At 40.7% G+C, this 72,089-nt stretch overlaps 3 protein-coding genes across 3 annotated transcripts in view; 1 reads left to right on the top strand and 2 right to left on the bottom strand.

The window, feature by feature from the left end:
- Positions 1-16,121, bottom strand: part of FAM199X (family with sequence similarity 199, X-linked) — a 22,716-nt gene extending 6,595 nt beyond the window's left edge. The window contains exons 1-2 of the mRNA XM_012645674.1: positions 15,637-16,121; positions 7,742-7,961 (exon numbers count right to left, since the gene is read on the bottom strand). Coding sequence (XP_012501128.1) covers positions 7,742-7,961; positions 15,637-15,833 — 417 coding nt within the window. The 5' untranslated portion in view covers positions 15,834-16,121. The remainder of the gene's footprint in view (positions 1-7,741; positions 7,962-15,636) is intronic.
- A 42,827-nt stretch (positions 16,122-58,948) lies between these two features.
- On the bottom strand, positions 58,949-60,674 carry ZCCHC18 (zinc finger, CCHC domain containing 18). Its single transcript, XM_012644940.1, has one exon. The coding sequence runs from the start codon at positions 60,672-60,674 to the stop codon at positions 59,463-59,465; it is 1,212 nt and encodes a 403-aa protein (XP_012500394.1). The 3' UTR covers positions 58,949-59,462.
- A 1,660-nt stretch (positions 60,675-62,334) lies between these two features.
- SLC25A53 (solute carrier family 25, member 53) lies at positions 62,335-69,455 on the top strand. Its single transcript, XM_012644505.1, has 2 exons — positions 62,335-62,407; positions 68,501-69,455. Exon 2 carries the CDS (start codon positions 68,532-68,534, stop codon positions 69,453-69,455), a length of 924 nt encoding a protein of 307 aa, XP_012499959.1. The 5' UTR covers positions 62,335-62,407; positions 68,501-68,531.
- The last annotated feature ends 2,634 nt before the right edge of the window (positions 69,456-72,089 follow it).

The following is a 72,089-nucleotide window of genomic DNA, read 5'->3' as shown; positions in this document are numbered from 1 at the left end:
TCCTTGGGGTCCCTAAAACAAAATGAGACACTCCTTATCATATGAAAGGCCTCCCCTACTTCAAGCTCCTTTGATAAATGAGGTAGAAAAAGGAACTCCTAAAATACCTATACTTTCGAAACTTAAGAAAAATTTTCATCTAAATGTTTAGAGAATATCTGCTAGGTGCCAGACAAAATGCTAAGCACTTAAATTTGTACCTTTAATTCTGTTTATGTGTTTGTTGAGGGGTGTAAAAAAAGGTAATTAATGCTTCTTTGGCCATTTTTTTCAGGGAGAAGTAAAAAGACTCCCGAGTTCCAATCCCAGCTCCATTGCTCACTAGCAGTATAACCTCTGCAGGTTAATTTGTTTCTTTCAGCCTCAGAGTCTGTAGTAGAATGTCATTAATACCATCAATCTCAAAGGATTATTGAGAGGTTTAAGTGAGATTAACATGCCTGGCATATAGGTGAAACTCAATAGAGAGATGTATTTTTCTTTTTCTATCCCTTGCCATCGTTTTGGACTCTTAGAAAAGCATAGATCCTCAGAAAATGCCACATTTTGCTAAAGTGGGTGGGTTAAGTTTCACAAGGTAGTGTTTCAGAATGATAGAAGGGGAAAAAGAAAAAGGCATTCAGGTAAGGAGAATAACTTCATAAAATCACGGATGGAAAAAAACATAGGGTGAGGTGACATATATCGTAGATATCATATATCACTTAATCATATATCAACATGATGAAAACAGAAAATCAGTGCTAGGGACTTGCAAGTTCAACAGAAGACCCAGAAACTGTCATATGATATGGAGAAGAGGGCTGATAACATTTTCAAAGTAGAAGTAACTTGATGAAAATGGTCTTTAGGGAAGATTAGTTTAAAAGCACTATGGGGACAAAATAGAGTGAGTTAAAACTGGAATTAAACAGGAAGCTTTTGTTGTAATCTAGGCCTGAACTAAGATAAGCAAAAATGGAAAGAAAAATTAAAAAAGATATGAAAAATTTCAAATGGAAAACAATTTACAAAGCTGTTTGATAACTGAAAGAATAAGGGTAATAAAGAGTCAAGATGTTGAGACCAGAAGAAAATTGTTGGCAGGTCATACAACTCATCCAGAGTGATACACTTAAACCTCAATTTTTACAGCAAGAGAAGTGAAGCAATGTTACAGAACTTCTAGTCCAACACCCTCATTTTACAAATAAGGGAAAATGATGTCCAGGGAAGGTCATACAATTTAAGTGGCAGAATCCAAAGTAGGACACAAGTCCAGTGCTTTCTACTATGCCAGACAGTCTTGCCTTGGAGGCAGTTTGGAATGAGAGAAGAATGCAAGCTGGGATATAGAGTTTGTAGTGATAATGGAAGAAGCAAGCACAAGTGTCCTTTAAACAGAACATAGTCATTTTTCACTATGCTATAAGACATGTCACAAAGCAGAGACTATCTTTTTCCATGGAAACATTGTAATTGGAAGTGGCATCACTGCCCAAGAACTCAGCATTAGATAATAGGTTAGTATTAAATAATAAGGTCATCCAAGTGGAAATGTCAAGTAGTCAATTGGAGATATGGGATTAGAGTAGCAGTTGTACAGCAGAATTAATTGTATGGGCTCCTATATATTTATTAGACCAGTAATTTTCCATTTTATAACTGATAATATATTTCAGAATAAAATGCTTAATAACTCCCATTCCATATCTTTCATAGACAATATCTGGCATATTTATATTATAATCAGTAATTGTGACACATAGGGAGATTTAAATCAAATCTCTGCCATATTTTCTGCAGGATGCAGCAGAATTTTATGAGTAAGCTCATTTCCGTAACAGCTAATATGTAATTTCAGACTGTACCTCTAGGTTTCAAGTGTGACAGCAAAATTATTCACTCTTTAAATTTTCTAAGCTTTCCTGCTCAACAATAGAAACAATTTCTCAAGCTCTAAGACTAGTCAAATATATCCTTAATAACAAAAGGAATGCAAGGAAAGAAAACTATCAGCAAAGCAAAATGTTAAGATGTTACTTCATTCTAAGGTTAAAATCTCTTCTTATTGAGTAGTTAGCATTTCTCTTCCCAGAGAATCTATAAATCATTTATATTTACTTTAGTAGTAACAGAAACATCTGTTAAAAAGAAAGATTTAAACAGATGCAGTTTTCAATCACAACAGAAGTAATGCAAATTTTTAAACTATATTAAATGATTTTTAGTCTGTATTAATCCTAACATATAATTTGTAATTATCTTCTTGGATAATTTATTGCTCATCATTATAAGGTCCCACAAAGACAAGACAGCATTTTAAACCTTTCAGAATATTTAAACAGCAAATATCCATGGTAACAGAGTACTCGTACTCCAATTTCAGAAGAGGGAAAACACATTACTAAGGCAGGACTGATTTTAGTTCCAATATCGTAGTCACTCGAGTACATTAATGGTGAGTGGATGGGGATGATTTTCCACTCTAACTACCCATGAAATGAGTAAAGAAGCCATCAATTAAAATTTAAAATTGCCTGCCACCTTGCAACATTATGGATAAGACTAAATAAACCACATGAAATAAGCAGAAAAAATATCTCAGAATTATCAGCACTACATTTGATTAAGCTTTATGAAGAATCCTTGCAGTCTGATTTTATTTTCTTTTTTATTTTTCAGACAGGATCTCGCTCCGTTGCCTGGGCTAGAGTGCAGTGGTGCAATCACAGCTCACTGTAACCTCAAAGTCCTGGGCTCAAGCAATCTTCCTGCCTCAGCCTGCCAAGTAGCTGAGACTACAGGTGTATGCCACCATGCCCTGCTAATTTTTTTTAAGCTTTTGTTGAGATGGGGGTCTCACTATGTTGCCCAGGCTGGTCTCGAACTCCTGGCCTCAAGCAATCCTCCCACCTTGGTCTCCCAAAGTGTTAGGATTATAGGCATGAGCCACTGCACCTGGCCTGATTTTAAATACAAAGCATGTACCTAAAAAAAATGAGACACTAAAGAATAAAATGATAACCCACACAAAAATGATCTCTGTTATCTATAATAGAGAAAAATTTGAAACAACTGTAAATAGGGGAATGATTTCACCAGTTCTAGTACATCTAATAGCAAGAATATTATGCAGCCATTAAAGAATTCATTATGAATATCATGAAAAAGTTTATGATATGTTAAATGAGAAAATTTTATTACAAAATTTTATCCAGAAGAGAGGGGAACATTTCCTAATTCCTATGAAGCTAGAATTATCCTGATACTAAAGCCAGGCAAAGACACAACAAGAAAAGAAAACTATAGACCAATATCCCTTATGAATATAGATGCAAAAATCCTTAACAAGATACTAGAGAACTATCCAAAAGCAGAATGAAAGTACTCCCCTAAGATCAGGAAAAAGACAAGGATGCTCACTTTCACCACCTCTATTCAACATTGTGCCTGGGCCAGGTGCGGTGGCTCAGGCCTGTAATCCTAGCACTCTGGGAGGCCGAGGCAGGTGGATCATTTGAGCTCAGGAGTTCGAGACTGGCCTGAACAAGAGTAAGACCCCATATCTACTAAAAATAGAAAGAAATTAATTGGACAAATAAAAATATATAGAAAAAATTAGCTGGGCATGGTGGTGCATGCCTCTAGTCCCAGCTACTCAGGAGGCTGAGGAAGGAGGATCACTTGAGTCCAGGAGTTCAAGTCCAGCCTGGGCAACAGCAAGACCCCATCTCTTAAAAAAAAAAAAAAAAGGAATGAATTTGGACTCCTATCTTACACCATATTTGTACAAAAAGTAAGTCAAAATGAATCGAAGACTTAAATATAAGAACTAAAACTCTAAAACTCTGAAGAGGAAACAGGTGAAAATCTTCATGACCTTGGATTAGGCAATGGTTTTTAAAATATGACATTATAAACACAGCAAAGAAATACCAGATAAATTGAACTTCATCAGAATTAAAAACTTTTGTGTGTCAAAGAACACTATCAAGTGAAAAGACAACTAATAGAATGGGAAAACATTTTTGCAAAACATCTGATAAGGGTCTAGTGGCCAGAATACAGAAAGAACTCTTACAACTAAACAATAAAAAGACAAACACAATTTTAAAAGGGACAAAGGATTTGAATAGATGTTTCTTTAAAGAAGACATACGAATGGCCAATAAGCATATAAAAAGATGCTTAATACCATTAGTCATTAGCAAAAATGCAAATCAAACCACAATGAGATACTACTTTATATTCAGCAGGATGGCTATAACCAAAAAGACAGCCAATGCCAAGTGTGGACGAGGATGTGGAGAAATTGGAACTTTTATATATAGCTGGTGTAAATGTAAAATGGTGCAGCCACTCTGGAAACTATGTTGGCAGTTCCTGAAAAAGTTAGACTAAGAGTTATCATATGACCCAGCAATTCCACTCCTCGGGGGATATCCAAGAGAATTAAAAATATACATACATATAAAAACTTGTACCTGAATGTTCATAGCAGTATTATTCATAACAGCCCCAAAATGGAAACAACCCAAATGTCCAACAGCTAATGAACGGATAAACAAAATGTGGTACTGTATACCCACATGATGGAATATTATTCGGCCTAGAAAGGAAAGAAGTACTGTTACATGCTACAACATGGATGAGCCTTGAAAACATTACGCTAAGTGAAAGAAGCCAGACACAAAAGGCCACATATTATGAGTCCATTTATATGAAATATCCAGAAAGGCAAATCCGCAGAGAAAGTAGATTAGTGGTTGCCAGGTGATAGAGGCAGGGAAGAATTGGGACTGTGAGTATATTAATACTGTGAGTATATTAATAATAACCACTGAATTGTACATTTTAAAATGATTAAAATGGTAAATTTTATCTCAATTTTTTAAAAAATTTAAAAAATTTTTATAGATTTTTATCTAAATCATATTTATAACTATATATAACAAAAGTTGAAATAATATAAAAATAAAAATAGAAGGGTTGTGAATTATTTTTTTCTCTTTAAAAACATCTCTTAATTTTTAGTGTAGCATTGTTTATAACAAAAAACTGAAACTAACCTAAATAGTTATTAGGAAACTGATTAAATAAATTATGATCTAGTTATAAAAACAATGAGATATATTAGTTGAAAAAAAGCACGAGGCCAAACAGTAGATGAAGTATGGTCCTCTTTGTGTGTTTTTAACAATACACTAACATACTTGTATCTGTATAAGCCCTTAAGAGTGGTAACCACTGTAGAGTGGGGCTTGGAGCCTTTTCTTTTTAATTTGATGCCATTTTGTATTATTTGAAAACTGTTTGAGAAGCTCTGACTCAGGAAGGGCAAGGGCAATATACGTAACCTAAACATTTGTATCCCCATAATATGCTGAAATAATAATGAAGAAAAAAAAAGATCTTACATGCTGGACTAGGGAGTTGGCACTTCAACTTACAGGTTATGAGGCCAGTAAAGGATTTAAGTAACAGAATAGCATGAACAGATCTGATTTATAGAGATGACTTTAGTGGCAGTGGGGAAGGAAGATGAAGTGGACAAAGGAAAGCATAGAGGCAAATAGGCGAATGAAAAGTTATTTGAATAGAGAAGAATAAAAAATGAAAGAATAAAAAACTTGAACATATATGGCAGCAACAAAGTCATGAGGGAAGAAAGGCATATGATGCACACAGGGATAATTCACAAATTCAACAAATATATGTGGCAGTATAAAAATATAGTCCTACATGAATACTTGCAGGCTTCCACCCTCCTCTAGCCTTCTATGTAGGGATCTTGCATCTGTTTTGAGAGGAGAGAGTATGTGAGATAGCTCAACCACCATGCTGTGAAAAGCGGTCAACTTTTTAGAGGAAATGGATGAGTAAGAGGCTTTTAGTGCATTCTGCTATGTGTCATACTCTGTAATCACCCTTTGGCATTTGGGGGGAGATTACAGTAAAGGTTTACATTACTTTTCATTTTTTTTTCTTATTGATGCTATACTGGGCAAAGATGGTGTTTCAAATAGGAGCAGGTGCATCCAGGTTACTTTTACACCAATAGAATGAGTAGGATTTGGTGACCAATCATTTGTGGAAGGTGACAGAGAGGGAGGAGTCCAAGATGACTGGACAGTGACATTGGAATTCTGGTGATGTTTACTGATAAAGAGACATGGTGTGTCAGGATTAGGGAAGTGGCAGCACAGTCCATTTTGAACATGAGGAGTTTGAGGAACTTGAGGGATGGTCAAGTGCAGAAGCCCAGCAGGTGATCACTGTTCTGAGACTGTTTAGGAGATGGCCCTGGGCTGGACATGGAGACTCAAGATTCACTGGCATTTTTGTGGTATTTATCATAGCTGAGTATATGTATATATAAATATATGGGCAAAAGAAAATGAGATCGAGAGCAAGACTGTGGGTGACATTTAAGGGATAGTCTAAGGAGCAGCAGCTATTAAAGAGACTGAGTAGACACAGTCAGATGTGAGGGAGAAAACCCAGGACAGCAGGTGTCATAGACGCCAGGGGAAGAAAGTGTTTCAAGACAGAGGGAGGGTACCAAAAAAAAAAAAAAAAAGACAGAAGGAGGGGTCATCAGTGTCAAATGTCACAGAGAAGTAAAGATAGTTGAGGGTTAAGTGACTGGATTTAGAAATTAGAATGAGCTATGGTCTGAATGTTTGTGTTCCCCAAAATTCGTATGTTTAAATCCTAATCCCCAAGCTGATGGTACTAGGAGGTGGGGCCTTGGGGTGATGATTAGGTCATGAGGCTGGAACCCTCATAAATGGGATTAGTGCCCTTATAAATGAAGCCTAAAAGAGGCCCTTCACCTCTTCCACCATGTGAAGATGCAGCAAAAAGGCACCATCTATAAGGAAGTGGGTGTTCACCAGAGACCAAATATGCAGGCACCTTGATCTTGGACTTCCCAGCCTCCATAATTGTGAGAAATAAATTTGTCTTTTATAAGCCAAAAAAGAAAAGAAAATTGTTTGAAATAAAATAATATTCGAGTCCTCTTTTGGAATACAACTTCAAGTATTTAGATGGCTTTCAAACATAGTAGGCATTCATCTATTGAATAAAACCTTTGCTGTATGCCAGGAAAGCTTCTTTAAATGTTACTGTCTTTTACAATCAGAAAATGGATGTTGCAATAACACAAAACTACATTTTCTGATAGATTGCCCTCATTATAAGGCAGCATTTTCAAACAATTTTCCACAAAGCCACTTTACATGGTATATATGCCATGAGAAGAAAAAAGTGTCAGGTGAAAAACAGCTCTACGTACACAGAAAATACAAAATGAGAAATTATATACTTCTGATAACAGAACCAAAAATTATGTATTTATGGTAATAATGCTTTATGATATTAGATACAATAACTTGACCCTGATGTGTATCCTATAATGACATGAAAGCAATTTATTACAAGGTAAGAAGAATAAATTTGCTTAGATTCACGCATAAGGTACTGATGATACACAATAATGGTAATATTATACAAGTATTAAATTACACAAAAATCTACAAAAGGATATCTGTAGTATCAGAAGTCTAAAAGGTACATTAGCAAAAATAAAGGATACATATTCCATCTACTTCTTAACCTTAAAACATGTTGTCAGAGAATTCCCCAGGATTGGATAAACACCAGAGAAACTTACTGAGGTAGAGATGAAAATATCAAGAGAAATTTATACTTTTATTTGTGTAGTAATGATGCCAATAAAAGCAAAAAAACCTACCTGCCATTCAAACTCACTATCTGACCAATCCCAGTAAGTGCTAATAGAAGAAGAGACATCACTGCAGACACTTCCCTCAGGGAATAAATCAAAAGAAGTGAAGTCTTGATCATCTAACAGAGAATAGCAATCGTCTTGATCTCCAACTGAAACGGATGAAAACAGCTCCTCACTGCATTCTGAGCTGGCAACACTTGTTCCACAAGAAGTTAGGTTCCACCTTCAAAAACACGACACAAAAGAAATCACAGCAAGAACTACAGAATCCACACGATTTTAAGGTATTAATAGGATACATTTATGATATGTATGAGAAAAGTGAGTGTTTTTTGTGTTTTTAAAAGAAACTTTACCTTTTAAGGAAATATACTAACATATTTATGAATATGTCTAGGATTTGCCTCAAAATAATAAGGAATAGGTTGGGGTATAGATGAAGCATGATGCCATATGTGAATAATTGCCGAAGCTCCATGATAAAAACGTGAGGTTCATTACACTATTCTCTCTACTTTGGTAGCTGTCTGAAAACGTTTATAATAAAATATTTTAAAGAACGACGTATTTAAATTAGGAATAAAGTAAAACTTTTATCCATAAACAAAACATATAGCATAGTGGTTATGAGTAATCTCTGGAGTCAGACTGAATTCAAATTCTTGCTCCGTCCCTTGCTAGCTATTTGATCTTAAGCAAATTATAACCTCTCCAAGCCTGTGTCCCCATCTTTAAAATGGAGCTACTGTGATGATTACATGAGAATGCATACACAGCACTTAGCACACATAATAAATGCTCAATACATGATAGCTATTATTATTAAATTAAAGGAAGAGGGGAGCTATTACAGGGTAGAGAAAAGCAGCAACAAAGCACACAGGTAGAAGTTCAAGTGTTTGTTATACTTAAATAACTTTTCCATATTAATGTTATACAGGCTCATTGCAAAGATGTTAGAATAAGAAATGAAAAAAGAATAAAATGACCAATAATTCCATTATCCACCAATAACTAATTCATACTATTTCAGTACTTTATTTCTAGGTGCATATATATTTTTTACAGAATTAGCAATCATTCTATGTGTATATATTTTAGTATCTGGCCTTTTCACTTAATATTATTAATATATAACATTTTCCTAAACATATTACTTGAAAAAATATAATGCCTATATAAAATTCCATTGATTGAATGTATCATGATTTATTTAACCTTATTCCTCCAATAATAGACATATAGGCTGCTTCCAATTTTTCTTATATTACAAATAATACTGAGATGAGCCTTTTGTTTATAACTATTTATCAAAATATAAATTCTCTCAGGATATACTGCTTGAAAGGTTAAGTACTGAATCAAAGAATATGAATACTTCTAAGGCTCATGGTACATTTAGTCAAATATCTTTCTGAAAGGCTGTACCAATTTACACTCCCTGAGGTAGTATATAAAAGTGCTCATCTCATCACAACCTTAACAGCATTGAAATTTTTACTTAAAAATGTTTTAGCCATCTTATTGGACAGAAACATTTTTATTTCTTTGATTACTAGCAAGATCAAAATGTTAAATATTTATTAGCTAGTATGCTATGGTGTTTTTCTGTGTTAATGTTTTCATTATTGATTTTGAAAGGGTTCTTTATGCATTAACTATATTAACATTTTGTCTATAGTATTTGTTGCAGAGCCTTTTGGTTTCTTTTTTTCTGGTCTTGAAATCTATCAATCTGTTTTCTTTTGTAAATTTCCACTAGTGTTATACTAATTAATAAGATAATCTTCATTGCTTTGGCAGTAGCATAGGAAATTAATCCTTAAGATAATGACTTGGTATTTCCAATACTAATAAGCTCTTGAAATAATGACTTCCTGAAAAAAAGCCTATTATTTACCTATTATTAGGTTGTTTCTCATCCTTCATTTAATCCAGTTTTTCTTAATTATATATTTCATTTTTTAAAACTTCCTCCCCTATTTTGTATGGCTAATCTTAAATTTAGAAGATCCTGATTTACAAAATTTGGGCAACTTGAAAAATTCCATGGTAGCTTTTTCTTTTGAGTTGAACGTAGTGCATTTTAAAGCATTGGAACACACCTACAAACTATTATAGTTCAATAAATAAAAAGCAGATGTCAATAAATTTTTATAAATAGATAAAAATCTAAAATTCATCTAAAAATCCTAGAATACCTTGCAATACTATTTAGTTTCATCACATGCTTGCTAGGTGGGCAGTATCCTCATTTTATAAAAAATTAACAAACCTAGTAGAATTAATCAAATTGCCCAGATCTTTCGATAAAAGTTATAAACAGCCATCACAAGTTCTGTCCTAGACACAGTAAACTCTATCTACATTGGGTCCTGAGCTAACTATTTTTTCTCTTGTGTCTTGAAATTGCATATGACTTTTTTCCCTTGATTCATTCACCCACTCAACAAACGTTAGTCAGTTATCTTCCACGTGCCAAATACTAATTTCAGTGCTAGGAAAAACTGTTAGATGATTATTTTTAATTAGAATTTCTTTCCAGCTTGCAAAAATTTTGTTCAAATATATTTCCCTCCATGAGTAACAATGGCATTCCTTTTTTAAAAGCCATGCCATATTCAATCATGTAACCACTAGATCACTGACAGAGTCAGGAATTTGCTTGGTTTTATGCTCTTACCTTAGGGCAAAATCAGTGTGTTCCTTAGTTTTCTGGATTCATGATTTTCTTTTGTTTTTAATTATCAGTGGCAAGTAAACCTGGCTCATAGTTGAAACAAATCATTTACAAAATAGAAAAATGGTATGTTTCACCCTTCAAGATTTAAAAAAAAATTTATCTTCTAATTTGCAAATATTTTTATTATTATTTTAAGCCAATATGGATTAAAACAAAGTAGGAAGTACTTTTAATCATTGCTACTGCAAGTGTAAGCAGACATAATCTTTCTGAAAAGCAATTTGGTATTATATATATATCAGGAGCTTTTAAAAGGGTCATTCCTTTGGAATCATTAATTCCCCTTCTAGGATTCTATTCCCTTCTCCAACAGAAATTTGGAAAAAAGATGTATGCACAAACATGTCCAAACAATATCACTTGCAACAGTCAAAAGGGAAAATAAATGCTACCAAAACATGGGGAATAATTAAGTGATATATCTGAATGGTACTCTTATAATCATTAAAAATCATATTTTCAGACTATTTATTGAAAAGGAAAACACTCAACAATGTAAGTGCAGATAAGCAGCTCACAAATTGTATACACAACCTGATCCTGACTTTTAAAAATTATATATGTACATAGAAACATTAAGTGAAAAAATATCAAAATGATGACACTTGTTTGTTACCTTTGGGGAAAGGGATTATGAGTGGTCTTTATAGTTTTTATATGCCCACAATTTTCTATAAGCTTTTATAATAAAAATTTAAGTGTGATTCTTTCTGTCAGTTTTAAACTTGTAATGAATGCCTATTGTGTGCTCGGTGCTAAAATATTCAAATTTATATGCCCTTACATTTTATTCCACTAAGAAAAAGCTACCTAAGATTTTAGCTATAACCGTAAGATTACTCTCAAAGACTTTCTCTAAAATCTTAAGAGAAAAATGTTGAAAAGAATTCCAATGAAATGGTGCAAATAGATTTCAATAAGTTGGCTTGCTGCTCAAATTTTAATTTAAAAAACGTAAAGCCAAGAACATTTCTCTGCAAGGAATTTCAGCAAGAATATACAGACTAAGTGCTCTCAATAGTGTTTTGGTAAATAATCATTTAAATGCTAAAATTAAGAAATCCATTTGTGCCATGTACACATTCCTCTGCGGCCTCTTCCTCTCTCAGGTGGACCTAACCATCATCTCTGAGGGTGAGAATCCAGCCAGTGACCACTGTTGAATAAAGTTATAACTGTCAAGCTGATAAAAGTCATTTGAAATCTATGCTATGCATTCACCCTTAGGGTACAGTGCCTCATCATCACTTGTATTCATCACTGACTCCCTGCCAGAATCTCCATACAGTCACCCTGACCTCTGCTACTGCTCTGGAGCCCAACAGGCCATCAAGGTTCCAACTTGGAGCAGATGATACAATACAATCCCCTACTCTACCCACTTAAGTTCCCTCCTAGCTACCTCAATTGTCCTGGGATCATTACCCATCTTTCCTACTCTCTCTATTGTCTCAGAAGTAAAAAACATTCCGTGTCATTTCTAAGACTAATTCGTCCATTTGGGCTTGTGAGTTCATCACCTCCATCTCTTCTCATCCCACCCTCTCTTGTATTTTCAACTTCTCCCTTTCCTGTGGCCTGCTTCTAAGGAGCTAAAATCTCTATTCTTGGAAAAGACAAACTAAACAAAGCAAAAAACAAATGAAGAAACCTTCACTTCCCTTTCAAATTATTACCACATCCCCTCTTCTTCCTTTCCGTGTTAAATTTATTGAAAAACTTCCACCCTCTTAACCTTTGTAACCTGTGGTTTCACTCCTGTCACGACACAGGGATTTCTGTTGATTACTCCCAAATCTGTATTTCTAGCCTGGGTATTTCTCCAGAGCCTGACCCCCATTCTCAACTTGTCTCAACAAGTCCCCAAACCAAATTCCTTCAACAGGGTTCTCCCACTTGCAACCCACGGCTCTTTTGCACCTCTAATTCTGTATCTAGATAGGAAAACTACGGGTGGTACAAAAAGCACACTAATAGTTTTGGGGGTTTTCTGGTAATAGTGATTGAAAATGGGGCTCTAAAATCACATAACTGAATAAATGATTTACACACTAGTTCATCTCATATCCTGCCAACAGGGTATACAAAAAGGCACTGTCCTCCCACATACTTTTCACAATTGTTCAACGTCAAGGTACTGATGCACTCCTGAAAGATGACAAGAATAACACATCTGGTAGTTCATATTAACCTCCTTCATCTCACAATTTAATCATAGGATCTACCAACATCATTATAATTTTTCCCATTTGCTAAATGACAACTTTTTTGGTGGTGGTGGTAGTAGTTGCAGTAGACATGGCTAGTGTACAAAACGAGCCCTGACAGAAGTACTAAGAGAAAACCCCCATTTACATCAGAAAAATGTCTTAAACACTATATATATTCCATACTGACATTTCAGATTTTTTAAGTTCACTAATTTTTTTGGCTTATTGGAATTTATTCTATTTTCCCAAAATTCTAGACAAACCCATCCAGGTCTTAAAATCCTAAAAGACACTCCTAGGAAAGTGTGAATTCTTTCCTAAGAAAGAAACTGGTTGTGTCCGTGTAATTTATTTTTTACTGAACCTAAAATCAACCTACGTCACAGGCAACTCTAATCTGAACATTGCATTCATTCGACCTCAGAGACTGTTAGTGCCATGACACTTTGGCTAATGAAGACTGCAAATATAACCCAGAGACCAGTAAATGAGTAGGCACAAAACTGTCATCATCATAAAACCCTTATCAAGGCCATTAAACAATCTCTGTAGTTTTCTTATCAGGTAATAAGAATGAAGCAAAATAAAGGTAAGCCAAATTTCTACCCACTACCAAGCTTTCTACTTCCAATGAAGTTTGTTTTACAATAACTAAACCCAAAGCAGAATTTCAGTACCCAAATATTCAGATCTGATTTTTGAACTGTTGCCTGAATTGGCAAATGATGTGATGTGAAGAAAAAAAGTGAAATGTACAATGCCAAAATAAAAGAACTTCCTAAACGAAACTTTGCCCAAATATATGATTTAGCTGTTTGCTTCCCCCCTGAAAAGAAACGGCTGGAAGCATATGGTCCTCTCAAATGCCATCTTGAGGCGGGGTAAGAAGGCAGAACCTTCCAGAAGGATAAAAGATTTAAAAAGCAAGGTAGCCTAGGGCAAAAACATCATCTGCTATAAATATTGCTAATTCTGCTTCTCCTATTCTCTGTTGAAAAGGATATAAATCTTTAGACCCCCTGCCACCATTCCGAGTCTTATAAAAAGTAGGATAGGAGAGGGAGGCTAAAAAAAAGCAGGCAGTGACTAGGAAAAACGCTTGACTTGGAAAATCTGGGGCCTTCACAAGAACCTCTCCCTCCCTCCTCACTGCTTCTTTGTGAAAAACAGCCATGACCTTACCAGTCTTTAAGAGAAGGGGAAGAAAACACAAGAAAAAAATGGGGAGGAAGAGGAAGAGCAGAACAGGCTGTAAAAGACACATTATTCTCATTGCTTCATTCCCCATCACCTCCACCAGTTTTGGTAGTGCTTACCCTCCACCTCTGCCCCCACTCCCTTGCCTTCATCATCACAGCAGGCTCATTCTGAAATCATTGAATTTTCTTGTGTAGGTGACTTTCTCCAATGCTGCAAAACTTACATAGCAAATATATGCAAAGGTATTCTTTTACATTATTTTCCAACACAAATAACCCTAAGCACACTTGATTTCATGAATGGTACATTTATGTGACAGTTACATTAAAGGTTAAATAGGCTTCTCTGAGTTAATCTAAGAAACCATAACAACCATTTATAACATTTGATCCATTAGTTTTCTTCCAGGTTTCATCACTGGCTCCCCAAAAATAATGTTGGCTTTGCCCATCTAGGTTTTACGACCTTGAACTCAGTCTTTTCTATCTGGGCCTGTTTCTTCATTTTTGCGATGGTGATTTGGAACAATCCTAACAAATTTACTGCCACTTCCTTTTGAAATGTGTTACAATGATGATTTAACTACAACACCTTGTTTTCACAGACTACAACTTTTAGATAAGAATCATGTTTTCTACATTCCTTGTACCTGGTAGAAGCTCAGTAAATCTGTGGATTGATTTAAGGGAAGAAGGGGAGAAACATACAAAAGACATTAGAATACGGAAGAATCTGATCAAACTCACATAGTAAACTTGGATCAGAAATCAGAATTAGACTACTTAATTTATTGCCAGTATTTTCCATAGCTGAACCCCTCTCCCAGTCCGTTGTCCACTTTCCCAGCCCTTTGTATACATACCTCAAATATCCACCTATATTAAAAGTTGAGGCTATGTCTAAAACGTTTTCAAATTCCCCACAACATTAGATCTAACACTTAAATTCTTGCATGAGAGAATTCTCTAGAACACTATCTTCTACTAAAACCAGTCAGGAGAAGATGCACCCTCTGAATAAATTTGTATAAACAAGCCCATCCTAAGCCTTGCTCTGCTCCCCCCACCGGGGAAGCAAACCAAGGGATGTGTTATATGAAGGAATCTTCCAGATTTAAGCTTATACATTTTGGCAGGGCCTAAAGTGCTAAGGCAAAGAGTTCATAAAGGAGAAAAAAAAATCACTAGTTTCCTAGCGCTCCACTAAAAAATGGGGTAGGGGTGGGAGTGGAAGGAATAGGATTATGAGACAGGTTAAAAATGGGAAAAAGGAAGGTTCTAGCTTTAAAAGTGCCACCTTTCAAAAGACCTACGGATTGATTTTGGGCCATCCGAAATCCACTCTACGGTGTACCGGAAATGGAAGGGGTTAAACTTTTGCAGATGGATGGAAACAGAGGAGTATCTAAAAATCGAGGGTGGGGGTTTGGGATTCGCAGGGTACAGACAAGGGGCGGGGAGGGGAAAGAGAAAGTAGGGAAGGGAGGAGTTGCTATAGCCAGAAAATGAATGGGGAAAAGAAAGTAAAACGCCGGTCAAAAGAAAAATCCTAGGGCAGGAGTGAAAATAGGGAGGGAGAGTAGGGAAGGAGCCCGGGAATGAGCGCAGATCAGAAGACGGTGGGGGAGGGGGTGACTGGAAGCGCAGCCCGGGGCAAGGAAGCAGGAGCGAGGGAGCGACCCAGCATTCTCCCGCGAGAGGCACGGGGCTGGGAATTCCACCCCTGCCCTCAGCAGCACTTCGTACCTGTTGGTGTGGAAGCGGTGGAGTGGGTCGGTGCGATGGCAGGAGGACAGCTGGCAGCCGAAGTCGCTGATGTCCAGGCAGCCCGGCTCCTCGCTTGGGCAGGTGCCCACTCCGCGAGGGGGTCCCAGGAGCGGGAAGGGTTCCTCCGGGGTTAGAAACTTCTCGTACGAAGTGGTGGCCGACGTCTCGTCGGACATGGTTGGAGACGGCCTGGCTCGAGCTCCCTCTCTGGCCCCGGGCTGCTCCCGCGCCCGCCCCTGCCCCCACTCTAACCTGTCCGCAGTCGCCGCCGCTCCAGGGTGTGCCCGCCGCAGCTCACTGGCAGGCTGAGCGTTGCTGCCCGCCGCTGCCCAGGGAGTGAGGGACAGCGCGAAGAGGCTGCTGGAGGCCACAACGACCCGCCGGCCACCCAGTCAGTGCCTCAGTGGCCTCTGCAGCAGCCTCCGTCGTCGTCGGCGCCTCCGTCGTCGTCGGCGCCACCGCCGCCGCCGCAGCTGCCCGGCCCAGCCCGTCAGCGCAGAGCTGCCGCCGGGCCCGGCCCGCCCCGCCCCTCCCACTGCGCTCGCCGCTCGCGACTGCAGCAGTCCGCCCAGCGCCTGTCAAGAGGGGAAGGGCGGAGAGAAGCCGCTCCCCGTGCCCCCTGCTGGAGCGGAGGAGGAACTGAACCTCCGCCCGCTGCAGCCCCGCGCGGCCCGCCCCGCCCAGCCCCGCCCTCTGCGCAGCGAATCAGGGATTCAGAACGCTGACCCGCCCGGTGCCCGGGGCGGACCTCGCGCTTGATTACTAAGCAGCAGCCGCAGCCCCTGGGAAAGGGACTTGGCCAAGGTCACACTGCGGGTGCGTGAGAAAGAATACAGATGCCCTGTTCCCAGCACACTGGATCACCCTGTCCCAGTTCAACAAGTATTTATTGAGCACCGGCAGTGCGTGTGCCCAACACTGTGCAATGAGCTGTAGGGAAAATGATCCAAACAGAAAAAATTGTCCCTGCCTCACCCTTAATCACCTAACTCCAAAAACTCTACGTTACCGCCACCAGGCTACTCAGAGCTGCTGGACACGTAGTGCGTTTTTGTGCTCTGTGCTTTTACTTGCATTATGCACTCTGCTTGGAAAGCCCTGCCATTTCTCCCCTCTCCCCTGCTAATTCTTAAAGCCCCAGCTCCAACGTTACCTCCTCTGTGAAGCCTTCCGTGATTCCAACGAGACTTAGGCACTCCCGCTAATGCTTCCCTCCCCGCGTGAAAACGTTAGGGAGCTTAAATTGTTAAGTTTAAACCAACTTTGCTAGGTGGTACATACTGTTCTTTCCCCTTATCACATATCTTTTCTCTGTGCTCTGGACAAGTGGTTCCAGATTTAGGATATGTAAAACTTTTTCAAAATGTTCAGTGGAAAACCCAAGGTTGCCAATTTCTCATTTTGCCAAATGAAGACAATTTTAAAAGCTACCTAATACTGTTTTATAAAAGGAAGCACATTTTCAGATAAATTAAGGGCATAATTTCTCAACATTTTTTGCATTAAATATAGTTAGGTTTGTGGAAAAACTCAATACATTAATCCTTGAGGGAAACATAGAACGGAAATAGGTGGAAAGGAGGGGAAAGGTGTAAGAAGAAAGCAAGAGGAAAAGGAAAAAGAAGGCAAAAGAAGTGAGGAGTTCTAACACAAACAAGTCCCACTATGTGTTAAAGTCTGTGCCTTGCCCTACCAATGCAACTTATAGTGAAAACAGCTCTTGTACCTTTTTTAAAATTTATTTATTGTCTTGCATTAGCTACTTGATTACTTGACTGTTGAGCATGCCTGTTTTCTTTCATTGAGATTGCAAGAAGGTATGTTGCATTGTGCATGTGGCTTTCAAAATCAATCATTCATTAATATCTAATGGGGCTGACCAATTTAAAAATTGTTGAAATGTGAGTGGTGATGGTTTGGTCTATGGTCCCCAATGCGCCAATCCCCAGAGATCAGAGGCTGGTGATGCTGAATGGGCCATGGCTTAGTCCCCACAAACAAGAGACTTGATTGCCCAAATGAAAAGAGAGTCAAGTGGTGCATGATAATCTAGATATTCCGGTAATAGCACCAGAAACTTTAAATATATATACTTTTTGCACATACTATAAGAGGTGGGTATTTTTCAAACTAGAGTTTAATGACAGAGTCTGCAAGTTTTCTACAAGTACGTTTTACTTTTGCAGTTATTTTTAAGCATATGCTGTAGGATCTGGATAGGTACATGATAACTAAGTGCTGCCACATAATTAGGAAATGTATTTGAGTCTGTTTTCACAATCAAGTTGACACAAGGTAATGGTACTTTAATTGTCATGAGCTAGTGAGAAAATAAATGAGATAAACCTCATACTTCATGGCTTGCTATACAAATGAAGGTTTGCAATAGTTTGAAAAGAAGAAAGTGATGGGAAAGTGGAGTTCTCACAAGACACACTTACAAGCATGCTGCAGGCCAAGAGCATATACTGGCCAGTCAGTAATATGTTCACCTTTCCTTGGGCAGTTTGTTTCAGCAAATATCACCTACCACATTAAGTTGACTTAAAAAAATTGTAAATAATTTGTAAATTTAATTTGGTGTTAAATTTGTATAAGAGCTTTATGAACATGCAGAGTTTATATTTAGTTTTGTTTGTTTACATTTAAGAAACATTAATATAAAATAATTTACATAAATGCTTGGGTCTGAGAGGATGTTTCTTTAAAAGAGGTCCCTCCATATATTTCTCAGTTGAGAAACATGATATAGATACTGACAGCAGTACATAGAGTATGTGTACTGTGTGTATAATGTTTACTTAAATATATAGTAATAATGTACTAGTACATCTTTACCTCCTCTTAGCCATTAGGAGTTAATGACTATTGTGCCTATCCTGCCTTCTTGCCCCACTTCAATTTGCTTGGTTTGTCCCTTGGGTGTACCTTGCTTGAATGGATTTACCCAATGCATCCCTCCCTTCCATTCTCCACCAAGATCTTTCCTAATTTCTGTTTCTCTGAAAATGTGGGTATAGTAGTTTCCCATCTTTTCGGAAGGTCTGGGCCTGGGAGGAAACCCTGGCTAATTTGCCTTGAAGTCTTCAGATGCATAATTTACCTTCCAGAGAGCTGATGGGCTGCAGGAGGGCTGTGGAGAGACAATGGTATTGATAATTGTCACCCAACCTTTATCATTTCATTTATTATATGATAGAAATATATTGGACTTTACCCAATGATTGGTGATCTAGCCCTTGTAATTTTTTCATGTGATTGGTGAGTTCAAAGTGTATATACATATTTAGCTCCTGAAATATCACCAAAACAACCTGCTGATAAAACAAAGCTTGAGTTTATTACTTATCCTGGCAAGGAAGAACACCACTTCCACAAAGCTTTGGCAGTATTTCAGGGTCAAAGAGGAAAGGTTAAGACAGAATTTATTAAGAATTGGAAGTGTGATTTAAGGTGAGTATTTCAATGTGGGATCTTTTTGTTGTTGTTGTTTTAGAAATAGGATCTGGCTCTGCTGCCCAGACTTCCCAGGCTAGAGTGCAGTGGACTGGTCATAGTTCACTGTAACCTCGAACTCTTGGGCTCAAGCAATCCTCCTGCCTCAGCTGATCCTCCTATCTCAGCCTCCAGAGTCGCTAGGACTGCAAGTACACACCACCATGCCTAGCTATTTTTTTTTTTTTTAATTTTTGTAGAGATAGATCTTACTATGCTGCCCAGGCTGGTCTCGAACTCCTGGCCTCAAGCAAGCCTCCCACCTTAGCATCTCAACTTGTTGGGATTACAGGCATGAGCCACTATGCCCAGCCCATGTAAAGTTTAAAATCAGTTTGTTGATATTTACAAAATAACCTGCTGTAATTTTGATTGGGATTTCATTGAATCTATAGATCAAGTTCAGAACTGACATCTTGACAATATTGAACTTTCCTATCCATGATCATGGAATATATCTCCATGTGTTTAGTTCTTTGATTTCTTTCATCAGAGTTTTGTAGTTTTCCTCATATAGATTCTATACATATTTTGTTAGATTTATACCTAACTATTTCATTTTGGGGGATGCTAATGTATTGTAATGTATAATGTATTATGTTTTTAATTTCAAATTCTACTTGTTCATTACTGGTATATAGGAAAGCAAATGACTTTTGTATATTAATCTTGTATCCTGGGAAAGTCCTTGTAATAAGCAATCAAACCATTTGTCTGGGTAGGACAGTCCTGCAAAATAAAGAAAGGCTAATGAAGACAGCTGAATAGCAATGTTATATTAATGTAGACAACAAAGTGTAGTTTCAGTTCTCCAAGTCCTGGCTGAGTATGGGGCTAGACAGTTTTGGTTCTCAGTCCTTCCTGTGGTCATTCCTTAGCCTAAGCTGAAGGAGAGACCATTAATATCTGAGGGTGTGATCATTCCAGATCTTCGCTGTTGTTTGAGGTGTCACAATCATATGTCAGGTTTCTGTCTGTGGTTGTTTCAACCTTCAAGTTTCCGGTGGTGGTTGTTTAAATCTCTGTGTCAGGTTTTGCTGCTCTTTCTGCTGTATGACCATTTGCTGGATCATTTGATGGGACAGTGGCTGCAATGGAGATCACATATCTAAAACTGCAAAACAGACAAAACTAAAGAAAGGATTATAATCAGTTTGTAGTCCACTACTCAGCCAGGAGCCAAGAGTGCCCATATTAAACCAAGGGAATAGATCCTATTCTTGATATGAAGAGTCTGTAGAACCAGCTATGATGTCATTCTCCAAATTACCCAATTTCTGATTTCTTGGTTTACTTCCAAGATTTTAAAAATAGTATTAAAAATCTCAGTGAGGTATGTAGGCACATAAGTACTAGATTCTTTTGTAAAACCAACCCATACTATCTCTCAAGAAGCAAGTCTTATATATCCTATGGCACCTCTATTCTGAACCACTGCCTGTTCAATTTCATAAACTTCTAGGGCAAGAATTTCTATAGTCTTAGTGACCATATTAGTTTTCTGAGGTTACTTTAACTAATTACCGCAAATAGAGTGGCTTAAAACAACAGAAATTTATCCTGGCACAGTTCTGGAATCTGGCAAGGCCAAATTCACTCCAGAGACTCTAGGGAAGAAATGGCTCCTTGCCTCTTTCAGCTTTTAATGGCTGCCCTGGCATTCCTGAGCTTGTGACCTCATCACTTTACTCTCTGCCTCCATCTTCACATCACCTTCTTTCCTGTGTGTCTATCAGACAACCTCCTGCCACACTCTTAGAAGGAAAGTTGTCATTGGATTTAAGGCTCACCCAAATAATTCAGGATAAAGGTTTCCTCTAAAAATCCTTAATTTAATCAAATCTTTCGCCATAAACAGTAATATTCGCAGGTTCCAGGAATTAGGAAGTGGAAATATCTTTTGCAGGGGCTACCATTCAGCCCACTACAGAGGCATTGTCTAAATCGATTGCTATTCTCTGAACCATAGCATGTAGGATTTGCTCTACTTTCCAGATCTCTTGTAAAGTACAAAATTAAGAAGCCCGAGGAGAGAAAAAAAGAAACCCAGAATTCCCCTAAAGCAGTTAATGTTTCAGTTCTTGAATCAGAGCTCCTCTCCCTTTTTCCCTCTCTCACATTAAATTCTCTACTGATTCTTTTTCCTAGAGGACAAACCCATGTGCCAAAATGTGTGATGTCAGAGACCCCAATAATAAAGGTAATTCAAAATGTTTTTGACAAAATATCTCTAAAGATAATAATTGAGCCCATTTCCAATGAAGAAATGAATTTACATCCAATTTACAAAAACAGGATGAACACAATTTTTAAAAAGGAAAAAACTTAAGATATAATATATAATAATACAATATAATATAATATAGTCTCTGTAGACATGATGTACAAACTATACCACGAATGTACCAAACACACAGAAAGAGTATATACTGAGAGACTATCAAGAATATCAAGTAAAAAGATTCAGTAAGTCTGAAGCAGATCCAAAAAAATACATATTTTAATAAAACTCCATAGGTAAGTCAATGTGTAGCCCTATTGAAAACAACTGGCCTAAAAGATGTTATTATGGATTCATATTAATAAGAAGTAAGGTGGTGGCCAAGTAAACATTTAAAATAATAACTAAAATTATGACATCACTCTACTGCTGTTGCCTAATATTCTCAGGCAAAGCAAGACCAGGACTCAGATAAATAGCAACATCACAGAGAATGAAGACATTGAGAAATCTCTAGTTACTTCCTATATAGCATACAATTTCTGAAATTTCTGTATTAATAACATTTTGCCTATACAAATTTAATCCGGAGAAGGCTGACCATCTCTTTTTTTTTTTTTTGAGACAGAGTCTTGCTCTGTTGCCCCGTAGAGTGCCATGCCACCAGCCTACCTCACAGCAACCTCAAACTCCGGGGCTCAAGCGATCTGCCTGCCTCAGCCTCCCCAAGTAGCTGGGACTACAGGCATATGCCACTATGCCCGGCTAATTTTTTATATTTTTAGTTGCCTGGCCAAATTTCTTTCTATTTCTTAGTAGAGACGGGGGCGTCTCACTCTTGCTCAGGCTGGTCTCGAACTCCTGAGCTCAAGCAATCCTCCCGCCTCCGGCCTCTCAGAGTGCTAGGATTACAGGCGTGAGCCACCCCGCCAGGCCGACCACCTCTTCTGATTTGACAATTCTTCCCATGTAGTCATCAATAGTAATGTCGAATAAACATAATAGTTTCTAGCATTTCTCTTTTTAAAGGTAAAAGAATAAGTCTTTGATTGTTTAAGGGCCCTCTGGAAAATCTCAAAAATAGCTTTAGTTGCAACAGATATCCCGAAAGTTATATTATTTCATTTTACATATAAAATTCAATCTTAGGGCCGGGCGTGGTGGTTCATACCTGTAATCCTAGCACTCTGGAAGGCTGAGGCGGGTGGATTGCTCAAGGTCAGGAGTTCGAGACCAGCCTGAGAGAGAGCGAGATCCCGTCTCCACTAAAAATAGAAAGAGATTAGCCGGACAACTAAAAAATATAGAAAAAATTAGCCAGGCATGTGGCGCATGCCTGTAGTCCCAGCTACACGGGAGGCTGAGGCAGAAGGATTGCTTGAGCCCAGGAGTTTGAGGTTGCTGTGAGCTAGGCTAATGCCATGGCACTCTAGCCCGGGCAATAGAGGGAGACTCTGTCTCAAATAAATAAATAAATAAATAAAAATAAAATTCAATCTTAGGAAGGAAAAAGGATATTTCAACACTTAAAAAAAGGATAGTTGGTGATAAGAAATAACAGTTGGCTATTCATTTGAAAGCAACATAAAACATTTAAAAATAAACATGATTTTTAAGAACCATGGCTTTTTAATAAGTGAGAAAACTTTGTTTTCTTAAATAATCAAGGACATAATAGAATCAACATAAAGCACAAAAAATTATTCTGGTAAAACATGGAATCTTTCCTATCCAGATTACACAGAATAACCCTTCGTAAAGTAGGTGAAGGGGAAAAAAAAAAAAAACAGTAAACCATTATGTGTCTTGTATGGTGCTAGGCCCTGGAAATACAAAATGAATGTGACATACTGTAAACCTCCCAGGATATTACGATCTAGGTAAAGGAACAGATATGGCTTAAACAAAATGTGGCAGAGATTGCTAGTTGTCTATTACATACCCTTTCTCCCTATTCTTTCTAAGTAACAAAACATATACCCAGATTTAAAAACTTAAATTTTCAGCCTTTCTTTCACATAGGGGTGCTCATGTGACTATATATAGGCCAGTGGTATTTGGGTAGAAGTTGTTCGGTGGGGCTTCCTAGAAAGCTTCATAATTTTGTCTGTGTGTGTGTGTGTGTGTGTGTGTGTGTGTGTGTATGCACGTGCATATGCATGCCCAGTGGGGGAGAGAAGAGTAATGGTGTCCATGAGGCTGCTAAGCTGGGAGCACATTTTCCATCACCTTCTTACTCACCCTTGCCTAGGACATGAATGTGATGGCTGGAGTTAAAACGAACATATTGTTACACTGAGGAAATCTTGAGCTAGGAAAGCGGAGTTTGAACATGGACGACAAAAATGAAAGGAACCATTATAATAATATTAAACTGCATTCCTTTGGATTTCTTTTATGTGACAGAAAAATAATGGATTTCTTAATGATATCCAAACACAGTTGCTAACCGATGCAAAAAATAATTACAGCACAATGAGATACAAGGTCTAAAAGAGGCATGTGTGGAGACTTATAGTACACATTTTAAGGAATGGATGAGTTCAGCTTAGGAGAAAGAAGATTAGCAAAATGTCACTTCACATTTGGCCTGGGCTTTTTAGAAGAGTAGCTATTCACTAGACCAGGAAAGATGGGCATTCTAGATGAAATTGTGTAACACTGAAATTATGGATCATTTCTGTGGTAAAACTGGTGAAATTTGGAAGATAGATGATGGACTTAGAAAACTCTTTTGTCTAGAAACGATGTGACATTAGTCATATACAATCATGGAAATCCTTAAGAGTTGATGGCAAGAAAAATTTTGAGAAATACCAACCAAGGGGAGTATTATAATAACATTTACATACTTGTCCTCATAATTTTCTTATTTTGGAAAAGGAAATAAGATAAATTGTTCCCCTGTACAATTCTATCCATTCTAATGTTAAAGTATTTTAAACTTTTTAACGAATGGGGTAATTCACCATTCTTCAATTGCTCTTGCCAAACCTTCATTTAACCATTCTTACAGATAAGCTAGGAAAGTTATATCTCCTCTTCAGTATATATGTGTGTTAAGCAAGTACATATAATACTCTTTCCTATGCTATAATGAAAATCTTGTACACAACTACACTGCTCAAGACTTATAAATATTGTGATTTATTTGACTACTGTATTAATAGAAAGGGTTTCAGAAACAACCAACATTTTTCAGATCAGTAGCAATTTTTAATTATTGATATTCTTATGAAAAATAAAACGTTTATTTCAATTACCAAATCAAAAGCAACTACTTAAAGGACCCTTCATAATCTGATTTTTTTGGAGGGAGAGATTATCAATATATTTTGCTAAATAACAAAAGGGAATTAAATGAATTATAATATACAAATAAATATATAAATAAATACAAATAATAAATAAAAGGAAATTAATTACAAGTGGTCATAGCAAAAGGATGTACCCAAATACACTCAGAAATAGGTTTTCAGGCCAGCTTGGTGGCTCACGCTTGTAATCCTAGCACTTCAGGAGGCTGAGGCAGGAGAATTGCTTGGGGCCAGGAGTTTGAGACCAGCCTGAGCAAGAGCAAGACTCCTTTTCTACAAAAATGGAAAACTTAGCCAGGCATGGTAGTATACACCTGTAGTCCCAGCTACTTGGGAGGCTGAGGCAGGAGGATCACTTGAGCCCAGGAGTTTGAAGTTGCAGTGAGCTATGATGATGCCCCTGCACTCTAGCCCAGGTGACAGAGCGAGACCCTGTTTCAAAAATAAAAAAAAAAAAAATAGGTTTTCAGATATGACTGGGTCCTTATTTAGGTAGATGTTATTTTAGAGGATAATCCTAATGAAAATTATTGTCTTGGCTCTTTTATTACAGCTAGAAGAATAGATTTAGTCAACTGAGATTAGTATGGGTATCTTCACAAGGGCCTATATAATAGGATATATATATATATATTAGAGGAAAAAATTGAATGAGATGCCAGTTGTTAGGAAATTTTCATCCTTGCAAATGTATATTTTAAAAATCTGGTCATTTTCTGTCTGCGGCCACCCCGCCCTGACCGCGCCGGATCCCGTCTGCTCTCGGAAGCTAAAAATCTGGTCATTTTCAACCTGAACATTTTTTCGATTTGAACATTACTCTTAACCAGTACCTGTATACTTTTACAATATTATGATTCAGGTTTGTAATGATGACCCAATATAGCTTCTGAATCATAGCAAAATTACTAAATTAGGATATATTTTTATTATTTACATGCTGATAATCTGTTCTGTTTTATTTTTAAACATTTCTAGATTAACCAGAGCATCCTTATTAAGGTATCCAACCTCAGGCTCATTCTTTGACCATCTTTGATAACAGAGAGTTTACAGTCAACAGAAATAAAAAAAACCCCCAAAACTGATAGATAAATAAATTTAAGACTCATGCTAAATACCTAAACATGGAGGTTTAGAAAAAAAAGAAAAATTACCATGCTATTATAGCAAGAATATCCATTGCAAAATAATTGTAATCTAACCAGAATTTTAACAAATGCTACACAACTCTAATAAATATAAGAATTTTTCATATTCTATAGTGAGAAAGAATCACAACGAAGCATGAACAAATATATCTTCATTTCTAATTTGATAGAATATGGTCTGTTGGTGTCAGCAAGACAGAAGATCTTAGGAGGAGAGGATAATACATTTAACTACCAGCAAAAGGTTATCGTGAGGAATAAATAACAACAAAATGGGTTTAAAACATTTATCATACTTCCCGGTCCATAGATCCCCAAACATTGCCCATTGTTATTATTTATTAGTTAGAAGATCTTAAGTAAGAAGACATTTCTATCCAAGTCAATAATTACAATTTCAATTTCAATATACTGCTTAACTCTGCGTCAGGCAATGTTCTAGGTGCTTCTCACACGTAAAATTTTAATATTCTTACTGCAACCCTGGAGGTAAGTACTATTATTATACTCATTCTATAGATGAGAAAGCCAAGGAATAGCATGCTTCAATCACTTGGTTATGATCCCCTGGTTTGATAGATAGTGGTAGAGTGGGGATTGAAACCCAGAAACTAAACTTTCAAAGTCTGTGCTCTTTACCGTATGCAGTTAAAGAGTTAGACAAGAACCAATAAGAGGTGGGGAATGGAGGGTAGAAAGGGCACAGGTTCAAGGTGAACAGGTTCAAAATCAGAAATCAAGAGTTTGGGTTTATCTAGCAGCTTAAAGGCAGCATCATGAACTGTTCGCCCAACAAATAAGTTAAGCTTCTATTTTTAAACGAGTGATAAGCTTGCAAGTAAACTTACAAGCAAATTGGGAAAATGTTCAATAGATGACTGAGTGAACAGGCCTGGTCTTTTGTCTTTTTACCAGATCAGTCACCTGGCTCTCCCAACCAGGCACTCTGCTTGCAAAACAGAATCCATCGGCCAACAAAGATGGACCCGAAGGGGTTAAATGCCTGGGCTGGGGGGCGGGGAGAGTGCAGGCGAAGAGAATTATGGGAGCGCCGTTCTAGCCCGTGGGCGCTCTGCGAATGTCCTGTGCGCTTCTTTATCATGGCCGACCCTAAGTGAGGGCGGCTGGCGGGTGAGGGTTTGGCCACTGCCGCTGCTCTCCGAGGCCGCAGGGCAGGAGCCGTCGACCGCCGCTGGGAGAACGAGCGAGGCGGAGGTTTGTAGCACTTATGGGCTGAGGGTGTAGGCACGTCCTGCTTCCAGCCGCGCAGGTAGAGGGGAACGGAAATGAAGGAGGATGAGGAGTAGGGGGAACTGACAGGCTGACGGACCCGGCGGCGAGCACTGATTGCGTAGCTGTAGGCTTAAGGGGGAGAGTTCTGTGTCTGTGCTGTTGAGATATGTGAATCTTCTTGTTATTTGTAGTTGGGGACAGGCGGCGGCTATGCGGGAGTCGGCGAACAGATGATGGAGGATAAAATCAGGGCGAAAACGTGTTGTCGACTAGGCGCTAACACATCTAAGTCGCACCTCTACGGGATGATTTTATTGGAGTAATCAGAGTCCCCGGTTTCAGATTCTGCTGTTAATGGGTTGATTGATTTCCTTTAACCAATTACCAGGTACCCGCTCTGTGCTGGTAGAGGGGCTTTGGATGAGAAAATCGACTTTTACAGAGTGCCAGTTGCTATCCGTATTTGGAGACAGGCAACTGCAATACAAGAAGATAGAAATAGATACGTAGTATGTTGTAAAAACCTCCTGGGGGGCCACCGAACTCACCTGGGTGTGGGATCTGAAATGGCTCTTTGATGTGATTTAACATATATTTTTAAGATAAACGGGGCAAAACTATGTAGTTTTCCTCCAGAAATGTTCCCTCCCTGTTTAGCTCAAGGACAGCTACTTGGAGAACTGAGTAGCACTTAAGGCCCAAATTAGTTTATTCCTGGCGAGAGCATTTGCCCGTCACCATACCACTTCCAGGTCCCCTGTGTGAGAGTCAGTCTTACCTGAGAGCAAGGCTTCCAAGCATACAAGCTCTGGGTAGGACTACAATGCAGAACTCACAGGCTCTCTGGCCTAAGCATTTGAAACACTTCTGCGCCAGTTATTTAGTTTTACAGCAAAGTTAGTTCACAGCAGGGCATTGTACACCCATAAGAAAGCCTAAGCAATCTTTCAAAGCTTCTGAATCATCAAACCTGCTGCTTTGTTTACCAGAGAAACAAGAGTATAGCAGACATTCTAAGTCCATTATTCTCAAACTTTCCTGTGAATCAGAATCAGCTGGAGTGCTTGTTAAAACAGATTGCCAGTCCTTTCCACAGAGTTGCCTATACAATTGGTCAGGGGTGGGCCCCCGAATTTATATTTCTAACAAGTTCCCAGGAGATACTGATAGTGGTGGTCTAAACAGAACTAACATTAGTAAACCTGAAAGGATATTTCCTATAGGGAAGGCTAGGCACACTCCTAAAGGTCAGGCTTATATCTGAATTAAGTCACGGTGAGTATGAAATAGAATGAATTTTTGACACTGCATAGAAAATATTTATTTTTTGTATTTGCATTGTTGTATATTGACAAATTATAATTGTATATATTTATCAGGTACAAAGTGATGTTATGATATATGTATACAATGTAGAATGATTAAATCAAGCAAATTAACATATCCATCACCAAAATACTTATAATTTTTTGTAGTGCTAACATTTGAAATTACTCTTTTAGTGATTAATATTTTCAAATATCACCACCATTATATTCTCTGCTTCTATGAGTTCCATCGTTTTAGATTCCACATGTAAGTGAGAATATTTGCTATTTTTCTTTCCGTGCCTGGCTTATTTCACTTAGCATAATGTCCTCCAGGTTCATCCATGTTGTCACAAATGACAGAATTTCCTTCTTTTTTAAGGTTGAATAATATTCCATTGTGTGCATGTATAGCACATTTTCTTTATCCCTTCATCCATTGATGGACACTTAGGTAGCTTCCATAACTTGGCTATTGTGAATAATCCTACAGTGAACATGGTAGTGCAAATATCTCTTTTACATACTGCTTTCAAATCCTTTGGATATATACCCAGAAGTGGGATTGCTGGATCATATGGTAATTCTACTTTTCCTTTTTTTGGGGAACCTCCATACAGTTTTCCATAATGGCTATACTAATTTACATTCCCACCAAAAGTGTACAAGGGTTTCCTTTTCTCCACATCCTCACCACCACTTAACTTTTGTCTTTTTGATAATAGCCATTCTGACAGGTGTGAGGTGATATATCATTGTGGTTTGAATTTGCATTTTCCTAATTGTTGGTGATGTTGAGCATTTTTTCATGTCTCTTGGCCATTTGTGTGTCTTCTTTCAGTAAATGTCTATTCAGGTCTTTTGCTGCCTTTTTTTTTTTTTTTTTTTTTTGAGACAGAGTCTCTTTTTTTCACCCTGGGTAGAGTGCGGTGGCATTAGCCTAGCTCACAGCAACCTCAAACTCCTGGGCTCAAGCGATCCTACTGCCTCAGCCTCCCGAGTAGCTGGGACTACAGGCATGCGCCACCATGCCCGGCTAATTTTTTCTATGTATTTTTAGTTGTCCAGATAATTTCTTTCTATTTTTTTTTTGGTAGAGACGTGGTCTCGCTCTTGCTCAGGCTGGTCTCGAACTCCTGAGCTCAAACAATCCGCCCGCCTCGGCCTCCCAGAGTGCTAAGATTACAGGCGTCTTTTGCCGACTTTTAAATCAGGTGGTTTTCTTGCTATTGAGTCGTGTGAGTTCCTTATATATTTTGGATATTAACCCATTATCATATGTATGGCTTACAAATATTTTCTCCCAATATGTAGGTTGTCTCTTCACCGTGTTAATTGTTTTCTTTGCTGTGCAGAAACTTTTTAGTTTGATGTAATCCCATTTGTCTATATTTGCTTTCTTTGTCTGAGCTTTTGGGGCCTAGACCAATGTCCTATAGTTTTTTACCTATGTTTTCTTCTGGTAGTTTTAAAGTTTCAGGCCATACGTTTAAGTATTTAATCAAATGTATTTGTTTGTGTTGTTTATGTGCTTTGGATGGTTGAGCAAGGATCATATTCCTGAACTAAACAAAGTAAATCTATTTTTCTTAAGTTGTAGGTGTCAGAGTGCCATGTGCCATAAATTGTTTAAAAACACAAAGTAGCTATTTTCTATTCACATCCCATGCTGATTTATATTCAAGTAGCTAGTTATTGACAATGGAACTCACATTCCCCACTTGTGTCATCAACAAAAAAATTGAGGTGTTGCTGATTTTTGGTAATAAATTATGTTTGCAGTTAAAAAAAATAAAAAGACAAGGCCAGGTGTGGTGGCTCAAACCTGTAATCCTAGCACTCTGGGAGGCCAAGGCAGGAGGATCACTTGAGCTCAGGAGTTTGAGACCAGCCTGAGCAGGAGGGAGACCCCAGTGCTCTACCAAAAATAGAAAAAATTAGCCAGGCTTGGTGGGGCATACCTGTAGTCCCAGCTACTCAGAAGGCTGAGGCAGGAGGATCGCTTGAGCCCAGGAGCTGGAGGTTGCCGTGAGCTGTGATGATGCCACTGCACTCTAGTCTGGACAACAAGAGTGAGACGCTGTCTCAACAACAAATTAAAAAATTAAAAAAAATAAAAAGACAGTTGTGACAATGTAATTGACAGAGAATGATTAGTCTAAAAAGTCAGAATCAAAATGGTATGGTAGGTAGTTTTTTCACCCACTGTCAATAAAACCACTCCCTTAGAAGAAATACATTCATGCACTGCATAATGACATTTCAGTCAATGATGGACCACAAATCTTATGGTTGTCCCATAAGATTATAATGGAGCATATGTAGAACCCTGATATATGGCACTCGATATTGGCATTGCAGATAAAGTAGGGAAAATGATTGATATTCAGTAATGGTGCTGGGACACTTGGTTTTCTATATGAGAAAATATATATAAATAAAAATATACATACCATCTAGGTTTCTGTAAGTATACTCTATGATGTTCACAGAATGGTGAATTGCCTAACTATGCATTTCTCATAACATATACCTGTCATTAAGCCATGCATGACTGTAATCATTTATTTACTCTAGAACACAGAATCAGAAATCCTATTGTGCCAGAGCTAAATTTGATGCCTTCCTTTAGGGATTGGCCCTAAACAGTCTCCTGGAGGGTGGCAGTTCACAGTGATACCTACTCTTCAAGCCCCTTCCCATGAGCCTAGCCCGGTGGGCGCTTGGGAAATGTCCAGTGCGCTTCTTTATCATGGCTGACCCTAAAAGAGGACGGCCGGCGGGTGAGGGTTTGGCCACTGCCGCTGCTCTCCGAGGCCGCAGGGCAGGAGCCGTCGACCGCCGCTGGGAGAGCGAGCGAGGCGGAGGTTTGTAGCACTTATGGGCTGAGGGTGTGGGCACGTCCTGCTTCCAGCCGCGCAGGTAGAGGGGAACGGAAGTGAAGGAGGATGAGGAGTAGGGGGAACTGACAGGCTGTCGGACCCGGCGGCGAGCACTGATTGCGTAGCTGTAGGCTTAAGGGGGAGTGTTCTGTGTCTGTGTTGTTGAGATATGTGAATCTTCTTGTTATTTGTAGTTGGGGACAGGCGGGGGCTATGGGGGAGTCAGCGAACCAAACATCCAGACATGTAAAACAACAACAAAAAGTCCAAACAAACTGGCCTGAGTCTATTATGAGTCTTTGCAGGGGCGAGTAAGATGCTAGGATGGCCCATACCCTGGATGTTTCAGAAATCTGTTATCCGTCACACCCATATTCCAAGGAAGTCAGCAGGACACTCACACATAGGACTCTTTTTTTTTTTTTATTTCAGCATATTAGGGGGGTACAGATGTTTAGGTTATGAGGCCGGGCGCGGTGGCTCACGCCTGTAATCCTAGCTCTCTGGGAGGCCGAGGCGGGTGGATTGTTTGAGCTCAGGAGTTCGAGACCAGCCTGAGCAAGAGCGAGACCCCGTCTCTACTAAAAATAGAAAGAAATTAATTGGACAACTAAAAATACAGAAAAAATTAGCCGGGCATGGTGGCGCATGCCTGTAGTCCCAGCTACTTGGGAGGCTGAGGCAGGAGGATCGCTTGAGCCCAGGAGTTTGAGGTTGCTGTGAGCAAGGATGACGCCATGGCACTCTAGCCTGGGCAACACAGTGAGACTCTGTCTAAAAAAAAAAAAAAAAAACCAGATGTTTAGGTTATGTATGTTGCCCATCCCCCCCCACATAGGACTCTTGAAAATTAATCAAATGTCACACATGGTTGGTGAGCCTCTCATTTATGCTCATGTACTTGTTAATGGAAAAAAAGCCAAACTCTGTAAAATAATTTTTTTTTTTTTTTGAGACAGAGTCTCACTCTTTTGCCCAGGCTAGAGTGAGTGCCGTGGCGTCAGCCTAGCTCACAGCAACCTCACACTCCTGGGCTCAAGTGATCCTTCTGCCTCAGCCTCCCAAGTAACTGGGACTACAGGCATGCGCCACCATGCCCGGCTAATTTTTTCTATATATTTTTAGTTGTCTGATTAATTTCTTTCTATTTTTAGTAGAGACGGGGTCTTGCTCTTGCTCAGGCTGGTTTCGAACTCCTGAGCTCAAACAATCCACCCGCCTCGGCCTCGCAGAGTGCTAGGATTACAGGCGTGAGCCACTGTGCCCGGCCCTCTGTAAAATAATTTTAAAGAGATTAATTCTGAGCCAAATTTGAGGACCATGACCCAGAGCCACACCCAAGCAAGTGGACTCGCTGTTGCTGGGTTACAGGTTGGTTTTAGACATTTCAGGGAGACAGGGGTTACAGGTAAAGTCATAAATCAATATGTGGGAGGCATACATTGGTTGGCCCCAAAAGGTGGGCCATCTCGAAGGTGGAGGGGGGAGCTTACAGGTTATAGGTGAGTTTAAATATTCTTTGACTTGTAATTGGTTAAAGACATGAGGCTTTGTCTAAAGGTTTGGAATGTTTTAAGATAAGCAGCTGTTAATCAGAGACAAGCCACCTGATGTATATTCGATGTGTAAATTGAGGACCTGCAGATTTGTCTTGCATACCCTTAGGCCTGTTAATGGGTTACAAAGGATGTCTCCTTGAAGGTGGGGGGCATGATGAGACATGTCTGACCTCCCTCCTCTAGGCAGGCAATTTAGTTTTAGGATATCCCCTTGGCCAAGAGGGAGTCCATTCAGTCAGCTGGTGGGAGGTGAGCCTTAAGATTTTATTTTAGTTCACACACTTATTCCTTCCCACCACATTAGTGCTCATCTCTACTTAATCCATACCTAGTCTTACAGGCAGCATAATTTTCTATGAAATGTGAGGAAATAAAACAAACCTATGTAAGTCTGGACTCTGCAGTTCTATGTCCTAAATGATTCCTAAGTAGGAATGATTTAGTTTTGTTTCATAAACATTCAATATCTCAGGGACCCTGAAAGTAGACAGATGGTTGTTAAGGAGAATTTGGGGCCATGTGTGTCAAAGCAACAAACACATGATTACTCCAGAATTCAAGTGCAGATGGGATTGTTTCCAGTCCACCTTTTCTGCTTGCTACAGATGATTCCTTAAACAACTTTGAATCAGTATGTGTCTCTGACCTGGAGTCTGGTGGGGTTTCTGGTTTGGCACTGAAGTGCCAGGCTATGGAGGTCAGTGTTTTATGTGGAATAGTTTTTGAGGATAAGAGTCCTTGCATCAAGTGAGAACTGTAAAGGGGTTGGGGGGAAAGGTAATTATCATAATTAATGTCACATTTTTTTCTTTGCAAACTAAGATTAAGAGAAAAATGAAGAACACACTAAGATGAGGAGGCGGCAGCGGCAGCAGAAGTGTGTTCTAGAAGCTAGTATCTGCAACTGAAGAGCCAGATGTCCTGTGCGTACCTGTTGATTTTCCCACAGCAGAGGCTTAAGCACCCCATACGTCTGAAGCCAGGTCGCCCTTAGGTCCTGTGACTGTGCTTGGGACAGGGCAGCTGTTGCTACTGTTACTGGGATAACCTTTCTGCATTTGGTAAGGTGATAAGGAAACCTGGGGGACTGGATCTCATATAAATATAGATATACATATATATTTAAAATATATATTTTTAACTATAGAGCATTTTAATAGCTTCTGGCAGTCTAAGGAATTTATATAATTGTCTTCCAAAACTGCAGTGTAAAAGAACCAAATCCAAAGTCTAACTGAAAGCTGGAGCTCAGGGGATTGGAAATGACCTCGCCAGAAATATGTTCTCTAATTCAAGTTCCTTAGAAGAGTTGTCAGTGCCCTCTACACAAACGCCACCAGGAACACACCTGTGGTTGAATAGATTGGGTTGATTATTTGGTGCATCACATCGAGGGAGAATGCACACCATGGGGAACCATAGAGCCTTGCAGAGGGACTTATTATAGGATTTGAACCTCTGTTAGATGAATTTGGGGAGGATTTAAGGATGTGAGGCTTTGCTCTGGATTGGGCTCTGTTAGGAAATGCGGGTAATTCTCTGGTGGGTATCTTAATGAATCTTATCCAGAAGGAGGATAGACTAAAAGGAGGCTAATTGGTAAACTAGCAACAGTCACTGTTAGTCAGGATAGGAGGATGTTTGGTCATTTTTGTGGTTTGGCCAAAGTTCATGTTTTGTCTTTTCAGACATAATTATGCAGTGGTCTTGCTTTCTTCTTGGTCACAGTGGTCACGTAGTGGCCTTGTCTGATGTTGGTGGTCTGTGAAATTGTTTATGTTCTTCAGGAGAACATTGAGGCCTAGGTGTGAGGGCCAGGCCAGCTGCCACATGCCACTGGCTGCTTTTCTCCTCAGAGTGATCAGTGCTGAGTCTAGCAGCCTGTAAGAGGCTAAATTCCCTTTCTGCCAGGAGCCATTAATAGCACAGAAATGGTCAGATGTGAACAGGACAGCTTGGGGCTGGATGTGGAAGAAAGTACCTAGTAATAGTTACCTTCTAACAGAGCTTAGGAGCCTCAGTTAAAATATTAGTCACCTGTGGTGGTTTTCCCTTAAAAATTCAGATCAGAGTATATACTTAAGCAAGAGAAGTACATGGGAGTACGTGGCAGATTGTATTTTTCAAAGACGGCCACAACAGTACCTCCCATCCCACACTCTCTTCTATAATGTGACCTTGCCACCCTTCTATTGAGAAGTACGGTCAGATGTTCCCTCTGCTTTGAGTCTGGGCGGACTTTGATTGCACTAACCAATAGAATAGGGGAAAATGAAACTGTGACTTCTGAGGCTAGGCCATAAGAGACAACGCAGCCTCTGCCTTACCTTCAGGGACATTCACCCTTAAAGCCCTGGGCTGCCGTGTAAGAAGTCCATTACCCTGCGGTTGCCATGCTGTGAGAAGGCCCAGGCCTAAGGTGAGGCCACCTGTAGGTCCTCTGATTAACAGCCCCCACTGAGGTTCTAGCTAATAGCCAACATCAGCCAGTAGCCTGTATGTGAAGAATCCTCTTCAGTGGTCCCCATCCTTTTTGGCACCAGGGACTGGTTTCATGGAAGACAATTTTTCCTCAGACTGGGGATTGAGATGTAGGGTAGGTTGTGTGGAGCTCAGGTGGTGATGAGCGGCGTGTTTCCTAATAGGCCATGGACCGGTAATGGGCCATGGCCTGGGTGTTGGGGACCGCAGCTCTAGATGATTATAGCCCTCAGCCATCCTGTCTTCCCAGCTGAGGCCCCAGACATGGAGCAGAAACAAGCCATTTCTGCTGTGCCCTGTCTCAGTTCTTGAACCACAGAATCTGAGAGCAAAATAAAATGATTGCTTTATGCCACCAAGTGTTGGATTGGTTTGTTACGAAACGATAGAAACCCAAATTGCGATAGAAGTTTTGTGAACGTGAAAGGATTGGAGTAAAAGGAGCAAGGAGCAAGGAAGGGAAAACAGCTGGTAGACAAAGCATTTAGCTTTGCTGCTGCCAAGGGGCTCTTTGGTCCCAGAGACTTCAGAGTGGGCAAAAGTGGACGGTAGAGAGAAAAGTGGAAAAGAGAAGTTGCCCAGCATATTACATGAAACTTCTGTAGATAATTGTACCCCCTTTTAAAATGAGATCTTGAACTGTTTAATTATTTTCTTTAACTGAGTATCTTAATTAAAAATAACCAGTGTGTGGAGTTTTTTTATAAGTAAAAAGTAGTAATAATAATAACATGGGCAAACTATTCAGTGTTTAATATTATAGTTGCCTTTGCTGACAAGCCTTTGAAGAAATCTCATTAATCATTTTCAGTCAATTATCTTGAGCTATTTATAAAAAATTTCTACTTTGCTGTGGTTATATGAATGCTTGCTTCAGTATACTTCATTTGAGGTGTTTACATACGACATTTTGATGGCGTTAGTATTGAAACTCTGTGAAAGGTTTTAGCTCTTCAAGCTTCCTTGGTAACAGTACTTAGGTACAGAGGCTAAAGAGACATTGCTTACCTCTATCTCATTGTATGAGAGGAAAACACAAATGTTATTTCCAATGACATGTATGAGAGTTTCATTCTTTTAATCTGGCAGAATCCAGTTCACTTTTAAAGTCTCTATATGTGTCCACATTTTATATATATCAGTAGCTTTTGCTGGGTAGTTCATTCTATCTGTAGGTAAGAAGTCCTACTACTATTGGCATTGTTTAATTAGTGAGCACTCAAAGATAGTGGTTGTAAGTGTTGAGTACAACCACCAACTGACCTTATGGTTATGGGCCAAGATACAAAATGTCTCAGTCTCTTGTTTCATTATACAAATTCATGTGAATTTCTAGAGTTTTGATGATTTACGCTTGTGTTTTCTTCTAAGTGTTTTATATTTTAATCTCTTACATTTATGTCTTTGTTCTGTTTTCAGGTAAGTTTGGCATATTGTGTGAAGTAGGAGTCCAACTTTCTTTTCCTGGTGGAGATCCAGTTGTCTCAGCAGCTGTCTTTTACAGCTTACTATGATTGTGAGGCTTCTAGTTTTCCAGATTATCACTGAGCAGGGGAGGGGGGATGGGAATTGGGCAAGTTCAAAGGCCACAAAGATTAAGTGTCCTTACCAAGATTCAGTTGTTTTCTTGAATAAATGCTCCTCAGGTTGCTGCAAGCTTTGGGCTAATTTCAAGAATATTGAAAAAGTTGATTTTAACACTTTTTTGCCAATGTTCTCATTGCTGTTTTCGAGGAGTTTTTAGAGGTTCTTACTCTGCCATTCTAAAAGTCCCTACTCATAGGATTTTGTTCTATTTAGGGTATACTCAGTTCTCTATATGAAATAATAATCTTGATGTATGGGGATATTTGGGTCAGAACTGCTTAGCAGTGGGCAGGATTTACACTGACCAATAAAATGCTTTAAGGTGGCCTTTTCTGGGGTCTTCAGGACTCTGAAAAACTATCCTGGGGCTGAGGCTATGCTGTGTTCATGAGCAGGCCAGTGGGTGAGAACTAGGGGCAACTAGTGAGACCAGGTTGTTATTGCCCCTGGCAGACTGTTTCTGTGCACATAGACATATGAAAACATGTGGAGATATGTTTGAGCTAAATTTTTCCTCCAGAGATGGGCCACCAACTCCTTTTACTATTGGCTGTATTCCCCAGAAAGTTTATTGGACTTGGACCTTTTCTTTAGAAGGTATTTGGGAGAGACCAATGTTCAAAGGTGGAAACCGGAGAGATCAGGGAAGGCTTCCTGTAGGAGGCATGAATTTTGGTCTGGTCCTATAAGAGTGGATGAGAATTGATTAGTTGAAGAAAATGGGTGGTGAGTAGAAAGCAGTTCAATTTAACTCACACCATTGAGATATCTGTAATTAATTCCCTTCACTGAGCCACTGCAAGAATAAATCCCAGGCTTATCCCTGGGAGAAAGCCAGAGACTGTGCAATGATCAAAAAAAATGAGGGGAAGCAGCATATCATAGTGGTCAGAAACTCAAAACCTAACATCAGACAACTTAAATTCAAATCCCAGATCTTCCATTTATTAGTTATATGACCCTGGGCAACTTACTTAACCACTCTGGTCCTATAATCTTTATCTGTGAAATGGTAATACCTGTACCTGCCTCAGAGGTTTGGTGAGAAAATTAAATGAGATAATGCATTAATAGTGCAAAGCACAATGCCTTGCACAGAATAAGTGTTCACCAAAAGGCAGCCACATTTTAAATGTAGGAATCCAGCCACTAATCCAGATACCAGATGCACAAAGCCTGAAAACCATGTAAATGTGGTCAAAATAGAAACTGTTTTCGAATGCTTCCTTCAATTGCTTTGCTTATTTCTGTTCACCTTTAGAATTTGGTAGTATCTTGAAAATGCCACCATGTCTCCATCACATTAGGAAGAATCATATGGAGTGGTTTTTGGTCCATATTTGAGACGGAACATTAAGGGAACAGCACTCACTTCTGGGTGCGAAGGGTGCAGGGCTACAATAGAGGCAGGGATCAAGCAGGGTGTATTTCTAAGGGCTAAGTGAGATTCATAAGGATGGAGTCAAGTCCTTGATCAGCTTAACCTCCTACAGGGAGAGTGTACTACCTGAAACTTTGCAGGTTTGGGAGGTCCAGGGTTTTTATTTGTTGAATCATCAAATGGGCATTGGGTGGGGTTGCAGGTGCAATAGTTTTTTTTTTTTTTTTAACTAGAGCATGAGTTCTGGACCCAGGCCAGGCTTGAATCTGGGCTCTAGCATTTCCTAGTTCTGTGACCATGGGCATTTACCTAACCTTTCTGTGCCTCTGTTGCTTTATCTGTAACACGAAGATAATAATATTATCTACCTCATGGAGTTGTTGTAAGCATTAAATGAGATAATACAGGTATGTATGTAAAGGTCTTAGGGTTCTCGGCATATAGTATCAAGTGCTCAACAAATGTTAAATATTATACTATTTTATTGTGGGTGGAAAGGTGGCTATTTTAATTCTATGTTTACATATTTAATTCTTTGTTTACATGATCAACTGTTTTATTTTTCCACCATTGTGTCTCCTGTGCCTAAGTGTCTGTTCTAGGCATGATATTTATGAAATAATTTTGTTGGGTGAACGAATGAATGCTTACAGGTAAACAATTATAATACAATGAAAATTGCTATAATGGAGCTTGAGTATAAGGCACTTTGTAGTACATAGAGAAGAATGTGATTAACCAAGAGTAGTTCAGAGAACATTTCACTAAGAGAGGCTGTTCCCTTCCAGAACATTCAGAGTGCAGTCAGCTATTAGAGCAAATTGCATCGGGGAATGAAGTACAGGGATGCTGGATAGCCACCAGGTGGCGATATTGCAGAAGGAGTCAAGCAACAGAGGAAAAGACCAAGTCCTATTCCAGCCAGGAGTCCATGTTTATGTGTAAGGCAGTTTTTCTCTCCTGTCCAAAAACGTCTGTGATTTCTTTCCCTTTGTTCCACTGGACTTAGAGCACTCCCATTCATGCAGAAACTGCTTTGGGAGCCATCTGGTGCTCTAGCCACTCTGTCATTACCAGACAGAGGAGAGAAATGATGCTGAGTGTTTCTGGTTCTTCAGATCTTGGGCTTCGAATTCCCACTCCACTGATCTGCTGTTTCCCTTGCTATGCCCCCATGGATGGAGTTGAAAGGATGAAGGGAGAAGCAAACGAACATTTTTGAGATATCAGGCACCATATCAGATTATATATATATATATTTATATGTGAGCTGTGAGACATTTTATATAGAGGGAAACTGAGGATCAGACCAGAGCATCTGTTCAGTATTCAAATAAAATTCTCTAGTGAATCAAACCTGGTGTCAGATATTGGTGGGCCAAAAATTAGGAAGACATAGTCCCTGCCCCCAAGGAACTCAGTCTTGTGCTCCTGTGATACTCTGAATATATCTATCACAGAGCTTACCACATTATGTTGTTAGTGTTTATTATCTGTCTTCCCAGATAGATGGTAATTTCCTTAAAAGGGGGACTATTTCATGTTCAACATTACATTCCTCATACTTAGCATAGGCTTTGGTATATCATAGGCATTTAACTGCTATGGGGCATGGAGTAATTGTGCCTGACTGGGCATTGGGAACCAGTGAAGAGTTTTCAGAAGGGCAGTGGTTTTCGCTGGAGGTAGGTAACAGCTCGCCAGTTGGATTGGAGGCATGACAGATGGAGGCAAGCAGAGAGGAGATTGGCAGAGTCCATGCTGGAGAGGATGAAGGCCAGAACTAGGGCAGTGACAGTGAGTATGGAGAGAAGACAGGTTGGAGAGTTATTGAGGATGTGAATTGGCAGGATTTGGGAATTTCTTAGGTGTGGAGAATGAAAAGTTCCAGGCTTGGGTGATGGTGGTACCACCAACAGATTCAGAGTAAAGAGGAGAAGCAGATGGGGGTGGGGAACATGAGTTCAATTTTGGACATGCTGAGGTTCGAGGTTGAAGTGTCTGTTCAGGAGGTGTGATCTGTCAGGATGTGTGAAACCAAAACTCAGGAGAGAGGTTAGTAGTGAAGATCTGGGCGTCATGAGTATGTTGGTGGAGCTTAAAAGCTTGCCAGTGGATGCCATCACTCAGGGGCAGGACATTCAGTGAAACAGGAAGTGGGCTAAGTATGGAACCCTGAGGAACCCTGATGCTTACAGAGTAGTTGAAGAATGAGAAGCCCATGAAAGAGATAGAAAAGGAATAGCCAGGGAGATTGGGAGAAAACCAGCAGAGTGTGGTGCCACAGCAGGCAAGGGAGGAAAGAGTTCAGGAGTAGGGGAATGGGAGTGGTTGACACTTTAGGGGCAGCAGGTAGGGAGGTGATGGTAGAAATAGTTCCCTGTGGCTGGAGTGTGGGGCGTCATGGAGGAGTGGCAGGAGATGAGCCCAGAAAGGCTAGTTGGGCCCTTATCCAAAAGGGCCTTGGTCACCAGGCTAAGGAGTTAAGGCTTTTTTCTGTAGGAAAGGTAGGGAGTCATCAAGGGGTTTCAAATAGGAGTGACCTGGTCAGATCAAGATATTTTAGAAAGACCAGGCTGAGGCAGCATGAAGGATACTGTGGAGGAATGGGACCATTGGCACGGCTCACTGGCATGACGTAAAGTGGCTCTTGGGCTGTGAAGGAAGGGACAATCTAAGTAGGTAAAATCAGCAGGCCTTGAAAACAGAAGCTAACACTCATTGAGCACTTCCCATGTGCCAGGCACTATTCTGAGTGCTTATGTGAATGATCTTAACTTAATCTTCACAACCAACCTGAGGTAGATAATAATCATTAACGTCATTTTATGCCTGAAGAAACGGGAACAGAGAGCTATAGCAATTTGCTAAACAGAGCAAGTGTCAGAGCCTAGATTCAAACTCATGTGGTTTGGCTCTAACCCACACTCTTAACTTCTGTATTGTTTTGCTTTGATCAGATATAGGGAGTGAGGGGGTGTCAGGTAAGAGTAGGTTCAGCTGTGAGTTAACAGCCATCCAAAATAAGTGGGCTTACTGTCCCATCATCTCCACTGTGTGACACTTGTGCTCAGGGTACAAGATAGAACTCCATCCATCACATTCATGTTCCAAGCAGCAAAATGCTGGGTCGGGGGAAGGAGACAACAGACATTGGGCAACAACTAGCAGTCACTGCTATAAGAGAAATTTTAGGACTCTTAACATTTGCGTGGAGAATGGTATTGCCACCATTTGAAGTAGAGACTACAGGAAACCTGTTAGACCTTTATTGTATGATTGTTCTCCTAGCATCTTTCCCTTCCCCTGGAAACAAAACCCTCTGCATTTTTGGTGTGCTGCTCCTCTCTTGTCCAGCCATGCAGTTCTAGTGGGGGCTTCCAATCATAGTACCTGTCTCCCTGGCCATGGTTGATTTGGTTAGTTGAGGTGTAGGCATTTGATCTAGGTCAGGACAATCAGAATTTTTCTCCTCAATTTCTTTTCCAAACTTAATTGGGGAAGGGGGGGAATATCGTGTCCCACTTTTGTGGCACAGCTAGGAGATGTGTGGCCAGAAACTGCTGATAGCCCTTTTATAGCCACAAAGAGGAAACTTGTTTAAGGGAATGCAGTCAGTTTGCAGGATGAGCAATTGAGAGATTCCTGTCATTGTTGAAGTCTCTGGTCTTACTTGTCCTTGAGGCCCACCCACCTGTGATTATGTGAGACTTCCAATAAATTTTTTCTTTTGCCTAAGTTAAAGTTGTTTCTGTTACTTGCAGTCAATAAAGTCCTGATTCAGTCTGTGCTTGAAAAGGTAATTCTAGAATCTGTAGATTTGTATAGGGTCTGTGTGTGTGCTGGGGAGGAGTCATAGTAAATAGTTACCAGAAGCAGGGAGACAATTTATATGACTGTTTTGATAGTCTACTTGAAAAACAATGAGAATCTGAGCTAAGGCAGTGTCTATGGGCACCGTAGATCTTGGCCAGGCTTGCCATGCCCAGCCTTTTCTAGACTTTGAACCAGCTGCCCACATCTATAGGCTGGTCTCTTTACATGGTTGTAACTGGTCACTATTCACTATGAGCATATTTTTCTCTATGTCCTTGGGCATAGTTATGCTGGCTGCCTAAATAGTCATATCTGCTAATTCTAATATATCGGTCTTCTTGGGGTCAGTCTTCATTGATTGCCTTTTTCCTTAGATATGGGTCACATTTTCCCACTTCCCATATGTCCAGTCATTTTGACTTGTCTCCTGAACATTGTAGTTGACATATTCCATTATATTCCTCTGAAAAATACTGGATTTTTTTTGTTTTAGCAGGCAGTTAACTTGACTGAATTCAAACTCCATACTCAGTCTCCCTTGTGATAGGCAGCAAATGAAGCCTCTATTCATTTCTTTTAGTCTTATCTAGGCTGTTTGGAGACTGCCTCATGCATGTATAATTCAGAAGTTGGCCAGAGATTTCAGCAGAGTTTATACCCAGGATTTAGGACCCCACCTATCAGGCTCTCTCCATTCCAAAATTTTACCCTCACTCTTTCCAGCTGCTGTGGAAACCCTGAACTCTGTCCTCTGGTCTCAAGCCAGTAAAGTTCAGTTTTAGCCACCCATCAGGGCACCAACTGGACCTACTCTGTGGGCTAAAAGCCCTAAAAATGGGAATCTCATTTAGTTCTGATCCCTTCCTTTAAGTGTAGATTCTCTTCCATTTTCTGCCTGCTGTGGGTTGTCAATACTTGCTCGTAGTTGTTTTTAATATTTTATCCAGAGTATATAGTTATATCTGAAGGAGGGTGGGTTTGATAGGAGTTACTTGGTCATTTACTGGAAGCCAGAACCTGTCTGTTCATTATTCTGTTCATATACTCAGTGGCGTATGTAGCAAGAATGTTCTGGTGGCACAGTAAGAAATTGTACGTGCGATCTGCATGTTAGATCCAGATGATGTAGCTTGATAAAGGAAGTTTTTATAATCACATGGCTAAATGTGATGATGTTTCAGGATGACATGTTTGGAGGTTTCCCATGAACTGAAATAACCTCACCCTAGACAGGCAGAATCCCACCACCACCAACCTGAGTGCCTCTCCCCATGAGGAGCTTCGTTTATTAAATATCTTCTATCCTGACATTGCCAGAGGGATCACCTCTGCTTTAAAAACAAAAAGTAGTATTTGAGTTTATTATAGTAAACTCTAATTTCTGTACAGTCTACAGATCAGAATGACAGGCCAAGACCTCTGTCCAGTCCTCTGCCAGACCTAGTATCTAGGATGACGAGGACTGGGTAAATTGAAAAGCTTCTTAGGAGGTTGAATGGTTAGGGGTTGGTGACAAAGTGTATGTGGGGGAATAAGAGGGCAGAGTTAAGGATGACTTCCAAGTTTCTGCCTTGGGCATCTAGATGGATGGTAAATAGATGCCAGGAAAGAAAGAAATCAAGTGTAAGGGAGAAGATGAATTCAGCTTTGGCCATGTTTGAAGTACCTATGGGACATCCAGGCAGAGCACATAGGAGTCTGGAGGACTGGAGAGAAGTCTGGGATGGAGATATATGTTGAGGAATGACCAGTAGATAAGTGATAGATGAGGCTATAGACATAGATGATATAACCAGATAGTATATGCAGAGTAAGAAGAGAACCAATAGCAAAGTCTAGTAGTCAAGGGCAGAGTATAAGAAATGAGTCACTTTAGGAGACTGAGAAGCAGCCAGGAAAGTGAAAGGCAAACCAGGAAAGGTAGTGTACAGAAGCCAGGGGAGGAGAGTTTCAGGAAGAAGTTAGTGGTCAATAGAGTCCAATGCAGAAAAAGCAAGTACTAAAAAGCATCTGTTGGATTTAACAACTAAGAGTTCTGTCTTTACCTCAGAGATTGTAATTTCAGTGGAGTGATGGGGAATGATACCAGATTGCAGTGGTTTGAGGAGTATTTGGGGGTGGTAGATTGTAACATGCGGTTCCCATTAACCATTTCTCCCAGTAACCAAGCCCCTGTTGTAGTCTTCTACTCTTGAATCTGGCAGGCCATGTAAATAAGTTTATCTGAAAGAATGCAGGGAAATGATGCTGCTTAACTTCCAAGGGTAGATTGTAAGAAGCCTACAACTGTTGCCTTGGTCTTGAGCCTTCAGCAACCATGTAAAAAGTCTGACCACCCTGCCAGAGAGACCAGATGAAGAGGTCCTGAGACGACATGGGAGAGAGAGCAACCCAGCTGAACCCAGCTTTCCAGTTATGCCCACCAAGGTGCCAGGTATGAAGGAAGCCATCTTGAACCCTCCAGACCAACTTATCCAACCAGCTGGATACCACTGAGTGACCCCAGTAGATGCCATATGGAGCAGAAGAATTGTCCAGTGAGCCATACCTAAATTCCTCACCCATACAATCATGAGTATAATGAAATGATTATCGTTTTAAGCTCTAAGTTTTGGGGTGGTTTGTTACACAGCAGTGTATAACCAGAACATTGAGTATTGAAGTAGTGGACACTATAAATGCATGTTATGCTTCGAATACGTTTGGAAAGGGAAAGAAACGATGGTAGTGGGAGAGTCACATAGGACTGAGGGATTTTTATAAAGATGATAGAGACTTGGGAATGCGTATATGCTGACACTGAAGAGATAGGAGAAAGAGAAGGTCAAAGATGGAGAAGAGAAAGGAGATGGCTGATGTATGAGGTTTTTAAGAAGGGAAGGGATGAGATGCAGAATTCTGGTAGAAGGACTGATCTTGGATGAAAGGATAGTGGGACTCTTCAGCCTCTAAAATAAGAGGTGGATTTTCAAAAATGTCAAGCCTTCTCCATGTACTAGAGTTGAGAGAATTTGTGAAGGTTAGTTGGACAATAATAGATCTCCCAAGGATTGGTTGACTGACGCCCTTTCTCTGGATTACATACTTAACCCAGGCCAGACTGTGACTGGAATCCACACCCTTGGGCTAGAATCCAAGTTACTTTCTGCTAAAGCTATACATGCACCTTAAAACCATAATTCCACAGAGTGAGCTGGTCTGGGCTCAGTGGGCTCTCAAAATAATAGAGTTTAATTCTATTGCCTCTGGGATAATTACCCAGAAATTCTCTCCAAGAAAAAGAGCTGTTGGCCTTACAACTCTGCCTGTCTCTGTCCCTCTTCAAGCAGAAAGTAAGTATTGGATCTGTACTCCCAGGAGGATGTGTGGTGGGTTGGGTTAGTGGTGGATGGCTGGTTTGCACCATGAAGTCACTTTGATTTCACCTTTGACAGCTGCAGACTTCCACATGCTGGTAAGGAAAAGCTAAATCAAGGAAAGTGGAAATGTAATCCAATCCAACAATAAATCATTTTTAAAAACTTTCTATTATGGAAAATTGCAAATATACACAAAATTAGACTAGTAAAATGAACCCCCATATACCCATTATCCAGCTTCAACAATTAGCAATTTATGCCCATCATTTAAACAGCACAAACATGTGCATGGGTATATGTGTGTGTGTAGTTACATATGGTCGATTCTCACTATTTATCGATTTTATATTTGCAAATTCGCCTACTTGCTAAAATTTATCTGTAACACGAGATCAAAACTTGCAGTGCTTTCATGGTCACTTGTGGACCTGCACAGAGTGGCAAAAAAATTGAGTTGCTGGGCACTCGATGTTCCCAGCTGAGATTAGATAAGACGATGTTCTGCTTTCTTGTTTCAGCTCTTATCCTGTGAACAAGTGTCCTTCTCAGGTTTTATCTAGTACAACATTTTTGTGGCTTTTCTTGGTGATTTCACTGTTTAATGTGGCCCCAAATCATGGTGCTGAACTGCGGTCTAGTGTTCCAAAGTGCCAGAAGGCAGTGATGTGCCCTATGGAGAAAATACATGTGTTAGATAGGCTTCATTCAGGCATCAGTTATAACGCTGTCTGTTGCGAGTTCAATGTTAATAAAACAATAATACAGTACATCCAGAAAAAGGAATAGGAAATTTGCTGATCTATATGTGCTAACATTACATCTTTAGTATGTGATCAAGCTATGGAATAGATAGAAAAGCAGCTAAATCTGTTGATTCATAAGATGATGACTGATTAAAAACAGTATTGTTGTGAGGTTGAAAACCAAAGAAACTTATTGTCATGTTACCTAGGATCAGGAAAATGTTAAACCTTTCTCGGCTAGTGTTTTATTATAAAGAAGTACTACATATAATCTATTATTTTAAGGAATATATATTAAATAAAGGGTCTTTTAGGCAGAAACACACATAAAACAAGGTTATGTACTGATCATTTTAAAGAAATGTGACTAGAGTGTTAAAGGAACCTTACCCTGTATTTCCACTAGGAGCAGTGGCTCAGTATTTGCTAAATCATTGCCCAAGGTGACTTTATAGGACATAACTACCACAAATAATAAGAATCAACTGTATATACACATACTCCCAAAGTATTGGAGTACTTTAATGCAAATTGCAGACATCCTAACATTTTATCTGTAAGTATTTCAATATGTATCTCCAACAAAGGGGTTCTCAAAGTGTGATCTGGGGACACCTGAGACTGGGACCCTTTTATGGTGTCTAAGAAATCCTCCTTTTTCCAACTACGTATCTCCATGAGGTTGGCTTTTCTTTATATACTTCAACGAAAACAGCATATTCTAACATTAAATGCAGAAGCAAATATGAGAATCTAGCTGTCTTGTATTAAGACATTTAAGAGATTTGTGAAAATGTAAAACATTTCTAAATTTTTATTGAAAATGCAGTTATTTTAATACAATTTTATTTATGATAACTCTAGTGGGTTTATTATTTTAAAGCATTCACAAATATTTTTTAAAATTTCAGTTTTGATTTCTAATACAGTCAATGCTGATAGATCTGTAACCTACATAAGCAAAAGCTCTTTAGGATCTAAAAATATTAATATTTTTGCCAGGTGCATATAATTTTTATTTTTAAATATATTAAATAACTGTCAGCATTTTAAAAAGAAGGATTAATGTACTTCCTTTCAGTGCACCTGTTTGTAAAACTTGTCAAAAGGAAGATGAATTTTTAAACTACCCCAGCTATGCATGGAAAACAACTAACACAGAAAGAACAATTCTAGTAATGAAATTCACCAAGGCTACTTTCTGAAATTCTGGACTCTCACACTAGCTTTTTAAAAAAATTATTTTTAAATAATTATAGATTCACAGAAAGTTGGAAAAGTTCCATGTACCTGTCACCAAGCTTCCCCCAGTGGTGGTACCTTACATAACTATAGTATAGTATCAAATCCAGGAAATTTGTATTGGTAACTAGAATCTCGACCTTATTGTTTTCACCATTTTTACATGCATTCACGTGTGTGGGTGTGTAGTTTTATGTGGTTTATCCCATGTATAAATTTGTGTAACTACCACCACAGTCAAGGTATAAAACTGTTTAGTCACCTCCCTTGTACTTCTCCTTTAATATTCATGCCCACCCTGCCCCATCCTTGTACCCTGGCAATGATTAATCTGTTCTTGATCTCTAAAATTTTATAATTTTGAGAATGGGATGTAAATGGAATCCTACACTATGTAATTTTTTGGAATGGACTTTTTTCACTAAGTGTAATGATCTTGAAGTCCATCTGAATGGTTGTGTATATTGATAGTTTGTTCCTTTTTATTGCTGAGTAGTAGTCCATTGGGTGGATGTACCAGATATTGTTTATCCAATCACTAATTGAGTGGTTTCCTGGTTTTGATATTACAAATAAAGCTGGCATGAATATTTGCATACAGGTTTTCGTGTAAACATAAGTTTTCATTTCTCTGGGATAAATGCCTAAGAGTGTACTTGTGGGGTCATATGATAGGTACATGTTTAGTTTTCTAAGAAACTGCCAGAATGATTTCCAGAGCCTTGCTGTTTTATATTCCTAACAGCATTGTATGGAAGATCCATTTTCTAACATCTTTGCTAAAATTTGATATGACTATTTTTTATTTTAGGCATTCTAATGTGCATATAATGATAGCTTATTGTAGTTTTAATTTGCATTTCCTTAATAACTAATGATGTTGAACATCTTTTCATATTCTTCTTTGCCATCTGTATATTATTTTTGGTGAAATTCTGTTCATGTCTTTTGCTTATCTTCTAATTGGATTTTTTTTTACTATTGAATTCTAAGAGTTCTTTATATATTCTATATATCAATCCTTTGTTGGATATGTGGTTCATAAATATTTTCTTAGAGTTGGTGACTTGTTTTTTTTGTCCTCTTAACAGGGGATTTTATAGCACAAGAATTTTTAATTTTGGTGAAGTCTAATAATTTTTTTCCTTTTATTGATATCATATCTTTTGGTTTCTTATCTAAGAATTTTTTTGGCAAGACCTAGGTCCCAAAGATTTTCACTTACATTTTCTTTTCTTTTTTTGTTTTTTTTTGAGACAGAGTCTCACTCTGTTACCTGGGCTAGAGTGCCGTGGCGTCAGCCTAGCTCACAGCAACCTCAAACTCCTGGGCTCAAGCAATCCTTCTGCCTCAGCCTCCCGAGTAGCTGGGACTACAGGCGTGCACCACCATGCCTGGCTAATTTTTTCTATATATTTTTAGTTGTCCAGCCAATTTCTTTCTATTTTTAGTAGAGACGGGGGTCTCACTCTTGCTCAGGCTGGTCTTGAACTCCTGACCTTGAGCGATCCTCCCGCCTGGGCCTCCCAGAGCACTAGGATTACAGGCGTGAACCACCGCGCCCAGCCTACATTTTCTTTTAAAAGTTTCATAGTTTTACATTTTACATTTAAATCCATGATCCATTTTGAGTTAATTTTTGTAGATGATGTGAGGTTTAGGTTGAATTTCTTTTCTTTTTTTTTTTTTTTTGCCTATCAATGTTCATTTGTTCCAGCACCATTTCTTGAAAAAGCTATCCTTCCATTGAATTTTTTTGCACCTTTGTCAAAAATCAATTGGGCATATTTTTGTTGGTCTGTTTCTGGGTTGTCTGTTCATTTCCTCTGATCCATGTCTGTCATTCCTCTAATATCACATTGTCTCAATTTTCTGTAGCTATGTATGGTAAGTCTTATCATCCAATAGAGTGATTCCCCCCAGTTTCTTCTTTTTCAAAATTATTTTAGCTATTATAATTCCATTGCTTTTCCTCATAGATTTTAGAATAAGCTTATCTGTATATATGAAAAATCTTGCTGAGATATTGATAGTAATTATGTTAAACCTATAGGTGACTTTAGGGAGAATTGACATCTTTACTGTATTGAGTCTTCCTATCAATGAACACTGTGTGTCTCTCCATTTTTTTCAGATTGCTTGCTTCATTTTATCAGTGTTTTACAGAAAGGGGTGTATTTATGAAATGATAAGACTATTAAACTCTCGGTGGCTTCATCCCAGCAGAGAGCAGGAATGCTCCTTGCTGTGTGAACTCTGTAGCCTCAGTTTCCTCATTCGTGGTGACAGCTCCCTCATAAGATCTTTCTGAAGATTTGAAGAGACACCATAGGTGTGAGTACTAAGTCCAACATGTTTATTGTACTTTCCTCCTTAACTTTCCACTCTTTACTTTTTGGGCCTCTTGAGTTCTCATCTGTGAACCTACATGTGGTAATAGTAGGACTGACTTCCAAGGGGTTGTTGTGAGGAATGGGTGTGAGAATTCAAGTGAAGCACCAAGGAGACTACCTGACACAGAGTAGGGGCACCATAAGCAGTGGCTCTTATTAATATTACTATATGAATGTAGTGAGGTAAAACTATAGTTTCTTCCTTTCACTGAGAGAAACAGTTGATAGAAATCAAAGAGCTAGTCCAAAGAGCCACCAACATAAGACAGGTAGCAGGATCTTGCTGAAGGTTTGGGACAGTGGGGAGAATTCATTCCAGCACAGCAGACAACACGAAAGAGAATCTCAGAACTGTGTGCCTGTTATGCCCCAACTTTTATAGAAAAAGAACACAAATATATATGTTTGTGTTTGTATAAAAGCAGATTTGGAAGAACACACACCAGACTGGACTGTGGGGAGCTGAGGAACTTTCACTTTTACTTTTGCCTCTTCTGTGTTTGAAAGCTGTTTCTTTTTAATTGAGTATGTGCTACACTAAACAATGTTAAAAGAAATTATTTCTTAAAAAGGTCAGCCAATAAAAAATTAACCAATCAGCAACTTACACCAAAGAATATCAGGACAATTTCTCTTAAATTTCTCTTCCATTCAGCTGCCTGCCTGGTATTTGGGCTCCCTCACCTCCTTGGTGAGGTGAGGAGCTTCCATTCTCCAAAGTTTCTGAGTTATCCTTATGCAGAGAATTTGAGCTACTACTCTTCCTTTCGACCCAGGCCATCTCAGCTGGGTCTAGAGAGCCTCACTCATCTCCCCAACTAAGCAAGTATCCCTGCAGGTGTGTTCCTAACACAAAGACAATTCCTGCTCTGAGAAGAATTATTTGGTTAGCACATAAAGGGATTATTCTCCCCTGCCCCCTTCACATGGGAGAGAGTAGCTCAAGTCTACTGACTTTAATTAAATTCTCTGTGAAGAGACTAGGAAGGAGGGTTTAGGTAATCCACCCACAAGGATGCTCAAAGAGTTTGAAGAGAAGTGTTTGGTGCAGTTATGATGGTATTCTATGGCACAGCACTTACAGTGCACCAGGCACTCTTTTAAAGACTTTGCAAATGTTCGTTTACTTAATTCTTGCCACGGTCCTATGAGAGACTTCTTGTTATTATCTCCATTTTACTGATAAAGAAGCTGAAGCACAGCAAGATTAACTACCTTGCCCTAGTTCACACAGGTAGTGAGGAAAGGGCCCCAGAAGTTCAGGAATGCCCAAATCATATTCCTCTTCTCCTAATCCGAGCACCCAACCCCTCCACAGGCAACCTGACTGGCCACCTTTATACAAAGTACAGTATTCAGATTGGAATCTAAATATAGCTTCTTGAAGAGCGGAGCCAGTGCCTGACTCCCAAAAGCTGGATTAAGGAGCATGGTTTAGTTGGTACAGTAGAGCAAAATGTCCTGCGTGTTGAAACTAAATTTGTGGTTATCTTCCTCTTCATCAAGAAGTCATTGAGAGTTGTTATATCCCCCATAAAAGGAGGATTTAGGATAGCCAAATAAAAAAGGGGGTGATGGAGTCTCATCACAGAAAAAGAGAGTGCAATTAGTCTTTTTGTAGTTGAGTACCTCAAGATGTGGTATTCCGCCAGGATGAAGGTAAAGTGGTTGGGGATGTGGATCTGAAGGTTTGCAGAAGCCTGTATCCATCTTGAGACTCAATTTGCCATTGGTCTTCAGCCAGAAAAGTGTCTGCATCTGCTGAGAAGAAAAAGTCTTGCTGTGATCAGTAATTGCCCCAGTTGTCAAACGTGCACCAGGTCCAGAGAGCTCAGTTCTGCTCAGTGTTTTGGAGGCAAACCTTCCCAGGCAGTTTGCTTCACTGTGGTTAGAACCTCTTCCATTTCTATACTTCAGAAATGACGCCTGAGAATTTTCAGGTCACCATGATACATGTTTCCCCAGCATCACCCTCTGCACACTGAAGAAATAGGGAATCAGCAGACATCTAATAGAGAGGGACAGGGGCTGGGAGTTCTTTCTGCATTTCAGCTGTTTCCAGCTGGTGGGGAAGTACTCAAGTACCTGTGGTCAGGCAGATTAGTCATACTTCAAGTCAGGGATGGAAGAGAATGGACTCTCCTATACCAGTTAGCAGTAGTCCAGGCAAGAGGCTGTTGTGGCTTGCACGAGGCTGGTGGCAAGGGAGATGGAAAGAGATGGATAGATGCAAGAAATATTTTGGAGGTAGAATGATAGGATTTGCTGACATGGATGGTGAAGGAGAGTTTGGAGATAACACTCATCTTAAGATTTGGTTGAGGGCCAGGCGCGGTGGCTCACGCCTGTAATCCTAGCTCTCTGGGAGGCTGAGGCGGGCGGATTGTTTGAGCTCAGGAGTTCGAAACCAGCCTGAAGAGCGAGACCCCGTCTCTACTAAAAATAGAAAGAAATTAATTGGACAACTAAAAATACGTAGAAAAAATTAGCTGGGCATCGTGGCGCATGCCTATAGTCCCAGCTACCCGGGAGGCTGAGGCAGAAGGATTGCTTGAGCCCAGGAGCTTGAGGTTGCTGTGAGCTAGGATGATGCCACGGCACTCTAGCCTGGGCAACACAGTGAGACTCTGTCTCAAAAAAAAAAAAAAGTTTGACTGGGGCGGTGGCTCACGCCTGTAATCCTAGCACTCTGGGAGGCCAAGGTGGGTGGATCACTCAAGGTCAGGTGTTCGAGACCAGCCTGAGCAAGAGTGAGACCCCGTCTCTACTAAAAATAGAAAGAAATTATTTGGACAACTAAAAATCTATATGGAAAAAATTAGCCGGGCATGGTGGCGCATGTCTGTAGTCCCAGCTACTCGGGAGGCTGAGGCAGTAGGATCGCTTGAGCCCAGGAGCTTGAGGTTGCTGTGAGCTAGGCTGACGCCCTGGCACTCTAGCCCAGGCAAAAGAATGAGACTCTGACTCAAAAAAAAAAAAAAAAAAGATTTGGTTGAACAGCTGGTAAATGATAGTGCCATTCACTGAAAGGAAACCAAAGGAGGAAGAGATTTTCAAGAGCTGTTTTGACTCTGTTCAGTTTGAGTTGCTTACTATAATTCCAAGTGAACATGTTGAGTAGACAATGGGTTGTATGAGTCTGGAGTTCATGGAAGAGGTCAGAGTTGAATATGTAAATTTGGGAAATGATATGAAATACTATGGAAAATGGATAATAAAACATGTAGAACTGAACGATCATGAAAAATCTGCTTTTCATCCAAGCTTGTTGAATGCAACTCTAGCAGAACTCAAAGGCAAATTTAATGCCAAAGTGCATATATTTAAGTGAAAAAAGACTAAAAATATATGCAGTAAATGTTCAATATGATAATTTAGGTAAGGTAGAAGGAGAAGCTAATTAGAAATTAATGAAATGGAAAACAAATAATAGAAAAATGAACTAAACCAAAAATAAATTTGTGTGAAAGACTGATAAAAAATAATCTAGAAAAATTGACCCAGAATAAAAAGAGGCACACAAATAAAAAATATTTAGGATATGCGCTAAGTGCCACTGAATTGTACACTTTAAAATGGCTAAAATGGTTAATTTTGTGTTGTGTGACTTTTACCCCAATAAAAAATTTTGGAATAAAGAAGGAGAGATATAACTATGGATAGAATACAGAATCATACTGTTTAATACAATATCTAATAATGGCTTTAAAATACTCTATCAAAGTGTGAGGGATTATAGATGAGATAAGTTATGTAAAATGTTGATAATTCTTGAAGCTGTGTGATAAGTATCTGGACGTTCGTTATACCATCCTCTATACTTTTGTGTGTTTGAAAAGTTCCATTAAAAACGTTTAAAAAACCCTCCAAATCATTTGAAAACTTAAGTAATTTGAGAAGTTTCTTAGAGCTGAATTGACCTTTAAATATTAAAGTATCTAGTAGTTCAGAGTTAAAGAGTATCTCAGGCAAGTTAAGAGATGGGGAAGGGCCCTGAAAGTGAGTCAGAGCTACCAAAGTAGTTGCGCCACGGGGCCACCTCCTCCTCAGCTCCAGTTCCTGTGGAACGTAGTCCTTGATCCAGCAGCTCCACTTCTAGGAATATATCCTCAGGAAATAATTGTTCACATGTGCAAACCTATATAAGGATGCTCTTCTTAGTGGGTTTATAATGGTGAAACAATGTAAACAAGGTAATGACCAACTCCAAGGAGGCTTGTTTAGTAAATCACGGTTACAAGCAAATGATCGGATATAATGCAGTTATGAAAAATAATCTATTTAAACACCTTGGACCTCAGTTTCCTCATATTTAAATGGAGAAAACCAAAGAAACACAGAAAAAAAGAAGTTGTACTCCTCAACTAGCTTTATGAGGCTAGCAAATCTTCGATACCAAAATCTGACAAGGACATTACGAAGAAAGGAAAATTACAGGCAAACATCTCTTATGAATATATATATATACACACACACATATATATGTAAATCCTAAACAAAATGTTAGTATGTTGAATCCAGCAATATATAAGTAACAATTGTAATAAATCAGGAGCCAATTGGGTTTATTCCAGGAATGCCTGGTTGGTTTATTATTAGAAAACCAGACAATGTAATTTAGTTAGCATATTAACAAAGAGGGATAAAAGTATGTGATAGTCTTAATAGATACAGAAAAGGCATTTGATAAAATTGAACACCCACTGATGATTTTAAAAACTTACAGTATATTAGGAATGGAAGGAAACATCTTTAAATTGATATATGGTACTTACCAAAAACCTCAGCTAGCATCATATTCAATGTTGAATTGTTAAAAGTGGTTCTCTTGAGTTCAGGAGTAAGACAAGGACATCCCCTCTCACTACTTCTTGTACCCTAGGCCCTAGCCAGTGCAGTAAGGCAAGAAAAAATAAAATATATATTGGTTGGAAAAGAAGAAATAAAACTGCTTTTATTTGCAGTGTGCTCCTGTATGCAGAAAGTTCTAAGGAAGCTACAGATAAAAATTTACAATTATTAAGAGAGATTAACAAAGTCAATATACATCAATATCAAAAGATAAGTTATATTTCTGTATGCCATCAACAAGCAATAACCCTAACCTTACCCTACTCAAATTTATCTGGAATTCATATTTAGTGTCATGGGAGAAATTTAAACAAATGTTACATTTACGGTAACATACAAAATCAAATACCTTGGACTAAATTTAATAAAAAATGTGCAAAACCTCAAGCGAAACTTGTGAAGTTTTATTGACAATGTCAAGTGTTTGCGAGGATGTGGAGCAACAGGAAGTCTCAGACACTGACGGTGGAAGTAGGAATTGGTACAATTTTGGTATACAGTTTGGTAGTATCTAGTGAAGTTGAAAATATATTAATACATACTCTATGAGCCAGCAAGTCGGCTCCTAGATATACACCCTGTGTGTGCACATGTGTAGTGGGAGACATTAAGAACATGTTCATAGCAACATTTTTCATAATTGTCCCAAGCTGGAAACAATCCAAATGTCCATCAACAGTAAAATGGATAAATAATTTCTTGTAAATTCATAGAATGGAAAGCTGTAACACAACGCTGAAAATAATGGACCAATACTACATGCAACAATGTTGAATCTCAGAACCATAATTTTAAGGGAAATGAACCAGATACAGAAGGATACATGCATTATAGTTCTATTTATGTGAAGTTCAAAAACAAAACTATAGTGTTTGGGGATCCATACGTGAGTGGTAAAGCTATAAAAAGCAAGAAAATAACAGCCAAAGCTGTCATGAGAGTGGTTTCCTTTAGGAGAGAGGAAAGAAGTTGTGATTGGGTGGGGACTCTTGGGGATTTCTGGAGTTTTGGCATGTTCTATTTCTTGTATTTTTGTGGTGATTTGCTTTCTGATAACTTGTTAAGCTGTATATTTACATTTTATGCACTTTTCTGTTTTTTTCCTTAGAATGTTTTAGAATGCGGAGATACTGGGATCTATCTCAGGGTTTATTGTGAGAATGAAATGAAATATAAAACCATGTAGAGCTCTTAGAATATGCTTGGCACTTTGCAAGACCTTAATAAATGTTAGTGATCTAAACACAATACAAATTTGCTGTTATTATTGTTTTTCTTATTTGTTGCCCACCCCACCCCCTTTCCATGTTATTTGTTGCTATGTTTCTCAGCTTGCTGTTTGCATTTCGTTTCTGTTAATGCTGTCTCCTGAATTCTCGATCTTTTCCTTTATACTTTCTTTCATCGGTCTTAACCGTACAAAGTCCTCTTCAATCCAGAGATTTAATATGTATCTTGTCGCAGTTTTAAAAGGGGTTACTTTTGAACGTTTGATTTTTTTATTCCTTTTATAACAACAAAATATATGCTTAAAGAAGAATCAGTGCACAATTGCATAAAATCTACATTTATTTCTCAAATTTACCTGGAATTCATATTTAGTGTCATGGGAGAAAGTAAACTGACCTTTTTTTCTAATCAGATAATGAAGTTCCCCCCAGCACCAGTTATTGAACAATTCATCTCTCCCCCACTGACTTCTGCTGCTGTCTCTTCTTGCGTAAGTTAAATTCACAACCATTTGTGCTGAAAGCATAGACTGGAAACTTCGTACTTGAACTGAATGTGATAATGCAACTCGAAGGGGGGAGAGGGTGGTTGCCAGGCAGCAGGAGGGATGGCAGCAACAAGGAGGAAATCAGAAGGAAAGGTGGAAAAAGCCTGGGTCAAACAAGTATTCCTTAAAGCTTAATCTTTGTGTGTTACGCACAGGCCACTTGCTGCTATGACATTTGACTATGTCCACCTGGTTTCCTCATGCATCAAATACATATAATAATAGCACCTATATCACAGGGTACTGTGCATGTGAGAGCTAACCCCCGTAAGGAACACAGGCTTTGGGGTCAGTTAGCTTGGTGTCTCATCCCCAGCTCCACCACTGAATAGCTACATGACCTTAAGTAAGTTTCCTAACTTTCCAGCCTGTTTCCTCACCTGAAATATGTATCAATTAATAGTAATTAATATTAATGGTAATTATAAATAGTAATAGTAATACCTATCTTAAAGAAGTTGCTGTGAAGATTAAAAAGCTGATAATGTATTTAAAGGTCTTGGCATTGGGTGCCTGGTACATATTAATAATCAAGCTTTCGATAAATCACAGTTATACTGATTTTAATCTTTATCGCTCTTATGGAAGGATCAGGAAGAGAAAGAAGATTCAGCAAAGGCGACGGAGAAGTAGGCACCGAAAAGATCTAGGAGAAGGAAACCACGAGCTGGGTGTCATGGAAACAAGGGAAAATAGTATCAAGAAGGAGGAGATAATGCAAAAGGAGGTCACTCAAAGGCTACTTTCTGCTGACAAGATAAAAGAGTAATTTTCATCTCTTAGCGACTGAGAATGGCGGGAGAAAGGAAGGGGGAAAAAACGATAATTTTAAATGAAGGATATCGGACACCAAATTCTCTAAAAGCCTTCTTTCGCTTAACCTCATTAATCAGCCCTTGTCTTCCATGTCTTCCCATTAGGGATAATTCGCACTTCTTGAATAAAGGAAAGGCCAGTGTCCACAAAATGAAATAAAAAGTATCAGTTTTGCATTATTTTGGTGAAATAAAAATTTAGTTTCAAGTCTATCCAACAAAGAGGATGGAAAGGGAAGAAAAGGGGATGCATTACAGAACAGGTTTTCAAAGCAACGGTCTTGAACCTTCAAACTAGCCCCAGTGAAAAGGAGGGTGGGGGGTAGATGTAGCACTTATTGCTCTTTTTACTCTACCTAGTTTCAGAAAGAAATTATGACAGCGTAAACTGTGTATCTGAGTAAATCATTCAACAGCATTTATAGAGTAAAATTGAGAAAAGGTGAGCAGGAAGTGGAATGACCTTCTAATCTGGGAGAGATGAGTGGGCAGATCCCCTTCAAGGATAGATTTAGGGAGGGGTAAGAGCTAGGGAGTGTTGGGGGCTTCTGTGGCTTTGGAAGCCTGAGTGGAGCTGCCTCCTGCCTGGGTGTGGGGGAGGGGGGTCCTTTGGCTCTGGAGAGAGGGAGGTGGCTGCCAGGTGCCAGAGGTGCCCCAGAGGTATGCAAGGAATGGGCTTCTTGAGCTGTTGTTCCTGCCCTGTTTTCAGTTAAAGGGTCAGAGGTAGAGGGGCCCTCCCCAGTCTACTGGCCTTGAGGGTTAAGGAAGCGGAGGTTTAAGGCCAACTTGGAATGCAGGAGGGCGAAGGGATGGGCAGAGCACCAGAGGCACAGCCTCTACCCCTCCACCAAGAAGTGACTGTGGCTCCAGGGGAGGGGGCGGTGGTAAGGTGAACTTGTGGGGATGTGGATGGAGCAGGAACAGGGGCAGGGCTGAAGGGGGTGATTCTGGAAGGAGAAGCACTTCCAGGCAGCTTCTGGGTGTGGCAACCCAGGGAAAGCTGCATTGGGCTTCTGGCAGTGCCTGGCTTCTACTCCCTCGGGGCTTCAACCTGCACCCCTTTGTCCCTATTGAGCAGGCCATTGCCTGTTAGCCTGTGCTTCCTCTCCCTGAGGTGCCAGCTCCCACGGCTGCACCCTCTGTCTTCTCAGCCCAGGGAGCCCCTATTTCCTTCCTAATGAACTCCCTCAGGTCCTCAGGTCTGCATTTATTTCACCTCACTCCTTGCCTTAAATGAAATCATGCCCCCCACCTTGTCCTGTTCAGGAGGATGGGACTGCCATGCCTCCAAGGAACATAGGACCCTCAGGGATGGAGGTCACACATCATCTTTTATCACCCTCCAATCTGAGGTCAAGAGATGAGGCAGGAGCAGGTGTCCCTTCCCAAAGTGAACAGGAACAGAGTCTCTGGAATACTCATTTTCTATATTTGCCCCCTCCCCTCCATGGTCAGACTTCTCAGGATACATTCGAGAAGAGAACATTGGGTGCAGAGTTTGGCTCTATGACCTAGGGGACAGGTCAGTCATGGTGGGGACTCATTGGGAGATATACAGTCCGTTTCAGCTTCCCTTTTCCTTTTCTGTAAATGAGGTTGATAACCCCACCACATGGTATGGCCCCCTCCTTATAGCTTTTATATTTTTATTTTTCCTTTAATAACATCACACAGAGGCATTAAGTTAGATGCTTATATATATTCATTGACATAGAAGTCCACAAGATATATTTGGTGAAAAAATACACAGTATAGAACAGCACTTATATTTGATCACTTTTATCTATACATAGATATCTATCTGGGTACATAGGTATAGGGAATTATCTGGAAGGACAGTCACCAAAGGGCTGACAATGGTTACAGAAGGGTGGAGAGTTCAGGTAATTTGTACTTTAGTTTTTGTATTTTCCTTTATTTTCTGAAGATTTAACAAAAGATACTTTCATAAAAAGAATAAAGTCACCAAAGAAATAGACACACACAGAGAATGGACCCTTAGGTGGGCAGAGGAGGGAGCAGGGACAGATCAGGCCACCCCCCTCCACTGCTGGTATGCAAGAACTCTTCTTCTCAAAGGAAAACTGCTTCGTGGAATAATTCATGCAGTTAGAACCCCACCCCCCCATCCCTGTTTTTCCCATCAGCAGACTCTGAATATAGTTAAGGGTTCACTTAGGGCTGGGTCTACCACCTTACTGTGGCTCAGAGAGGTCACTGTGTTCTCCAGGAACCTCTTTTGACTTCTCCCCTGTATGTGTCAGCTCCTGCAGGGTGATGATCAGATTCTCAAAAACCTGGGCCCTGTTGCTCTCATTGTCACAAGTTTCTTTTGAGTGGCCCTCCTCACCGCAATATGAACAGCAGATTGAGTATTTTCGCTTCCTGGCTCTACGCGTATCGCCAGGACCACCATTCTTATACCCAAAAGCACCACTGGTGGAAGGAGACTGAGCCCTGGAACTGTTAGGGGAATCAATAATCAGCACTTGATCCTGAGGTCTGGCTCTCCCTGTGAAGGGAAGGGCACCCGTGGGTGTCAGGGGAGGGTCCTGAGACTCCACCAGGATCACATCCTCATCTGAGTCATCGAGGGTATCATCTATCTCTATTACGTTACAGTTGTAGTCAGCACTGCCGATCGCTATTGGCTGGGTGCCCTGAAATGTTACAGGGCTGGCTGCCCTCTCCATTATTGGCTCAGACCTTTTGGCCCGCTTCCGTTTAATAAAAGTGTCATCCCAATCCTCTTCCTCCCTTATCATCCTGATTAACTCTAGGAAATTGGGAAGGCGCTCCTGCTCATTTGCATACATCCTGAGAAGATGCTTAAGCCTGAAGCGCAGGTCCCTATTCAGCTCAGCCCCTAAAAGGAGTTGTTGCAGGCGAGTCTGGTTTGCATCCTTCTCAGCGAGCATGCCTGCCTGGATAGCATTCTGGAGCTGCACCTCTAAACGGATCACATAAAGGGAGGCTTTCTCGCCTTGCGCCTGCAGGGTGTTAAAGAACTTACCATGGGCAGTCACACTGCATTCAGACTCCCCGAACACCAATTTCATGGCCCTCAAGAAATCTGCCACACTTAAGTTGGGGTTGGCCGCCTGAAGCAAACGCATAACCTCTCGGGCAGGGCCCCTAAGGGTTTTCATCAAGCGCTTGAGTTTCTCCTCCTCAGACATATTCCAATCTGGCAGGACCCCATTGACTTGGATCAGCCAGTTTTCAAAGGTTTCCTCCCCCTGGGCTGGCACCACCCTCCCTGAGAACCACTTCATGTTTCTCTCTGCCATGTTGACCATTAAAGGACTGAGACTCCTTCCCAGGGACCTCAACATGGAATGGGCCCAAGGCGGCAAGGGTGCGTTCTGCCTCCGGCTGTTACCCACACGTGCGATGATGCTAGCCATGACTGAGGACGGTCGAATATCTGAATAAAACAAGATACTCAGGCTCTTCAGAAAAGCCTAATCTGCATAAATCCCCAAAGCGACGTCCTGGGCTGTGCTTGCCTTGAATTTCAGTAGGAACTGTAAAGAAAAAAAAAAAAAAAGGTTAATAAGGTAGCGGGCTTTGGGGAATCAGTCTGCAGTCGCATTCTCTACCTTCCTGAATACCCTGCAGTGCATTTTGTATCTGCTCACCGCCCTAACTGTACCCTGCAGAAGACGGACAATCACAGCCTCCCAGAGCTAGCAGGTGTCCCTGCGCTAGCAGGGCGTTTTTCAGAGCCACATCCATCCCCTCCTGCCCATACTCCAGGAGGGGGGACAACTGTTGCTTCTAATTCTAGGTGAAGTAGTGTTTAGAGCCAATATCGGGCTCTCAAAATAGAGAATCTCACAAAGGCTCACAGATTTTTGGTAATAAGATCCGTATTAACCTCACGGTCTCAGGTCTCAACCACACTCCCTTGTCGAAGTTTCCCTAGTTATTTCTCAGATTCTTACACGAGCTTGGGAACTAGCGTTCAGCCTTTATTTCACTTCCAGCCTCTGCAACAGGTGCCCTTCGTGAGAAAACTCGCCTCCGGGTACGGTCGACCTCTGTCCCCTGGGGGGTCGCAGATCCCAGTCCTCAGGACTTCAAGGCTGTGGGGCCGCAGAGGAGAGGGGAGGGGAGGGGAGGGAAGGGAAGGGAAGGGAAGGGAAGGGTCAGAAGCAGCTTCATCCGTCATCCAGTTACCTTAACCCTCTCCCTCTCCCCCCCAGCCTCCGTTGTCGCCAGGCGGAAAATTCCCTCTGCCCCCTTCTGGCTATGAGCCAAAGCGCCCCTCATGACATTTCCTTTGGGAAACTGTCGGCCTACCAGCTCTGCAATCAGCTGCACAGAATTCAAGTTCGAATTTGGCTTTGATGACCTGCCAGGGAGAAAGGGGATAGAAGTTGGATGTCCTCCCGCTCCCATATTCCCAGGAAGAGATGAGGAGATGCAAAAGGGGTTCAAGACAGACAGCTTGCATCCCCCTACCTACCCCTTGCCACCTCCCTGAAAACGCCCCCCTCCCCAATCCAGGCAAATCCTACCCAGTCAGCAGCATCCAGGTGAACCTCACCTCCTCCCTCAGCGCAGCCTGGCCACTGGAGTGCCCCTTCCCCTGCCTCGCAGCTACCGATTCTCCAAGCCGGGAGCCGCCCGGTGCCGGCGGTGCTTCCCCCGCGCCCCCTTTCTTTACCTGCGCTGTGCTGCTGGGCAGCGGATGCTCTGGCGTCCACAGCTCTGTTTCGCCTTCCGGTGTCCACGGACCCGCCGGGGGGAAGAAGGCCTGCGCCTCCTCGGCCGCTAAGCGACCCGGGGCTGCAGGACCGACCGAGCTGCTTCGCACGACCGCCCAGCGAGGGATAGCCGAGTCGAGGCAGCACGGTTCCCAAGGCAGCGGAGGCCGTCCCCGCCCTCCAGTTGGGCCCTCCCAGTGGCCGCGGCTGCTTTTAGCCTCTGCCCATTGAGACAAAAGAGCGTGACGAGCGGGGCGGCGCGGCCAATCAGAGGGGCGCGGGGACGGCCTCCCGCGCAGCCTCCAGCCCGATGCTAAAGCTGGCAAGAAGGGGGAGCCGCTGGCGGGGGCTGCGACAGACAGGCGCGGGAGCCGGCGCGGCGTCAAGTGCACCTCGGACGCAAGGACGGGCCCATTTACATTTCACCCGTGAGTTTGCTGTTACCCATCGCTTCCCTTCTTCCTATCCCCTTCCGCCTCTGCTCTCCTCTGCGCTTTGAGACCGGATGCCTTAAACACGAGGTGGGACAGAAACCATGTGAACAATGAGAGTTCTTCACCTTTGTATAGGGGGAAGGGGGAAAACAGCATTTACTGAGCGCTTTCTGTGTGCAGATGCTCTTGCACGGACATCTCATTTCTTCTTCTCAGCAGCCTTGTGAAGGAGGTAGTAGTATGCCCATTCGACAGAGAAAAGACTTAAGTCTCCAGGCAGTACAGTTAGGAAATGCAGAGCTAAGAGCTCACACCCAAGTCAACATGTCTGACGTCAAAGGCTGCCCCTTGCAAACACTCTATACTGTCAGATTACATGGCGAAACGCCAAAGTGGGCATGGGAGGACCAACTTGGGACCATATAGAACTAGTGAGAAAGGACTAATATCTCCATTTTACAGATGAGGAAACTGAGCCACAGAGAGGTAGGCGTCTTGCCCTGTGTCACACAGCAAATAAGTAACAGCACTCAACTTTGCACCTGTCTGTTATTCTGTGGATGCTCTTTGCCCTGCTGTGCTGCCTGGAGAGCATTTTTACATAGGTAGTCCCAAACCAGCTCAACAGCAGTCTCGATGTGATGGTAGTGCTGAGGGAGGGGGTGAGGAGGCAGTGGGGAGAGGGGTGAGGAAAGAGGAAGGCAACCTTTATGATACCCATTGTACAGAAGAGGAAACTGTGGCAATTTCTTTTACATTATTTCTTTTCTTACACTATTTTTTTTTACACTACAACAGGCTGCCTGTTTATAAAAATAACATGATTTCTACAGCACTTTATGACCCCAAAGGAGACAAGGCTCAGAAATGTGAAATTGACTTGCCTAAAATTACAAGGTGAAGCCAAAATTTGGACCAACTTTCTCAATCCAGAACCCATGCTATTAAGCAAAGTATGAGTACAAGGCTAGCTGCCTCAGAATCATTTTGGAGAGCTTGTTAGAAATGTATATTCTGGGCCCCACCTCTGAGGGATTTTGATGTACTAGGACTAGGGGTGAGGAGTGCCATTTGTATTTTTAACCAGCGCTATAGTCAATTTGGAGGTGAGAGAGGTTTGTGAACCACTGTTCTAGACACCACCAAGTCATGCTGACAGTTGTAAGTAAATGGGCCTGCCATTAATGTATCTGTCCACAGCACATCTGTCATGAAATGTAACTCCAGAGCAGAGGTTTCTAGCTGGGGTCCTTCCTGAAATTGTAAGCAAAGAATTTGGACTCTGTATACAGTTTTCGAGCGTGAGGCTTTGTATTATAGATTTTCAAATGAAGTCTGTCATAACATCTTCCTCCTTCAACTTTTTTGTTTAAGGAAGAAGTGTGAGAATGAAACACAATTTACCCTAACCCCCAAACCACAGCTCTCTGCCGCTGATATAGCTCTTTCATTTCCTGGCTCAAGGATAGGTTGCTAGGTTGCCCTTCTGTGAGCTCTTCAGGGGACTTCTCCTTTGCTGGATTTGGCATCACTGGCCCCAGAGAAGGAGAAACTCCATGGAAACGGCATGCAGGGCTGTCCGGAGTGAATGGGCCATGAAGCCAGTGGCTGGAAAACCTGCTCCATTTCCCCTGACTTAGAGAGCAGGTATTACCTCTCTGATACATACTGTGGCTAGGAGGTTCCAGTGGGGCTTCTTCTTGACTCCTCATGCTAGGAAGCAAGTGAACAGTCTGATGCCCTTCAGCTGCTGTTGAGTTTGTCTTCAGCCTGCCAGGGTACTTCATTCACTGGCGCCTTTCTGCCCTCTTAGTTATAGCCCAATACCTAGAGTTCCTTGGGGTAAACAATCCAAATTTAGAGATGAAGCACCTTCCATCTCAGGATTGTGGTCTCATGGACAGAACAGTGGGGTGGTGGTGGTGGAGGGTGGAGAAGGCAGGTTGCTCACCTCGCACAATCAGGGGTGATGCTGGCAGTAGCTCTTGGGTTTCCTCTAGACTCTTGCTTCTGCTCCCTGTACCATAACATCTCACCCTGGACTCTCACCAGACTCTTGTTCTGTGTTGAGATTGGCTTCATCGCCAAATTAGGTATTTGCCATTGGACTTGGTGTGGGTGGGATCCAATAGGACCAACAATAGATCTCAGAGCTCTGACAAATATAAGGAAAGGAAATGGATTGTGTAAAGGTGATGGCGGGGATGGGAGACATTAGAGCAAAGTGAGAGTCTCTTTGTGTAGAGCTGGGAGGACCATTTATTTGCAAGCTGGCTCCAACTGGATGCAGAACATCTCTTATCTCTGGCCTCATGTGTGGGAGTATGTTACAGTTGATGGTTCTAATGAGATCACATTTTCCAGTTTCAACAAATAAACCTTAAAAGCTTGAAGGTTAGGAGATAAAGCTTTCAGTTGAAACAATAATCACTGCCTGTGGCTGCCTGCCTCCTCTGTGCCAGGAACTTTCCATCTGTTATCTCATTTAAGGTTCTCATGTTGAGACAGCCATTGTTACCCCACTTTGCAGACAGCGAAACTGAGTTCCAAGGAGGTTAAGTAACTTGTGTGAGGCCTTACAATTTGTAAGTGAAGGCACTGGGACTCCAGCCCAGGGATATCAAGCTCCAAAGCCCATGAAAACTCTTCATTGCTGCCTTCCAAACATGCAGTTTAAAATGCATTCTGCAGATGACCCAGTGCATTAGACCAATTTCAGACTTTAGGACAATTTAGTTGTAATCTTACTTTTATTCCTATTATCTCATTTTTTAAAAATGAAATTACTAATATAACTCATGGAGCAACTTATATACTGGGTACTGTGCTACACACTTTATGTACTTTATCTCATGTCTCACTCAACCTTTGCGACAATCATTTTACAGATAAGGATACCAAGGCTCAGAGAGGCGAAGAGACTTGGCCGAAATCATAAAGGTAGGAAAACGGCAGAGTGAAATTCAAATCCTGGGCTGCCTGACTCCAGAGCCCATGTGTGTTCCCTACAACATGCTGCAGTGGGGAAAACAAACGTGGCCCTCATTCTAAACTGGGTCCTCTCTGTCAGCTACAGCTCTATCTTTTTCTCATGGTCTACAGACACCCCATGTGCTACTCACATTTTTAAACCTCTGTGCCTTGGGCCTCTTCCTCAGCCTTGAACGCCTGCCCTCACTCCTCCACTTAATAAGAGCCTACTTAGCATTTAAGGATTGAGTCATATGTCCCTCCTCAGAGAAATTTCCTTGTCCCAGGTGGAATGAATTGCTCTTGTCTTTCTGCTTCAAACTTGATTAGTGCACCCTTGGTCTTCGAGTATAGTTCAGCTCATTGTTGACTTGTCTCCCTCCCTAGATTCCCAAACCCTCGAGGGCAGGCACCAAGTTCCGTTCATCTCTAGCTCCATGGTGATTTACCCACAATGATTTAATAGATGATCAATACATAGTTGTCAGGTGACCAAAGGACTGGCTAAGAGATACCCCAAATGAACAGACAAATGTGGGGCTTCATCCTGGGGTGGTCACACAGACTACCCATCTCGACTAGACTGGCCAGGGAAATCTGGAATCCCCTTGGCACATTTTACTAGGCTGTAAACATAGGAGGCAGATCATAGGGTACCGTTGATAACCGCTCAAGGCCAACTCCAGGTCCATTTTGTGGTCTCTACTTTGAAATTCATGTTAAAGGGCCGGATTCTCCTAGATCTTTTATGTTGCACCTTTGCATTCATGGAAGAAAGATCTTCCCTGCCTCTCACGGGAACACAGAATTTGTTCCAACCTGCCACTTCATCTGGTTCTGGCTGGCTTGAGAATGTCCTGCAGGAGGATATGCTCTGTGGAGACAGATGGTCAGGTCAGGAAGCATCTTTTTTTTGATACTATCATTGAGGCCACCATGTTACAGATTCTCAACCACTTTATCTCATTTTATGTTATAAGTCTTTACAACAACCTTTCGAGGCAGATCTTAATGTTCCTGTTCTACCAATATGTAGCAATATGCATTCTGAGACTGAATAAAGTTAATTGTTTTGCCCAAGGTCACACAACTAAGTGGCAGAGACAGAATTCAGTCTCAGGTCGGTCTGTCCCAAAGCCTGATATCTTAATGGAAAAATATGTGGGAGGAAAATGGACTCCCTCACATAAAATGGAAAGAATTGGATTTATAAAATGATGAATTAGATATTTAAGGTAAGGTATTTCTAAATTATTGTTCACTTTAAATCCCCCAAAATGATTTTTAAAATTGGAGGAAGGAATTAGGGATAGGAAAGTACAATTTCTCTATCAACTATTAGCCCGAATTCCCCATCTGACATGATACAGTATGGGGATGCCTACAGAGCATTTTGCCTTCTCCGCTTACTTATAGCTGAGGTAGATGAGGCTCCAAGATGTCAGTGAATTCCCACAGGTCACATAGAAAATTGATAACAAAATTGTTGCTTAAAATGCTGGTCTGTCAAATCCTCGTCCAGTTTTCTTTCTGCTAAATCGGCCTGCCTTATGGAGTCCACGAACACATTTATAAAAAGGTGGGGAGGAAGTGGAACATTATTGCACTTTGAGGTAGAAGAGGGGACAAATCTCTTCTGTACTTATTTAGGTGCAGGTAAGATTTGGGAAAAAAAATTCCCTTGGGAGGAGAGCTAAGGAGTGTTGGGGGCCCCTGTGCATTTGGGGGCCTGAGTGGAGCTGCCTCCTGCCTGGGTTTGGGGCCACTGCCTACTAGCCTAATTAGAGTCCCAGCACCACCCCGCTGCTCCACATAGCCCAGGGCTCTGTGTGAAACCTGTGGGTCTACAATTCCTACCAGGCTTCCTGTCCCTGCCAATGTAGATGTGAGTCCTACAGCCTGGCCATCAGCCCCTCTCCTCCTCTCCCCTTCTCCCCCTCCTTCCTTTTGCTACCCACACAACTCTGTCTTTCCTCTCCCTGATGCATCAGGTCCCGCTGCTGCACCCCCTGTCTTCTCAGGCCAGAGAGCCCCTATTTCCTTCCCAACAAACTCCCTCAGGTCCTCAGGTCTGTACTCAGCATTTATTTCTTTTTGATTCCAAAGTTCCTTCCTGTGTCTTGGCTCCCAAGATGCTTCTCATACTACCCCACCTGCTTCCTGGCCTTTCTGGGATAGGAGCAATAGTTTGGAGTCCTCACGCTGCCTATTCTTTCTAGTATGTTGTTTCTAAACTGGGGACAGCTTTGCCTCCCAGAGGACGTTTGGCAATGCTCGATATTTTTAGTCGTCACACTGGGTAGTTCACAACTGGTGCTACTGGCATGCAGTAAGTAGAAGCCAGGAAGCTGCTGAACATTCTACAATGCACAGGATAGGCATCAACAAGAAAGAATTATGCTGCCCCAAATGTAAAAGTGCCTAGGTTGAGAAAGCCTGCTCTATCATATAGCTACAGGTCTCCAAAGTTAGGCTTGGAAATTTCCAGGTGCTGAGCCTTTTGGCATTGAACTTCCAGGAGCAGCCGCTTTTTCCTTTCGTCACTTGGGGGAGGGGGGTGGGGCGTTGCCATGAAACGGCTACAACTGGGGCAGGAATCTACTGAGAGAAAGGCAGGGGAGATTTCCCCCCCTCCCAAAATTTACTACCAACTTTTAGAGAATGTATCACACTTCAACTATTGGATGCCTTTCTGCCTCTACAAGATAGTGCCACTTTTGCGTTTTTTTGGAAAGGGAATAGCAACTTATAATTCTAGTGGTTTGTTAAATGCAAAGTTTCATGTCGTGAAAGTTGAATACATTAAGTTTTGGAGCCTTCCCCTCCTTGATTTCATGTTCTTCGGTGTAATCCTTCTTTGAATATCGGAACATTTACTGTGTCAGCAAAATACCATAGAGATGGCTCTGTCCAGGAAAAATAACTGCCTTTGTTTTAACTTAAGGTTAACAAATTCTTAATTTCTTAGGGGTGTGCTGATTTCTCAGAAACTGACCCAAAGAATTGCTTGTTTCCTTCTACCTGAGTTTCTTGGGGCCGGTTTCTAACTAAGCAATGAAAATGCTTGCCAACAGATTTCAATGGTCAGTCTAACCTATGTTTTTCCACCATTGCCAGTTTCTTCCATCTGTGCCCAGTTGTCTTCAGCATGGGGGAGCAGAGCCACTCTTCCGGAAAGGAGATTCAGCACAGGACACGAGCAGAGGCTCCAGGAAAGAAAAGCTGGCACCCCCAGGCCTACGCCCTTGGGGCCATTTCCAACTTCATGTCTACTTTTCTGACCTTTCCCATCTATAAGGTGGTGTTCCGGCAACAGATCCATGCTGTGGCGATGTCAGAGGCTGTGAGACAGCTTTGGCACGAAGGCCCTCAGTACTTCTACCGGGGAATCTACCCCCCTCTTCTCTCCAAGACATTGCAAGGGACTTTACTGTTTGGGACTTATGATAGCCTGCTGTGCTCTCTCTCCCCTGTTGGGCCACACTCCCTGGGACACCGCTGGGCTGCAGGGCTCATGTCTGGTGTGGTGGAGGCTGTGGCACTCAGCCCCTTTGAAAGGGTGCAAAATGTGCTCCAGGATGGTCGCAAGCAAGCTCGCTTCCCCAGCACCTTCAGCATTCTCAAGGAATTCAACTCTTATGGGCTTTGGGGGCGGCTGTCACTGGGCTACTATCGTGGTTTCTGGCCTGTCCTTGTCAGGAACAGCCTGGGGAGTGCTTTATATTTTTCTTTCAAAGACCCCATCCAGGAAGGCTTGGCAGAGCAAGGCCTGCCCCATTGGGTTCCTGCCTTGGTGTCTGGTAGTGTCAATGGAACAATCACCTGCCTAGTTCTGTATCCTCTGATTGTCCTTGTTGCCAATATGCAGTCCCATATTGGCTGGCAGAGCATGCCAAGCCTGTGGGCCTCTGCCCAGAATGTGTGGGACACTCGAGGCCGAAAGTTGCTCCTGATCTACCGTGGAGGCTCCCTGGTCATCCTAAGGTCCAGTGTGACATGGGGCCTCACTACGGCAATCCATGACTTCCTGCAGAGAAAGTCTCACTCCAAGAAAGAGCTGAAGATTGACTAGCTGCAGGAAGTATGGCCAGGGCATCTTTGTCGTTCTAAACCTTCCCTGGTTGGTTCTACACAGCTTACTTCTTTGGCTTGGCTATCTAATAAAGCCATTCTTTAGCATCTGTAACCTCATTGCATGGGAGAAGTTCCCAACTACCAGCCTGCTGGGCACAGACAAAGCCCAACAGGATTCCTTAGTCAGAAAGAAAAAGCCACACCAGTCTCTTCACAGCTTCAGTAGCTTCAGAACTAAGAGGCCTTTAAATAACTTGTAACCTAGATTGTCATTCCTTTAAGGAATTCCTTGACAATAAGAGGAAACAAAAAGATGACCTTACTCAGGCACTGTGAATTCTGGGACCCTTCCAGGTGTCCTCCAGACCAAACTGAGTGGTACTCCAACTTCAAAGACCTGTGCTTGACGCTTAAGATGGGGAGTCCGTAAAATTTCTCAGATGGCTACATTGTCATGACATTGTTCACTGCCTCTGCCACCACCACTCTCACTTCTCAAGACTGTAGGTCCTAGTTTCAGGGTAACAGCTGTGGCTGGAAATCCTAACTTAGGCTTGCCTCAACTTACCAGGTGCCACGAGAACTGGTGGGGCTGGAGATGGGAATGAGAAGAGGTGTGATCCCTGGATGAAGAGAATAAAGACTTTGATGCAAGAGATTTAATTACATGCAAAATAGAAAAATTTACTGTAGGTTGCTTGGTGTTATCTTCTGGGACATTTTTGATAGCAAGGTGATAAGATTGCCTAGAAACCGCTTGAGTTTCCCTAAGAAATCTGGAAATGAGGTGAACATATCTCTTCACAAATAATTGCATATTTTATTGATGTGGATAAATATAGTTACTGTGATATGAAGATCAGAAATCTTAGCCTGTCATTCAAAATATTGTCCTCATATAACTGTCAATGTACCATCCACACTTACATAGACCCCATACACCAGCCAAAATGAACTATTCGTTCACTCCCCAAATGTGCCGTGAACTTTCCCATGGCCATTCTTAGGCCCACACTATTCTCTCCACCTGCAGTGCTCCTTCTCCACATGCCAGTTTGCCAGAATCCTTCCATTTCCTCAAATCCCGGCTCAGATGCCACCTTTTCTATGGAGCCTCTTCTGATTTCCCTAGCTGAATGTGACATTAGTCTTTTGTGATAAACCCTTTCAACGGCATGGTACTGTCTCACTGATCTCATGTGGCCCTGTGTTCTTGTGTTCTTAATACCTCCTACTAGACTGTAAAACTTCTTGAAAGCAGGGATTCTTGTATGCATTTTTAAATCCTCCATTGTGCCTAGGTGCTCAATAATGTTGGCTGAATTATTGAATTGATTATCAAGCTGTGATATGGTCTATATCCTCAGGGTGCTGTCCCTTGTACATGAAGATAATGTTATTGACTCACTTTAAGCAAGACACATGCCTTTGGCGTGTGCTTTTGTTTTCTTTTAATAGTGGATTTAGTTTTGTGCTAATAATGATAATGATGCTGCTGATGATAATAATAACAATAATAAAAATTACTTTCAACTGGAACATTTGATGGGTTTGTGTCATTGATGGCATGTTTGCTATGAGCACCACTTCAGGAACTGAAATTTCACAAACGGAATCACATTGCATAACTGTCCCATTTGTTTCAACTCTGGACTGTTGAGGATTTCCAGTATGACGTGTGTTATAGTTTTCCCCTTATAGACAATATTATGATAATGCCCTCCACTTGCAACTCCTTACTGAACCAAATATGTCCTTTATTTGTCCTGCCTGATTGTAGATCTAGCAGTGATAATTCCTCACTAAATGCCACAGAAATTAAAGACACAGTTGTTGGAGATATGATATGAGAAGGCGTTTGCCACTGAGTTCAACAGAAAATGGCTGGTCTGGAAGAGCTGGAGATGAGTTTCCGTATCTGCAGATCTAGATGGGTTGGGACAGTCTGCTACTTGTGGATTCAAGGAAGTAAAACACGGAGTGCACAAGGAAAGGGAAAACAGAACAGCAGCTAGTTATATTTAAAAACTAACTCTCAGAAGGAAAAAATATTATAAACCTAGGCTATGACTTTGGTTGTTAAGCTGAAAATAAGGGGATAAACTACCATTACTCTCTCATTTTTTATCTGAGAGATGCATTCGATTTCCACTTACATCACAGTGTCAGTCATGCCCCTTTCTTCATTTTAACTACTTATTTAAAACTAATTTCAAACCTATAAAAATGTTGCAAGCATAGATAAAACATAAAGAACACCCACATACCTTTACCCTAATTTACCTATTATGATATTAACATTTACCCCATTTACTTCATTATTTAAGTGTGCATTCTCTGTCTATAGACACACGTGGGTTTTTTTTTTCTTCCTGAACTCTCTGAGAGTAACATACATCAATTTTCAATATTTCTGGATTTAATATTTGTAGATCCAAATTCTTTAAGAAAGACTGTTCTGTCTCTGTGACAATGGTACAGTTATTCCAGAATATTATAACCTGAAAACTCACATGGCATATATGATATTGTGAAATATATATTTGGTCTTTGACCCTGTTTTGTGGCACACAACTCCTAAAATCCTTACAATCTCCAAAGTGGTATCTTTTGTATGCTAATGATTCATAGA

This window comes from Propithecus coquereli, unplaced genomic scaffold, assembly GCF_000956105.1.
Source record: "Propithecus coquereli isolate 6110/MARCELLA unplaced genomic scaffold, Pcoq_1.0 Scaffold104, whole genome shotgun sequence".
Lineage (NCBI taxonomy): Eukaryota > Metazoa > Chordata > Mammalia > Primates > Indriidae > Propithecus > Propithecus coquereli.
This window is presented reverse-complemented; position numbering and strand designations above follow the sequence as displayed.

Bases quoted from the DNA above. Each gene is read 5' to 3' on its own strand.
- ZCCHC18 (XM_012644940.1), bottom strand. From the start codon at position 60,674: ATGGCTAGCATCATCGCACGTGTGGGTAACAGCCGGAGGCAGAACGCA.
- SLC25A53 (XM_012644505.1), top strand. From the start codon at position 68,532: ATGGGGGAGCAGAGCCACTCTTCCGGAAAGGAGATTCAGCACAGGACA.